We start from the raw sequence: 56,838 nt of genomic DNA, 5'->3' as shown, positions 1-56,838 counted from the left end.
TCTTAATTTCCATGAGTCCTTTGTGAATTGAATCAAGACTTTTCTAAATCCTATCAGAACTTCAGATAATATGCAGCTAAGTATGGGAGAAATGATGTTGGGCTATACTCTATAGTATCACTCAATAGTACCTATTCGAATGCCCCCCTTCCGTGGAAGCCCCAATAATTATTTATTGCAGGTGCTTCTATCTGCTTCTTTTCATGGTAAAACCGACCTTAAATTACACAGAATCAAAAACTAGGGAGAGACACTGACAAGAATTTCACTCCAGGTATATCACTTATTCTAGTATTTACCAACCCTTTTGTTGAATAATTTTTTTGTATGTAGTAGCTTCAATTTCCATGCTGTATTATATACCCAGAAGATGAAAGCATACAAAGGCAATAAATATTCAGTGCAGGTGCTTTTGAATCTTTCCACTAAAAACTTTTAAGAAAACTTTGAGAAACATTCCTACTGGTATGTATGTAAAATGAATGGATTAAAAAGACCAATGCTGGTATATTCAGCCCTTTAATGATGCTCAGATATCTTGAAGTGCCTGACATTTTCAAGCAGCTATCAGAATGGCTGAAAACATTATGGCAAAAATGCAATTTGTTGTATACTCTAGATTACTTTAAACCATTTCAATATTTACACCTTCAAATATGAAATTGGCCCAAATAATTCCTCTGTATATTGAAGAGAACTTGAAAGAATCATGCATATCTGGTGACATACTGATCCTAATTCAAAGTATAGCTAAGGGATAAGGACATGCATAACATAATATTTAATGTAAAGTAAATGCAGCAACATGAGCTGCTTCAAGAAACATAAAAGAGAATCCTGAAAAGGATTTGAAAAGGTCTACATGCATAATGATATTAGGCCACAAACTAAAACATTTTGGAAAGGGTGAAAAAGGAATATTGAGTACATAAATGTTTCTAGTTGAAGGTGTTTCTAGATTTAGAGAATTCTAGAGCCGGAAAGAACCTCTGAAATCATCTAGTCAACCCTCTCATTTTATAGCTGAGGAAAGAGGCCCTGATGTTAGGTCATCTGCTTAAGGTCACAGAGCCACTTACTAGCAAAGCCAGGAATAGAATTCTGGTCTTCTCATTCTTGGTGGAGTGCCTTGAAGTTTAAAATTCCATGGAGTTCAAGGGAAGGGAACAGAACCCAGGGATAGGGGGTTGGGGCATGAGAGGTTGAATTCTGGCCTTGTCAACTTTTAAATGCAGTTTTCTGTTAAGTCCATACGAGGGAGATAACATTCCATCTTCCAAGTACAACACAGGAATCAAACAGCAGAGTATTTACCTTGATGACAGCTTGTCTAAAGAGGCTGTGTCTTGAGATAATATAAATCTTGGGTCAAAATGCAAAGACAAATGGATTTTCATTTAGTGGTTGAAGGAAATCTGGAAATAGACGCTCCAATTTTGCCTTTAGCAGGCCAGTACACATTTAATTTATAGTTTGCATCTAAGTGATGATTTTGAAGCATCACAAAGTAGTTATTTATTTAGTCTCTTTATGCTGTGACAACTATGGTTGTGTATGAGGCTGGGTGGCTTCTGACTTCTTGCTTGTATAGTTTTTCTGTTCCTTTTCTTTTCTTCTTGAACCATATCTACCAGTTGAAAGGATACTGTGTTTCTACTTTCCTTGGCAAGCAGATGGAAACAATTGGAAAAGTGATGACTTTGAAAAACTGAACTCGGGGCGCCTGGGTGGCTCAGTCGGTTGAGCGTCCGACTTTGGCTGAGGTCATGATGTTGCAGTCTGTGAGTTGGAGCCCCACGTTGGGCTTTGTGCTGACAGCTCGAAGCCTGGAGCCTGCTTCGGATTCTGTGTTTCCCTCTCTCTCTGCCCCTCCCCCCATATGCTTTGTTTCTCTGTCAAAAATAAACATTAAAAAAAAACAACTGAACCCATTCTAATGCATATTAAAATTTAGATGCTCTTACAGATGTCATATTTAAAATAATCCTTTCCTTTAGAATAATGCACGTTTTGCAATTTTCATAATACTTTATGATATAGGATCTCAGTTGCTTAACAGGACTCTCTTGACTCTTAAATTATCTTCCATTTCTAGGGAGAAGTCTTGGGCACTCCAATTAGCATTCCGTGTAACAAATATCTGTGAGCACCAACTCTGTGCCAGGTATACTGTCAGACCCTAAGGCCAGAAGAAGAATAAGATAAATCCTTGTTTGCAGCAAGCTTGGTCAACTCTGAAGATTCCTGAAATGTAACCTGTGGCATTGACTGTCCACATTCTGAGCAGCCCACAACCTTGAAATAAACTTACAAATGAAAGCAAAGAGCCTCTCCTGGTGGTCCCCATTCCATCAAGGTGACCACAAACTTGTGGCACTCCCAGACTTACTGGACACTGCAATCACTCAGAATTATATATAAAAAAAAAATTATGAAAGCTGGAACTTGCCCTCAGATTTTTGGAATCAGGTCATCCAGTGATGAGGCCAAGGTTTCTTAATTTTTATAAAGTTCCACAGCTAATTCTGTCAAATTTGGTCCTGTGTTATTTTAGTCCTAGAATGACAGAGTTTGGATTTTGTGTTAGTGATAGAAATATAATTTTGATACTTATACAAGAGTCTGTTTTGGTTTATAAAATTATAAGAGTCACACACAGAGTATTTATTACCCATGAAAGTTACATATTTAGATTGTTGTGTTTCAGTGAATGTGCTTATTTCCCCAGTGCTGGATGTCTTCCCTCTGGAATCATGGGATGCTGGCTCTCTCTTCTTTCTGAGGGCTGGTGGCATGTCAACAGAGTTTTTAGCCAAGCAGATCTGTCATGGGGCTTATGTACAGGCATTTCCAGATGACAGAAATATTAAAAAAAAAACAGTTTTAAACTATCTGTTCTTTTTAAGTACTGGTCTGTATTCTGAAGAAATAAAACACAAAAACATTTTAGAAGTATGGGCTATTTACAACTAGAGATAGATCTTGCTTACTGTTCTCAAATTAGTTTTTAGCATCTCATTATATTATTTCCAGATTCTTGAGTTAGGAGATTTTGATAATGATGACAACAAAATCTAAATAAAAGGACTGACTGTTCTAGGGCTACCTCTTATTCTAGAAAAGAACCTTGGGAACCTCGGTCCACCACAAGAGGGCTGCCCTGAGTCACTTCTGTCTGGAAGGAAGTTCTAGCAATACTGTGGGGCTGAGAGAGCCCATTTAGCCAGTATAATTTGAAGATACAGCAATAAGTCCCCCGCCTTCTCCGAGAGTTGCTAGCCCACATATATCTTCTACCACAAATGTTCAATTTATCATCATTAGGTGGTAGCACTATATTTCCCGTTTGTGACTGTCTAATAAAATTTCATTGACAGAAGAAGCAGTTACATCTTGGCTAGTCACATCTTGGCACATAAAAGAAGAGCTAGAACACAGAAGCGACTGGAAGGAACAAATAAATATAGGTAAGCTTTGACTGCAGCCTGGGAAAAGAATCCATTTCACAAGACATGGAGTGGGGAGACAGAGGGAAGATCAGAACAGGATGCTGTATGGGTGGGTGCCCAGGTGGAAAGAAATGTGACATCATGGTGTGGGAAGGCTACGGTAAAAAAATCTAAAGATAAGGGTATAGACAGGCCATAAGCCCCAGTTCAGTGCAGCCCTGCCCCTACTCAATCAGAGCACTCTCTGGAGCCCCCAGACTCATGGCCCACACCAAGGCCTCTCAATAAGTCCACATGAGACAAAAACACAGTACCCACAAGGCTGTGCTTGCCCTGACACTATATTCTTTTGTTGATGTTGTTGCCATTGAAATATTTTGCACAGGAAAACTCCCATGACTTCATTCTTATCTATTCTGAGTTTACCCTGCTTGTCTGAATCTATCCACTTTCTACAAATATCAGTACTTCAAACAAATAGCTACTTATGAGCAAATTATATTCCCTCTAAGGTGAGGACATGAGTTTGTTCTCTTGAAAAGCTTTCTCACCTCAAGATTTGTGACATCCAAGGCTGAGGGATCCTTAATTTCTGTCAATACCTCCTTTGGCTGCTTCACTGTGGCTTTTCTCCCTACATGGAATCTAAGCAGTTAGAGTAATGCTAAGACCCTCCATGCAGTGGCCCTGGTGCCTCAGCAGATATGCAATTCCTTTCAGAAGGTATAGGAGCTCAGATTCCTGGGAGTCACCTAAAATCCAGAGCAAATTAGTTTTGCTGACTTGTTAACTTCTCCCTCTGAAGGTTTAAACGACTGACTGAAGCTGACACCTAAGTTGTTCTATTTAAAAAGTTGAGGTATGTGAGGGCGCCTGGGTGGCTCAGTCAGTTAAGCGCCCGACTTCAGCTCAGGTCATGATCTCACAGTTTGTGAGTTCGAGCCCTGCATCAGGCTCTGTGATGACAGCTCAGAGCCTGGAGCCTGCTTTGGATTCTGTGTCTCCCTCTTTCTCCGCGCTCCCCTGACTCATGCTCTCTCTGTCTCGCTCTCAAAAATAAATAAACATTAACAAAAATTTAAAAAGTTGAGGTCTGTTTTCTCTATCCGGGAGTTAATGATACAGAGGAAATGAGATGGATTGAGCAAAAGTTGCACATGTTCATGAAAAACAAGAAAGGGAATTATAAAGTAGATGCTAAGTGGAGTTTTCTGACTTTAAGAAATAATAGACTCTATCAGGTATATTTCAAAAAACAAGCTCTTAAATTCCCTTTCCTTACGAAATCATTTGAGGCCAGTAGGCAAACTGATAACGCTTCTTTCTGCCCCTCACACCCTCTTAATTTTCAACGCATAGGTTAAGGCAGGTACTTTCAACATGAACTTAAAAGAGCTGACTTGTGGACTTTCAAGGTACATTATGTTGGACAACCTCAGAGAGGAACAAATGCTATTTGCCAGCCTTTGATAATCACTTAATGCGTCTTGTTTGTCAATGTACATATTTAAGCAACTCAACTCAAAGCACTCAGAAGGGACTACAGAAAATAAAGGACACACTTTTTTCAGAATCAATCATTTCCAGAGCTCCATCTCTGGCATATGCAGTATAAAAATTCCTGAAATAGTTGCATCATTTCTTCTCTCTCTCTCTTTTTAAGTTTATTTATTTTGGGAGAGAGAGAGCAAGAGCAGGGGAGGGGCAGAGAGAGGGAGGGAGAAAAAATCCCAAGTAAGCTCTGAACATCAGCGCAGAGCCCTACACTGGCCTCAAACTCATGAACCACGAGATTACGACCTGAGCAGAAACCAGGAATGAAACGCTTAATTGACTGAGCCACCCCAGCGCCCTGCTGCACCTTTTCTTAATACTGCCAGGACAGGGGCGCCTGGGTGGCGCAGTCGGTTAAGCGTCCGACTTCAGCCAGGTCACGATCTCGCGGTTCGTGAGTTCGAGCCCCGCGTCAGGCTCTGGGCTGATGGCTCAGAGCCTGGAGACTGTTTCCGATTCTGTGTCTCCCTCTCTCTCTGCCCCTCCCCCGTTCATGCTCTGTCTCTCTCTGTCCCAAAAATAAATAAAAAAAAAACGTTGAAAAAAAAAAATTAAAAAAAAAAAATACTGCCAGGACATTTGCATTTTAGGAAGTGAATTAGGGTTCTAAAGTTTTCTAAAAGGTTCTAATTTTTAAATTTGTGCTATCCTCCATATTTAATATTTAATATTTATTTTGGTATAAGATAAAAACTTTAATTTATTTAATATATCTAAGAATATACTAATAACTTAAAAGAAAAATAATCAAAACAAAAGCAAAATATTATGAACTGAGCTTGAATTTTGGTTTAGAACATTCTAAAACACAACATGAATACTTTTTAAAAGGCTGAATAACTGCTAAAATTCACTATATATTCTTATATCACAGTAAAGTTTATATTTATAAAATTTTGTGATTTTTATTTTCAGATATTGAGTTTTGATGGTACCCTATTTTGAAAAATAGCTATAGAAAAACTTATACAACTATGAACTAAAAGCATTTTGCAATTTTAACAATGAAACTGAATAATCAGGAAATGTCAGCATATTTAAGTTTATTAAATATAAACATCTGAGATATACAATGAAGCTCTTTAGGACGATATAGCCTGGCTTAACAACGGGCAGTGAAAAGTAGAAATTTCTGAATTTCTCCTCTTTTTTTAAAGAGGTGGTTGTCACCCCTACTGCTCCTATTCTCTGATCAAGTGAAGTTATAACAGTACTTGAAAGTTGCTCCTGGAAATGTTTAAAAATTAACTCACAGCTTCACTAGGACAGCCACAGAGTTATTTTAAAACTGAGAGTGAGTAGTGTAGAGTGAGTGACTGAGTCTCTAAGCAGAGAAGGCATGGATTGAAATATATTTATTAGGTTCTACGGAAAGGATCTTAAAAGATTCTATGATTCTGAACAGACTGTCAGAAGGACCAACATTTAAAACAGCTACCATCACTTCCCCGTGTCCCAACTGATCACACAAAAGTACCACTGAGAAGCATTTGGTATGTTATCACATTTATTATTGCCTCTATAAAGGATTTCCTGTCATGTCCAGGCCATAAAGCTTTCTTACTCTGTATGAGTTTCCCTTTGGAATCCCACAAGCTATTGAGAATACCAGGACGTACTCAAAGGTTAATCTAATCAAAATATGGATGCAATCACTTCCCCTACCAAAGCTAGTTCAAAACTACAGAGAATCAAAATGATCTCTCATTAGACCTGATTGGTTTATAACTAGAGTTTAAGTAGTAGTGTCTTCGTGAATACTATTTTTGAGTTGTACCAAATTCCAGCAGTTTAACGAGCAGCCAACTTTTCTCACTTTGTGATATCATCCTCCACTACGTTCTCCTCAGTCCTTGCATTCAATGAGTGCATCTGACCTGAAGCATGACTCCGAGATGGAAGCAGGCTGTAGTTCTACTGGAAGACAGCTGCGAATGCTGCACCAATATGGAGTTCAGACTTAGTTACCAAGCTGACATTCCCTGGCAGCCGATTAAATAACCATATCCCACTCTACCACACGAATTGAAGTGAAAGTTGGAGAATGCAGGCCAATACACATTCCAGGCTCAGCACTGAATTTTCCTTTGTTTTATGAGTTTGAGTAGTTCTGCTTAAAAATAGCCAACTAAATTTTTTTCTTAAATCCAGGCCAAATTACCAAAGACACTCCTTCCTACGCCCAAGAATGTGCATGCAAGGGAATTTTCTACAACAAGGTTTACTTGTTTGAATTATCTTCAGATCTAAGGATGAGGCTGGTGTTTTGATCAGCCCAGACCTGTCTTGGTTAGCCTCTCCTTTCTTATTCAGGCCACAAGACATGTTGAGGTATATGTAGCACCCCTGTATTTGTTTATTTACAGTATCATTCCATCCAAGAAAGCCTCAGGATTTTATTGTTTTCTTGGGGAAATCTAACATGCTGTCAAGTGTCCAAAATAAATTGCAACCACGAGCCTTTTTGTTTTTACACTGGTTTTACACTTAAACAATTAGCTGTTTACATATCTGTCCTGGTCACGCAACCAATAAAAAGTGCTAAAAGAGTAAAAACCAAAGTTTACTTTGTACGTTACAGCCATCACTTTACAATGTTTGTTAAACAGACAAAGGATCTATGTAATCTGCTGCATTATCACATCTCTTGTGTATGCTTTCTCATCTTGGTTTGGATGGTAGAGTCAGTTGGCACTCATCATTCCCGGAGCGTTTGTAGTGCACCACATGGGAAGCTTTGTGGCAGAGATAACTGTATAAAAATCCACAAAATGGTAGATTGTCAGGGTGTATGTGTGGGGTCATCTTGAGGCTTTAATGGAGCACATGCATGTGCCTATATCGCCAGGTGTGTGCATGACCCTGCACATACACACTGCCCATGTTCATTTTCCTTTCTGTCATATATTATTCCTATTTGTCTACTCTGATTATGTATGTTGATTTTGAGAACCTGTATTAAGAGTTTTCTAACAGTGCACCACTGTGGAATTAGAACCACTTTGTCATAGTGGCAAGGGCAAATAATGAAACTTTAAGGTCTACTCAAACCTAGACAACTTTTGATTGTATATAGTGGGTATCACATAGCTTACCCTAGCTTTGGTTTAAGCTGTGTGTACATATTTTAGATAACTCAAACATCTCAAGAAATGATTCTTCAGGGTTTAAGAAAATACAAATACCTGGACTCAAAAATTCAGTTTCAGTTAGTGAGGTAGGGCCTCAATTTTAGAAACATACCAGGAATGCTGATGTGCAGATAGGATTGAAAACCACTGATCTAGATACTTAGTTCTTGATCCTTCTTCTTACAATAAAGAAAGTTAAAATTCTCAAGCCTGTTTCTTAAAGCCACACAGTGTAGTTCATATCCATGATACTTCTGAAGTGAACATGTGCACTGCATATCATGCTTCATCAGAGGGACAATATTAACAATTTGGGTGGGACAATTATTTGAGATTATGACTCGTTTCCTCTTACTGCCAATGGAGCTTCTCCATCATTGTCACAACTTATAACACCTCCATTAACCACCAAATGTTCCATAAGTACCTGAGAATCATTGCTTTGGTGGATGTATCTGGCTTCAAAGGCAATAAACATTTCAGATACATTTCAGCCATTAAATATTTACTTTCAGTTCTGTTGACAAAATGATCTCACTGAGATGGCAGACTTGAGGCTTATCACGGATCTAACACACAGACTTTGATATTTAAAGTGGTTGTTTCCACTGAGATTTTTTTGTAAAGTAAACTTGAATGATTTGATCGAATCAGAGATTGAATGATTGATTAAATATAGCATTTACCTTATTTCATTTCTTCTTGTCATTAAGTTCTTTTTTTTTTTTTAAGTTTATCCATTTATTTTGAGAGAGAGTGCATATGAGCAGGAGAGGGGCAGAGAGAGAGAGAGAGAGAGAGAGAAAGAACTCCAAGCAGACTCCATGCTGTCAGTAAAGAGCCATACACAGAGCTTGATCTCGTGGCTGTGAGATCTGAGTTAAGATCAAGAGTCAGATGCTTAACTGAGCCACCCAAGTGGCTCGTGACGTTCTACCTAGCCTTTTGAAATTTGTTTTGTTTAATGTTTATCTATTTTTGAGAGACAGAGACAAGACAGAGAGTGAGTGGGGGAGGCACAGAGAGAGAGAGGGAGACACAGAATCTGAAGCAGGCTCCAGGCTCCCAGCTTTCAGCACAGAGCCTGATGCGGGGCTCAAACTCATGAACCATGAGATCATGACCTGAGCCAAAGTCAGGCGCTTAATTGACTGAGCCACCAGGCGTCCCATCTACCTAGCCTTTTGAATCTCTAAGATGAAAAGTCAGAAGTACATAGTGACAGATTCTGTTGACTAACTACTCCTCACTCCAGATCTCTCTTCCTTCCAGAATAAAACAAAATAAAAACCAAAAAGAAATTTAAAAACATGGAGATTAAGAGCAGTTATTTTTAGTACAATTCTGTGCTTTAGAGAATTAAATGAAATTTAACATACAATTTTCAGTTCTCAATAAATGTTAGCTATTATTTATTATCATCATCTAGTTATTTGATTGTTAAAGTAAGATGTATTTATGTTCTCTTTCAGCATCATGTAGATAAAGGATTAGGAGCAGGCTCTGACCAGATCTGGCAAAGCTATTTCATGTAAATGGATTACCTTCACTGTTAGAAAGCTCTCTAGAGGAGGTCCCTTTCTTCAACTTACTATTTATTTTAATTATTAGTAATTTATACATATTGAGATTTCCCTCGTAAGTTTAAATATATATATATATATCCATGTATTTTTAAAAGGATGTGGTTTTTCACTTATTTTTTCTTTTTTTTTTCCCTTTTTTTCTTATTTTTTCTTTTCAAATTTTTATTTAAACCCTAGTGAGTTAACATGCAGGGCAATATTGGTTTGGGGAGTAGAATTCAGTGGTTCATCACTTTCATACAACACCAGTGCTCATCATCACAAGTGTCCTCCTGAATACCTATCACCTATCTAGACCATCCCCCACTCACTTCCCTTCCTCAACTCTCAGTTTGTTTTCTATCTGTAAGAGTCTCTTATGGTTTATTTCCCTCTTTCTTCCCCCACCCCCCATATGCTCATCTATTCTGTTTCTTAAATTCCACAGATGAGTGAAATCATTCGGTATTTGCCTTTCTCTGACAGACTTATTTCACTTAGCATAATACACTCTAGTTCCATCCGTGTCATTGCAAATGGCAAGATTTCATCTTTTTGATGGCTAATATTCCATTCCATCTTCTTTACTCATTTATCAGTCAGTGGACACTTGCACCCCAAAGTTCAAAAGCAACATTATAAATAATAGCCAAACTATGGAAAGAACCCAAGTGTTCATCAACTGATGACTGAATAAGAGCAGTTATTTTAAACTGAATTGTCAACTATTGTGAAGTTTTTTCCCTTCTTCTTCCTCTTCTTCTTCTTTTTAATTAATACTCAAAGGGAAATGGAGGTACTGGGGGATGAGGATTCAGGAGATTGTTACTAGAACCAATTTCCGTAGTAGAGCAAAAATTTTCCAATGTTACTCTTGATGCTGAAGTGCAAGATACCTCACTTTACCACAGATTTTCGTATTCACCAACCAACCTGCAAACATTTCTGAGTACATAACTTCCACGAATGTTGGTATTTCTGAATCTTGGTGGCAGTGGTGCATTCCAGCTTTCTATTGGGTAAATAGTCAATAAGATGGACAGAATAGGACATTTCAGATATATGGAACCTATCTGGGCCATTTTAAGGATGAGGAGAAAGGGGGATGTTCAGTTTCACCTGAGTTTATACTAGAGATCCACTCCCGCTGGAACTCTGCTACTGGCCTTGGATTGCGATTTAATGAAATTCTAGAGAATGACCATATTTTCCTTACTCAACTGTCTGCTATGGAGGCAGTTCTGTGTGGTAATCTATTTATTATAGAGGACAGAACTCCAGACAACACATCTAATCAGCAATGAATGTCCAAGTATAATAGGTAAAGGCAGAAATGGCTGTTTTGACTGGAACTGGTTAAATGCAGTAGGAGGGCTATAACCATTTTCTCAATGAACTAAGGCCTAATTCACTCTCATGCTTCTGAACACATCTTTTTAGACAGAATACCACCAGCATTGCAATAAATTATTGAGTTTCTGTGATGGTCACATTTCATTTGTTCACCATCGTTTTCATTGCCATTTACTGGATATCAAAACTAGTTAGTCTGATAGAATCTAGCAAAGTTACTTTATAAATCTGTCTATATTTTGAAATGTGACACCAACTCGTGAATGTCTAGGTTTTCAGTTATCATAATAGTCAACTACTGAGAAATAACTGACACTCTTAGTCAATTTTTACAACCATTCTTACGATTATCTATCAAGAAGAGTACAGCTTAACGTGCAAAAGAAAAATATTACAATGACTTATATAAAAAAAGTCACAATTATGTCCTTACCTGAAATACTTTAATGCTTGGGCTTCTTATTGAATTTGGTAGTGGTAAGAGGTGTCTTTTTAAAGAAATAAGCAGTCTTCAGTGTTTTTATAGCATTGATTACTACAGAAATTATACTTCTTTTACTTCTTGTCTTGAAGGGTGAACAAAATAAACAAACTGAAAATACTACAATGAATGGTAAATGATGAAAGATTTACAGTACAAAAAACAGTGTAAAAAGGAAGACAAGTTTAAATATTGTTGTGTAAGAAAGTGATGAAAATAATACAAGAATGAGAATAAGTAAAATGATAGGCTGGAACATCTGGGAAGGTAAATGCAGAGACAAAGAGAAGAGTTAATTAATAATAATTTTTAAAACTTAAATTTATATTAACTAATCTAAGCATTCATCCAATTTAAGATGAAGAACCCTCCCTTAGGCCTAGACTTACAAAATCTGAAACCTCTTATTATTATACACAGTGCTTTCTCCCACTCTGATCTCTATTTTTTCCCCCTGAAGGTATAATTGAAAACCCACATGCTCAATGTGTTCAAAAATCTGCTACAAGGAAACTAAAAACCAACTATTTGACATAATTAGAGAAAAAAAAATAAGCTTTAACATTTCAAAATCCAACAAGTTGTATCATAAAACTTTTTTTTTCATAGCAAAGCAGAGCAACATGCAAGGTAAATAAGCAATAGGGTTGCAATTTTTCTAGTTGTGACTAACAGGCAGTTAATTTAATGTCATGCTTCTGTGTAGAGACTGATTTTTGAGTGTAAATCTCTTGCGTGTCTTAAAAGCCATGCATGCTCTTGTACTTCCGTGGCTTCTCCAATGGATACTGGACAGGAGGCTTGCCAGAGAGGTAGCAGTGCCTATGTTTTACAAATTCTCTTTTATGTGGTTAATTCTGACAAAATGCATGGGTCTTTGGCCACCATACCTGGCTAGAGCAGCTCAGTCCAATTCATCAGTTGTGCCTCTACAAATTAGGATGAAGGAAAAATGCTGGTTTTCCCTGTTCGGGAATAGTTATTACTATTTCTTTGAATTAGCGTTGCGTTAAAGCTAACGTAAAACACTCCTTCCCCAGTCCTGAGATTCTCAGCTAGAGAGCTGGCAGTGATGTGTTTCTAGAAATAATGATCATGTTACCACCATTCGTGGCAAAGGAGAGGCTTCCAGTTTTTCCTCTTGGTGGGGCTCTAGACACAATATCACCTCTCTTTACTGCGGGTTTGTACATCTGTCAGTAGTTATACAATACTCCTGGATATTTAGTAATGAAAAAAAAATTACTTTAAACCCAACTTGAATCTTGGGTTTAATCTTGAACCTGCAAATCTACAACTGAAGATTCCCATTTGGGATCTTCTTGCAGCTTGATCAGTTAGAATCAGTAGAGTAGTACCGAACATGCTGACAAATAATGACGTATCTTCAACATCCTTTAATCTTGACACAAAAACTGAGGGGGTGTGTGCACATTTCCTTTTTAAACACAACAGCGGGGAGGTTGTTACTAAGTGACTGGGTTATGGAGACCTGAGGCCTGAAGAAGGACAGTGTGAGAAAACAGTGTGCTGTGGGGCCACCAAGCCCAGTGAGGCTCTGAGCGGGGGGGAAGGGGGGGTCCCTAAAGCGGGGCGTGGAGGTCGGTGCGCGGAGACGCCCCACCAGGGACCACGAATCCGCGGACCTGCCTCGCCATCGCCGTGGCTCGCAATAGGCAGAACTGTACCTGACTCACGGATATGGGCTCCTCGGCGCCGCGGTCTTCCGCAGACTTGGGCACCTCCAGGCGGTCGATGAAGGTCTGCAGCTCCTTGCGGAAGGCTTTCATCTGCGCGTTGATGCGGTAGAGCAGCTCGTGCTCGCGGATGCGGCTGCCGTCGTCCTCCTCATCCATCAGTCCGAACAGGTCCCCGTTGGCCACGTAGATGCGGGCCTCGGTGATGATGGTGCTGGTGTCGGCGATGAGCCGGTCGATGGTCTTGCCCAGGCGCTCGGCCTCCGAGCGGATGTCCTTCATCTGCTGCCGGTCGGAGAAGCTCTTGGGCCAGGGCCCGGGCGCCGGGTAGAAGGAGCGGGTGGGCGTCAGGCAGCGGATGTTGCGCACCTCCTCCGAGTCGCTCTCGCCGCCGATGGGCCCTTCGCGCTTGCGGTGCGGCGGCCGCGAGTCGTCGTCGCTCTCCTTCTTGCCCGCGTCGCTCTCGGCGTCGCTGTCGCGGGGGCTGCCGCGGATGCCCAGGTGCGAGGCCAGGTCGTAGCGCTGCATGTTGGACATAAGCACGCGGTTCTCGTACTGCAGCTGCATGACCTTGCCGCTGAGCTCGTTGATCTGCAGGCGTGCCGCCTTCAGCTCCTCCTGCAGAGCCTCGGTCTTGGCGCTGTCGTGGTGCCGCGCGCTCTCGTGGCCGCCGGACTTGTACTTGTACTTGTTGAGCTCCGCCGTGATGCGCTTGTTCTGCTCCTCCAGGTCGGCCACGTTCCGCCGCAGCAGCTCCGTCTCGTCTTCCACCAGCTGCAGGTGCTGCCGCAGCTCCGACAGGGATTCGCTCTGCTCCCTCATGAGGGGGTTGGCCGAGCCGTTGAAGTCGTCCCCCCTCAGGTCGTCCAGTTCGGCCTTCAGGCCTCTGTTCTCCACCTCCAGTTCGACGATTTTCCTGCCCAGGATGTTGGCTTCTTCCTCCACCAGTCGCAGCCGCAGCTTGAGTTCAGCCTCCCTGGTGCTGGGAGGGCCCCCCGCTTCTCCTTTGGGCAGAGGACTGTCCAGATCCCCATAAAAGGATCTGTACTTCTGAAGCTCGTGTTCGAATCTGTCCTTTTCTTTATCAATCTTGGCCATCTTCTTTCTCATCAAAGCGGCTTCTTCCTTCACAAACTGCAGCTGGCATTTTAGATCTTCATTGTCCTCCTCATTTGAGGAAAAGAAGGGAAGAGGAATAGATCATTTTATGTAAATCGAGAAAACAAAGAGGACACCTGCAAAAATAATGGCTTTTTCTTGTAATTAAGATTCAACGAGAGAGAGACAAAGCGCGAGAGAAAAGTAGATGACGTATACTTTCTACAAATCATTTAAAATTATTTGGCAGATAAAAAATTAGGACAATAGCACATCCTGGAAACAAAAAGAGAAAGAAATATAAAAAGAGAAACACGGTGGTCATCACTATTCAGCGATTATCATATGTTGTAACTGCACACAACTGTTGGGATGTCATTTCAATAACGTTTGTTTCGTATGTTTTACATGATATGAATTCCCCTGTCTATAAATATATGTGAAACCTATTCCCTGGAAGGAACGTGGACTTAACATGCGCTCACTGCCATTTACTGAGCACACTGACTCTCAGCCATTTTCTGTAAAGTTCTTTATACATGTGACCTAATTTAATGTTAGTAAACTTACTAAGTGGTATTCATTGAAATACTTGGTTTAAAGATGTTCAATAACTTGTTCAAGGTTACAGAGCTGGTAAGTGGCAAAAGACAAAGGTGAAATTTGAATTCATTTCTGCCTGACTCTCAAGCTTATGATCACTCTAAATGGTCAAAGAGGGTAATCTCTTCTTCCATCTTTATTCAAAGCAGAATTGCCTTTTAAAGGCGTTAAAGTAAGGGAATTTTAACACCGGCCTGGCACGTCCAAGGAGAAACTGGACAGTATTTCATCCAGATCACTTGAAAAGTAAAATGTATTCCCCATCAGCCTGAAATGGATAAAGTTGGTTCTGTCTGGTAAATGGACGGTAGCACAGGCTCAGAGCTAGTATCAAAGCACATTTGTCCATAGACACATCTCCCAGAGACAGTTTCCCAAAACTCTCTTCTAAGTACATACTTTGGGTCACTTATGTAACTTCTGTGGGTTTTGTTTTCCTCATGTTTAAATGGAAATAAAAATGCCTTCCTTTCCCAGCCATGAGTCAGCGGTGCTTGAGATGAGTTGTGCTAAAGTAGCAGCAACCACTGGTGGTAAAGGTGAGAATAATAAGCTTCTGCCAGAGATGCTCATTAAATACGAGATGAAAGAGATGAAAAGATGGAGAGAGATGAAAGAGATGGAGAGAGCAGGGCACAGGTCTCCTGTCCTCCCATCTGCTAATGAGAATTAGTACGGAAGGGTTGAGAGCTGCTGTGTGTGCAGAGCCTGACCATCCCATTCTTTATATTATTATGCCCTGACATTAGCCCTGTGAGGAAGGTGATCTAGGTCTACTTTATAGAAAAGGGAGATGATGGGGCGCCTGGGTGGCGCAGTCGGTTGGGCGTCCGACTTCAGCCAGGTCACGATCTCGCGGTCCGGGAGTTCGAGCCCCGCATCAGGCTCTGGGCTGATGGCTCAGAGCCTGGAGCCTGTTTCCCTCTGTGTCTCCCTCTCTCTCTGCCCCTCCCCAGTTCATGCTCTGTCTCTCTCTGTCCCAAAAATAAATAAACGTTGAAAAAAAAAATTAAAAAAAAAAAAAAAAAAGAAAAGGGAGATGAGCTTCAGAGAGGTTAGTAAACCAGTAGAGCACAAGTTAATAAGTGACAGAGCACATCTGTATTCTGACTGATTCCAAAACTCTTATTCTTTCCACTGTACATGTTGCCTCTGGAAAAGCAGCCCAAGAAAAGAAAATTAGGATATTGGGGCAAAATTAAAAAAAAAAAAATTAGATGTGTTGGCCTGTATGCTTTTCTGTAGAAGAGGTTTAGAAGAAAGGACAGAAGCACAGAGAAAAGACAAGAGAGAACCTCAGGAATACAGCAAGAGAGAAGAATGAGAATGTATGTCACAGGAAGAGCTGACATGAAAATCCATTTCACAAGGGAAGAGAGAAGGTGCTTTGCAAGAGACTATGTGTTGGGCCCTCACACTAATTCAGTGAGGATACAAGCAAGGACACATTACAATGTTTAATAGCACAGCAACAGGAGGAGCAAAGAGAACCCTGATGTTTCCAGCTTAGGTGTCTTGATGGATGAGGCCACTAATAACAGGGATAGAGAATGAGCCAAGAGGAGCAGGTATGAACACAATAGATCTAAGTGTATTAAACTGCTGTCTTTGAGGGATGTCAGTGGAGGGCCATCTAGTGGAAACATCTATCAACAGGCAAGTGGAATTTCAGGCCCAAGATGACAAAGATTATACTCTGACCCTGCAGAGACTTCAGGTCCAAAGGGGAGAACATGAGAATGTGTAGAGGTGATGGTTGAAGCTATGACAATGGCTTTGAAAGCAACCAAAGAGAGGAGGAAAAGAGAGACCCAGAAGAAATGGTTAAAGGTTTGGTGGGGGCAGGAGTCAAATATCATGTAAGAATTTGAAACGATGTTTGAATAGAAACGTGATGCAGCAGTATGCTTATCAAATATGCTTTTATATAGACTAGGCTTTGTTAGGAAGTAAGAGTAGGGGAGACCTGGGGGTTAGGTTGAGCTACACATATGATAGAACTCCTTGATTGCAAGGCAAGACATTTATTTGCTAGTAAAAAAAAAAAAAGTAAAATGCTGCAGTTTGAATCTAACCCAAACAGCAGTGGATGTGATATAAGCCACAGATTGGAGCAGAGTAACACCTTACTAGGCTATGTTAAGCAAGTATAAAAAAGAAGGATATCTGATTTGTGTATATGTAAGCTCTCCTGCCCAAAGGAATGAAAACATAAATATTATTTTAAGACTTGGACATATACTACATGTAACAAAGTCACTATGAGGGAAGGAGAATGATGGGCACGATAGTCACTATTTTTTATTTGTTTAAAAGAAATCTTCTCAAGATACAAAATGATAGTTTCTGCAGTGCTGAGAACTTAAGAACCCTGTATGCTAATGTGCCCTGCAGGCTCAGCCTGTAACCTAACTATTGTAGCTGCATTTGCAACTGAGCAGGGAAATACTGTATGTAAATGCTGAAAATGTTAAATCAGAGATGGTAGGGAAAGTGTCTGGTTGACAGTAACTGAGCAGTACATGCTTGCTCTCATTTTCCACAGTGAATGCTAGGCAGGAAACATTGTAATGCTTTGAAATGAGAAGCACGTTGCCTCTTATTTTTGTGTATGTTAAAGACATACTATTGTTTTTAAAGTTGATTTATTTATTTATTTTGAGGCAGGGGGAGGGGCAGAGAGAGAGGGAGCGAGAAACCCAGAGTTTGCTCTGTCAGCATGGTGCCTGATGCAGGGCTCAATGTCACGAACCATGAGATCATGACGTGAGCCGAAATCAAGAATTGGATGCTTAACCAACTGACCCACCCCAGCACCCAAAGACTCACTCTTGAGAAAGCACAAATGACCTGTGAAGAAGGGGAGCATAAAGATGATGAGGGGCCAAAAGAAGTGAGAGGAGTCTGGCTTTGACTCAGCCACTGCCAGAAGCTACATTACACTCTAAATGAATTACGTGCATTAAACTCATTTAATTTGTACAAGAATGCTCTATTACGATCCCATTTTATAGATGAGGAAACAAAGGCATAGAAAGAATAAGTAACTTATCTAAGGCCATACAGCTGGCATGCTACTGTTCTTAATTGTCATGCAAAACCATTTCTCAGTAAAGTCACTGTGCTGCTGAAGGAGCATGTAAACAATTCATCAGAAAAGCTGAAGCAAATAAAAATGAAGTACAAAGCTGTACAAATAATAGGAGGTTGAACCATATGAAACTGCTTGGGTCAAAATCACAGCATGTTGACAATTTCATTTGGCATAACCTAGCAAAAGGGGACACAGGAGTATCCAAAAGTTCATATTGAACATGTGGCAGTGTCAGACACTGGATACACTGACAAGTTAAAGATGAATAACATGACCCATGACTACAATCTCCCCTGGCTAAGTATGGGAGCTGAATATGTCAACAAGAATTACAATAGAATGGGATGCTTGCAGTAATCTAAGAATCAACGGTCCTCAACCCTGACTGAGCAATAGAATGATCTGTGACTACTTTATAATTGAAATCTCCCACCCGAGACAGTTCTGACCAATCTGCTGGGGTGGGTTTTTAAAAACCCTACAGGTAATAATCTCTGAAAATAAATGAACCGGAAACACTAGTAGGGACTTCAAAGGCCACAACAGCATACTTAGGAATTTCCCAGGCATTTGGGCCGTGACACAACAACGGGTGGACTGCAATGTTTCTTGACTGCTGTAAGATCCCAGGTCCCACTAACAAACTGATGAAAGCTGTGGATGTCTTTTACAGAAAGGTACCCAAGTGCACATGGAGTGGGAGGGTCATAGAGTTAGAAACAAACAAGTTAGAAACAAAAGAGTTAGAAACAGATAAGCATTCCTGGATAAGAGAGTATGGTTGAAAAAAATAAATAAACTTTAACACAGGAAGTATAAGAATAGGCCACATGTGGGTTTTTAAAAAAGCAAACTGCTGATTAAAGCTGACTTAGGATTTTAGAACAGGGAGAATATAGCCCCTTCTCCTTCAATGAGGTGGAGAGAATTGATGGCAACATGCGAAATGATCCTTAGCAAAACACATGGAGACAGGTGGCTAAAGTTATGGCAAAGACAGAGTGAGAAAGTTGTAGTGATAGAGCATATTTGCATTTATTAAGGAAACCATGAGAAAGATAGAAAGTGGAGTAATGATCTTAATATGAGACTGTCTGGGATTTTTGAACTGCTGAAGTCTATCAATGTCCTTGTGCCAGAACCAGGAGAAATATTAACCAAGAACAGAGCAGGAAGAGAGAAGAAAAGGAAAGATAAACATTCATTATGCTGTGCTTTAAAAAAATGGAGGTAAACTTTTTCAAATTTTGGATATTTAAACATTGCTTCAGGTAAAATTATTATCTAATGAGAAAATGCCTTGTAAGAATTTAAAAAAAATTTTTTTTCAACGTTTATTTATTTTTGGGACAGAGAGAGACAGAGCATGAATGGGGGAGGGGAAGAGAGAGAGGGAGACACAGAATCGGAAACAGGCTCCAGGCTCTGAGCCATCAGCCCAGAGCCCGACGCGGGGCTCGAACTCCCGGACCGCGAGATCGTGACCTGGCTGAAGTCGGACGCTTAACCGACTGCGCCACCCAGGCGCCCCAAGAATTTTTAAAAAGGGTATGCTATAGTATGAGATTCCAACTTATGCAATTAAAAGTCCATGACTAGCCAAGTGTTTTTATTTATTTATTTTTTTTTTTATTTAATTTTTTTTTCAACGTTTATTTATTTTTGGGACAGAGAGAGACAGAGCATGAACGGGGGAGGGGCAGAGAGAGAGGGAGACACAGAATCAGAAACAGGCTCCGAGCCATCAGCCCAGAGCCTGATGCGGGGCTCGAACTCAGGGACCGCGAGATCGTGACCTGGCTGAAGTCGGACGCTTAACCGACTGCGCCACCCAGGCGCCCCTAGCCAAGTGTTTTTAGAGAGCCATAATGTCACTTCTGCCCCCAAATATTTCCTCTTCTGGCTTAAAATCTCCTTCATTACATCCATTAGTACCTTCTGCTCACCCTGAAAGCAGAGCTTTCAGAGTCTTTTCAGAGTCTTTACTGTGGCTATATTTCTAAAGTTCTTAACAAGCCCATGTTGAATACATTTTTAAAAAGATTTTATTTTAAAGTAATCTCAGCGCCCTATGTGGAGTTCAAACCCACAACCCCAAACCCCAAGATCAAGAATCTCATGCCCCACTGAGTCAGCCAGACACCCCTGAATACATCTTTTAAGTTTTATTTTTATTCCTTTGTTTCCTTTTTTTTTTTTTTTGCTTCTCTAATCACCGGCATAGATAATTACTTCCTTCTAGGGCTCTCATCACCAGCCTCTCTCTCCCCTCACCACCTCTTCCTACAACATTCCTTTCTTTACTCACTCCTAATGCTATAGGAACACCCATTCTATTGACTTTATTATGAGTGAACAAGATTAGCCCCATGCGTACATTTCTCAAACACAGCAATACATAAGGTACAAATGGCATATTGCTATGTGCTTATTGTGTAAAAGCAATAATAGGGATGTTAGTTAGTGTTAACATTACAAGCAACGATACTGAATGCTTTATACTGCCCGTATGTATAGTACATAATGGATGTAAACTTTCCTTTGCATGAGTGTATCTGGCTACCATGTCCACTTACAGACGAAGATCGTTATTATGTACATTTGCATAATACTTGATGTACCAGTTGAAATTTTATCTCCGCATACCTCTGTGGGAGTCTGTTGAGTCTTTTTTTCGGATTTTGGCAAATCTTTGCTTCCTCTTCTTTTTAAGGATAGCTGAAACAAAGCAGGGATGTATTTAGTTTGGCGAACTATCATTTTAACTCCATGTTATGTTTTTAAGTGTCTAATGTCATGTGACCAAGCCAAGCCAAATAAAAAGTGTTAGTTCAAAAATCATAAAGGAGGAAAAAACACCAAACCAGGTAGATTTTTTCTTTGGACTGGGAAATACTTCACAGTAGAAGAGTAAGTGGCAATCATCTAAATAATCTGAGGAAGCGCAGGAAATCTACCGTGGAGCTGCAGAGAACAACCTGGATAAAATTCAGACTGATGACCCAATATGCGATATATTCCAAATGAAAGCAAATCCTTGTTAGCATTCTACATCACCAAAGGGAGAAAAAAAAGAGGAATAGGGTATTTCCAGTCAAAGGCAGGTTTCTATAAGCTTGTAAAGACAAACTTTTACTGGGTTTGTGTAGAATTGGAACAATTTTACTCTTTCCTCACCACACATCTACGCAAACAAATACAACACACAGATACCCATACAAATGTGTAGTATGTAGGGGATGGTTACAGTGAAATGGAGAGGACATGTTCTTTCTAAAGGAGCAGGCTGACTGGGTGACGCACTCGGTTAGGTGTCTCACTTTGATTTCGGCTCAGGTCGGGATCTCGCGGTTTGTGGGATCAAGCCCTGCATCAGGCTCCACGTTGATGGCACGGAGCCTGCTTGGGATTCTCTGTCCCTTGCTCTCTGCGCCTCGCTCTCCTGCCCCACTTGCATGTTCTCTCCCTTCTCTCTCTCAAAATAAATACATAAAGTTAAAAAAATAAATAAAGGAGGAGGCTGAGTGGGAATTAGCTTCAGTTGATTGGTACAATACAGGAATGTGGGCTTTTCCTAGAGTAGCTAGGAATCTGGATTTTGTATTGGTTGGCCCTAACTGAAATTCAGACAAACAACACTTTGTAGGTCAAAAAATACATATCTAGTGCCAAATCCTTTCACGGAACAGCAGTATACGATCTCTGGTACTCTGTTCCATTTCTCAGCACCAATATAATAAGAAGGGTCCTTCTGTATAAATAATAATCCATATGTATGAATACCTACCATATACCTAATATTGTACTGGATATCCAAATATCAATTAAATAGTACACTTATCATCAGGAAGCTCAGAATACACCATGGGAGACAGAGAAGCAAACAATTATACTGATTGGTACATGCCATGCTTTAGGTTCTGTGAAGCAGGGGCTTTGTCTTAGCGTGGCATCACCACTGTTAGGATGGTACTTCATCACAAGACAGAAATTGGGAAAAATATTTGCTGAACTAATGAACAAATATAAAATAGGAGGTTGTGAGGTCAAAGAGGAAGATGGGGACATAGAGCAAATATAAAGGCAGGAAAGGCTTCTCAAAAGAGGAGGCTTCATGAAATTTGCAAAGAACTTCAAATTACATTTTTCCCATGTTCCTTTCTAACCCATATCCAGTGTTCAATGTAGGCATATGTTCAGGCCCAGAAGGCAGAGGCTGCATTGCTGCAACTGTTTTCATTCAGTATGAAATTTAAACTACAGAGCCAAATGAATGGCCTGTGTGCTTATTTCCACTTCTTTACAGAAAGATGCTATGTTGCTTGTATAATCTTAGAAACAAAAGCTGTGGGGACTGATTCGCCATAACCAAAAGTGGTTTACAAACCAATCAGCAAAAACAGTCCCAAGAAAACCCAAGAATATAGCAAGCTGAATTAGGGAATCCTGGAACAGTCTGCGTAGGGGCTACCTACAAAGAAGCACTCAAATTCACTTTATTAAATATTTACTGAATACTTTTATTTTGAATATATTTTTATACATTTATTAGTGTTTACTAATGCACTTCATAAGGTACCTGTGATACAATAATAATAAAACCAGCATGATCACTGCTTATTATGAGGTTCCTAATTTACCTGGTAAATGGGTCTTTTCGGTCTGCAATTTACTACAGTGTGATGAAAGCAATGATAATGTAAAGATAATATTAACTGGCATCGGCTGAGCACGAATTCATGTCAAACACTTTACATACATTATCTCAATTAATTCTTAAAACATCCCTTCAATTTAACAAGCTCTCCAGGTGATCCTGAGGCATAATAAAGTTTGAGAAGCACTGGTCTGAAATCATTGCTTGATAAGTAGCAGAATCAGGTTTTGACCCAAGTCATTTTGATCTTTATTATACTAGATCATAAGGAGAAAGGCTTAAGTCATTCTGGGGAGGAGATGGTGTGGGGAGCTAAGGATAATTTCCAGAAAGAAGTAATATCTTATCTTGAATCTGGAAGAAGAGGAGTAAGCCAGTCAAAGAGAAGAGCAGAAAGGGTAGAGCAAAGCCTTCCATGTGGAAAAACCATTTCTGGGAAACAATTCAGTATGTCTGTAACAAAAGGTAAGGAGAATAAATGATAGTGATGGCATGAGTCAGATCTTGAAGGATACTGAATAGGGTTGTTTCAAGAAAAAAGCGTCCATAATCAGACTGTCACAGAAGAAACATACACACAAAAGTAGAAGTTCCAATGGCCATGAGGTAAAGGGCCATCATACAAGGGAAATGAGGGGAGGTATGTTCTAATTCTGAGAGCTTTTTGGAGGGGGTCTTTATTTTTCATTCATTCCATAGATATTTGTTGGGTTCTGGCATATAAATGATACTACATAGTTATACAAATATGACTGAGCAATATTTTATTCTCTTCCCCACCAAAGAGCTAACTTTACGATGGCTAAAAGCATGCAGATAATTAACTAAAACAGTAGACAGAATTAACTAAGGGCAATAAATGAAGAACAAAAGATCGAGAGGACAAAGAAGCAGATATGATCCCAGATCTGGAGAAACCAGAGGAAATCATCTAAGATGCCTGATCTTTGAAGGATGTACAAAATGTCAACAAACATAAAACCAAATAAAAGAAGAAGCAAAGAGTCAGGAGAATGGGTGTGTCTTTATACATTCACTGCCTTTCTGACAAAAAGTAATGGAGGCAGAGGCACTACAGAGGTGAGGCAGAAGAAGGCACTTACAGGGCTGAGGTCAGCTTGTGGAGCTGAGAAATTTAGACTTTATCCTGTGGGCAATGTTAAAATGAGCCCTCTAAATTAATATAGAAGAAATGCTGAAACCAGGCCATCGTTTCCTAAGAGGCATTTTCTATTTTACTTTTATTTGAATAGCAATCAAGCAAGGTGTCAAACCCACAGCCCTGAAAAAAGATTTCTTCCTGAATAAAGGTACACAGCCTTTAAGGCGCCTCTAGTCCAAGTACCTTTAACAATCACATTTAAATGTTCAATAACTATTTCATCATCTTTTCATATTCCAGCAAGTTTTTATTAACTTTCTGACTCCAATAAAACAAAGATGAGGCTCATCTGGATAGGGAAAGTTGGAGAAATAATGTAAATCCAGTCTCTTTCTTGTGAGTATAAATTTTCATCATCTCCCCCTCGTCATCTGGGCACCTCTTCAGGGAAGCAGTTTGGGATGCTAGAACGAAATCTCACATTTCATCTTTGCTCTCGAAGTAGGCGCTTCCTACTAGAGAAATATGTTGAAAACATGTCTTGCCCATGTCTTAATTCTTTGCATTCCCTGCCCCAACTAGCCCAAAAGAGACTGCTGTTCTTTTTATCCATGTGAAGGCCAGGAATTCAAGACTTTTTCCCAAAAAGCATGTTTGCATTTATATAAAATGGGTTGTTTGTGTTCTAAACAAACAATTGTTTGTTTTGAGACTGCCCTTTTTCCTCGGTTGAAATTCGGTCCGCTTCTTAATGGGTAGCATCTTGATGTTCTCAGCGATTAAACAACCTGTCTGAAATGGCACCGAAAGACAGAGTATATATAAAAGTCTCCTATGTATTTGATAAAATTAAAGAGATCCATTTGTACAGTGATGAAATCAAGAAGGAAACTGTAACTATATTAATATCTAGGATTTATGAGCACTAAATGTCTGCTGTGCACATTTCTAATTGCTTAGTATGTAAGTACTCATTTGATCTTGCAACCGTCTTAGGAGTTTGGCACCATTATCTGAAGCACACCAAGGAAAAATCATCAGCTAGTAAGTGGCTGAATCCCGAGGTAAGTTACCAGCTTCAGAGTTCTTGTTCTGAACAATGACGTTACAATGTTCCTCCAAAGGAAGAAAAGTACAGGACTCTATTATTTCTGAGCATATTCTTCTCTATGCTATTCCACCACTGCTGCATGGGCTTGGGGCACTAGTTTACATACATTACACACAATCAATGTATTTTTCTATTTAAAAAAATTTTTTTTTCAACGTTTATTTATTTTTTGGGACAGAGAGAGACAGAGCACGAACGGGGGAGGGGCAGAGAGAGAGAGAGAGACACAGAATCGGAAACAGGCTCCAGGCTCTGAGCCATCAGCCCAGAGCCTGACGTGGGGCTCGAACTCACGGACCGCAAGATCGTGACCTGGCTGAAGTCGGGCGCTTAACCGACTGCGCCACCCAGGCGCCCCGTATTTTTCTATTTTTAACATAGGAGTCACCAGAAGTGACATACACACTCATTGATTCTCACAGTTGTCCTATAAATATTGCGACTTAGGGCAACATTGGGAAGGAGAAATGGGGATTACCAATTTAAGACTGGGGGAAACCTGAAAGAAGCAGGAACTTGGCTTTGCTATTGTCTGAATGTTTACGTCCCCCCCCCCCCACCCCCATCCAAATTCCTATCTTGAAATCCTCATGTCCAATGTGATGGCATTTGGAGATGGGGCCTTTGGGAGGTGCTTAGGTCATAAGGGGATGGATGGGTCATGGATGGGATTAGTGCCCTTACCAAAAGAGACTCAGAGAGCACCCCAGTCCTTTCTGTCCAGTGAGCATACAAGTCTGCAACCTAGAAGAGGGCCCTCACCTGGCCATGCAGGCATCCTGATATCAGACTTCCAGGATCCAGAACTGTGAGAAATAAATTTCTGTCATTTATAAGCCACCCAGTATGTGGTGCTTTGTTATAGCAGCTGAAATGGACTAAAACAGGCTTCATCCCATTTTGAAGGGGAACAGGAGAGGCTCTAGGAGTCCTCCCTCCTTCCATCCTATTATATCCTGGATGCCTACCAGAGAGTCTGGCAGAGGATAGACTGGCAAGAGTGCCCAGAGATCTTGCTCACAAACATTCTCCACCATCTCCCTTAAAAGGGTGAAGCAGGATCCCAAGCTCTATACGAAGACAGGATCTTGGGGCCCAAAAGGAATGTGGGTGAAAGAAGTGAGCTAGGATTATCCGGTCGTGCCATTCTGTGCAAAGTCTCCCAGCAGTTTTCCACCTCACTCAGTATCAGAGCCATGCTTTACTAAGGCACAGGAGACCTCAATTACACACTGGATTTATCCCGGTAATGTTTTAAAAAGACTTCACCAGACTTCAACCAAGACCAATTAAAATAGTTCACTGTTAGGCCCAGGCATTTTTTTTTTCCTCAAAGTTCCCACGGTGAGTACAGTGTGCTCTGAGAATCACTGTTCTGCTCCACGCAGACCCTCCGTCACCTCCTCCAAACAAGCTCTTCGGCCTCATCTGCCGCCACTCTCCTCCCCTGCTTTCCTTGCTCTAGTGTCACCAACATCCTTGCGGTTCCTCAGACATGCCAAGCATGCTCCAAAGAGGGGCCTTTCCTCTGCCTACAAGCACTCTTCCTTCCTACACTCCCATATCCACCCCAGCAACTCCTTCGGGGTCCCTAATCAGAGTCCTTCCCCAACCATTTCATACAAAACAACAAATAACTCCATACAAAATACCTCCTCTAGTCTCTTGCTCCATGCACTGCTTGTCGGCCTAACCTCGCTTTATTTTTCTCCATAGCTCCTTTCACCATCTGACTTGTGTATTCGATTCATGCCTATCTCCTTATTCTGCAACATGAGCTCCACCCACGCAGGAACTATGTGTTGTTCCTTACAGCTCCGGCTCTAAGAAATATACCTGGTATGAAGTAGTTGCTCAGACAGCATCAACTGAATGCAGAGACGACCACTTAGACCTGGTTTCTTACACACTTGTTTTCAAAGCATTCAAATCCAAGAAGTTGGTGGAAGGTTAAAACAAAGAAATAAAAGTCCAAAGTTCCATTTAAAGCTTATAAAAATAAAACTTTTCAATAGAAAAAACCTAAAGAGCAAAACTGTATGAGCTGAAAAGTATTTAAAATGGGACATACGATATACCTTCACGGCGCTCTAATATTTTTCTTGATTTTTACCAATCCCACTTTCCCCGGTGTCAAAAATTAAGATTTTGGCTCTCAAATTCATTTTGTAAAGGATACCTGATACCAACATTCTTTGGTTTTGTAGCCGATTTTGTGGTTTCTACTCAGCAGCTCCTCTCACACAGTTTGTCTTCTGGTGCTGACCTTCAAAGTCTCCAGAGCCTTGGCTTCAAGCCCAGGTCTCCAAGTTGCTTTCTAAAGTGCCTTCTCTTTGCTCTCACTCATGGAAGGACCAAGTCAATGACTCTCCCACTCTTTCCCTTTTCCTCACCTTGGAGAAACACCAAGGTGAATATTCACCAATGTGAATATTCTGATGTGAACTAAGTTATTTTCCGTGTTATCTAACTCACCAAGAGTTTACAAAAAATAGTCTGGAAATTATCGGCATAAAGGCATTAACCTTTGGGTTCCAACCACTGTCTATTATACGTTAGACTTAAGACTTACATTAGTGATTAAGGTTTTCCACAGTAAGACTGTTCACAAAACTAGTTGTATTTTTCCCTTTCCAGTAGGCAGTCCATTTGCAATGTGCCCCATTAAGAGGCAGAGTCTCTTTCCGTGGCTCTTCAAACAGGGCTGGACTTGGGACTTGTTTGGAGTAATAAAATATGGCAGGAGTAAAATGTGGTAGGAGAGGTGACGCTGACGCTACCCTCAAGAGACGCTTGCACACTCTGCTCACTGTTATCTTGGACACACGCTGCCCCATGTGATAAGCCTGGGTGGAACAGTTTGCTGGATGGAAAGAGTCACATGGCCTAGTTATTCCCACTGACCTGGACGATAGTCAGCAAACTTCCAGAGGCAGAGCCTCTGAGCTGACAGCTGGCCAAAAGTCAATGCCAGGACCCAACTGAGACCACAATAATCCATATAGAGGACCATAGAATTATGGAAATAAATGGTTGTTGTTTTAAGCCACTAAATTTTGGGATGGTTTGTTACAAAGCAAAAGTGGATACGTTTATCAACTATGTTTCACCATTGGAATTGAAAAAGCTCCAGGTGATATTTATGAAAGAAAAAAAAATCCCTTATTCAAATTCCAGAAAAGCAAATGGCCCATGTAAAAGGTCAAGAAAAAGAGTAGAAGTGGATTATCAAACACAGGAACTAAAAAAGCTCAATGTACTTTCCTTGTTTTTATTTTTCCCCTGCCTTTGACAATATTTTGATTCCATAAAGTATTTTTTAATAAAACTGAGCTTTAAATAAATTGTTATAAAAGGTCACCTTTCAGTTCTATACTGCAGATGCTTCTTTTAATAAAAGTAGGTGTTCAATTAGCACCAAAGGTGTGATAGGAGTTAAAAGCTAATAAAGTTCATCCTAACAGTCAAGTTTATTACACAGTCTGTCTCGGCACATTTCTGAAGTATTTTTTCCATTTGAACTTAGCTTTTATTCTTCCTTTTAAGGAAGAAGTGATGTATAACATTTACAGTGCTTCCCTAGATCTAGGTTTCTTAAATATATCTGTCAATTCCACTAAAACTAAAGTTTTATCAAATTGTTTGTTCTTTTGTTTGTATAGCTTTCCCAGGCATGGGAAGAAAAATAACTTTAATTTTATTTTATTTATTTATTTATTTTTTTAATTTTTTAATGTTTATTTTTGAGACAGAGAGAGACAGAGCATGAACGGGGGAGGGGCAGAGAGAGAGGGAGACACAGAATCGGAAGCAGGCTCCAGGCTCTGAGCCATCAGCCCAGAGCCCGACGCGGGGCTCGAACTCACAGACTGCAAGATCGTGACCTGAGCTGAAGTCAGACGCTTAACCAACTGAGCCACCCAGGCGCCCCGTAATTTTAAAAGATTTTCTACTTAAGCCAATTTACAGAATAGAAACATAAAGCATTTAAAGGAAGCTGTACCCCGACAATCCTTAATTGTAACATAAGGATTAGATTTTGCAAATTTCTAATGATTGTTAGTTAAGAAGACCAGAATTCAGAAAAGAACAGAATGGAGAAGAGAGTAAAAGAAAGAAACCATTAATTCATTTATTCCAAGAAACAACGTTGGAAGATTCAGAAAAGGAAACTGATCAACAGTTTAAATCCGGAATTTGTTCCTATAAGATACTAATAAATTTAAAAAGCTGTGCACTTTTCATTCTTAGGAAAGATAGTGATCCCCTTCTGCATGTTCACACAGAGGTACGTGTCACAGAGGTGGAGAGATAGATCTGGCATACAGAAGTGTATATCATGGAGGCGGAGCCCCAGTTCTGCAGGAATAAATCAACCTTCTTCTGCCAGGAGGTTATCTCCTTTTCTATCCTACAAGCCCATTCCTATCTTCCGAGTTATGAAGCTTCCAAACCTTGTGTTTTTCTTGTTGTTGTTGTTCATGTTTTTACCTCCAGTGAATGCCTAAATGAACACTTTTAAAAGCTGGAAAAGCTCCTTTTCTTGCTGTAAAACTTTAAACCAGTGCCAAATTTGTTTTAGTTATTTTATTTTTAAGTAAAAGAATCCACTAAGTTTTCCTTTCCTTGACTCCTTCACCTTTCTCCCTTTGTACTAAGGTAGACATCTACAGCAGAGGTCAGGTTGACTAGAGAGTTGTATAAATTCTTTATTGCTAGGGAATACTAATGAGTGAACTTTGTAGAGCATGCTAGGAAGCCAGGCTACCAATGAAAGAGAAACATTTGAATCTTTTTGTCTTTTTAAGAATCAGGATTATCTCAGGGCCACATGGCTTTGAATGGCTCTAGAGCTGCACAGTATCTTTCTTTCATGAAAGTCATTGTTTGGTACGAATAATTACTTTGGAACTCTTCTGCTTTTTTCCTAGCATATTGCTTGCTAATAGTGCTTCAATGTTTTTACATTGGAACTCACTTTCCATGATTAGTAAGTACAGTGAAATTCAGGTAAGCCAGTAACTTGAAGAGCAAAATATTGAATTTAATCCTAGAAAATTAATTTTGAATTTAATCCCAGAAATATTAGAGAGAGAGAGAGAGAGAGAGAGAGAGAAATGGAGGTTCATTATTTAATGGGATGTGGTTACTATAGAACCAGAGGAAGTGAACTTGGAAGGAAGCTGGAGTTCATATTGTAATAGTTGGGTCTTATAAAAAACTTTTTTTTGAAAAATATCCGTTTTAAAAGTTAGGTTTGGACCCAATAAGGGCACCTAGCTGGCTCAGTCGGTAGAGCACGCAACCCTTAATCTCAGGGTCGTGAGTTCAAGCCCACGTTGGGCATAGAACCAATAACTGCTTGTTATCCATTGTGTGCTTCATACCATATGATCAAAACAACTCCTGGATTCCTAGGAAGACTTAGTCTTTGTATTCTCTGAGCTACTGTAGGACCCCCAAGAGGCTCAAGGCTACTGTTGAGAGAGTTTCTTTTTTTTTTTTTAATTTTTTTTTAACGTTTATTTATTTTTGAGACAGAGAGAGACAGAGCATGAACGGGGGAGGGTCAGAGAGAGAGGGAGACACAGAATCTGAAACAGGCTCCAGGCTCTGAGCAGTCAGCACAGAGCCCGACGCGGGTCTCGAACTCACGGACTACGAGATCGTGACCTGAGCCAAAGTCAGACGCTCAACCGACTGAGCCACCCAGGCGCCCCAAGAGAGTTTCTAATATAAGAAACTCTCACATCATTGTAGAAACCCTATTTTGGAGCAGGGTATAGGTTGTTAGTGGGTCTTCCAAATTATGATAGTAAACTGATCCCAAAGTAAGACCAGCTTGCTTTTAAAAAGCAGACAACATAATAATAAATGCTTCTCTGCTATTCGTATCATATATTACACTTGGATAGGAGCCATGCAAATGCCTCAGAAAGTCTCACACAAGCAATAGATTTAGGACACAAAGCTTTCCGAGTTGAGTTTATTTTTTTAAATCTGAAAGCCTGGTTAATCACTTTTGAAATAATATTTGTTAAAAAATTATTTTATGCCTTAAACCCTTAATCCACAATACAGTATACTTACTTAGTATACTTACTAAGCTATGAATATCTTCAGCAAATACAAAGCTTTATATTCACTTCTAATTTGCTATAGCTCATGAATTGATTTCTAAGCACCATTGCATTTGGCAGCTAAAATGCATTTAGAAAATTATGGCTCTGTAGTGGTAGCAGGTCTTTATGGCCTTTTTCTATAATGACTCGAAGGGGGGAAACCTGCAGCCAGCATTTATAAGTTGAAATAATGATTTGTCCTCTCTTTTTTATATGGTGTCTCAATAGCTTCTACCTTATTAATACAGAAGATTTTGTTCAGAATCTTGTGAGAAATATGCATAAAGTGCATTACAATTGTAACTGAAGTGGCAGGATGCTAAGGGGTGAGTACTTAGGTACTTTAAAATGATTCTTTCTACACATTTAAGATATTTTATGATGAAATTTTAAAGGTCAGAATTCTCCATCATTCCTGAAATGTACTGAAAAGGAGCAGATGTAAATTTATGGAATAATTCCTACACTAGGTTAAAAGGTGACAGCCCATAGTTGTGCCTTAAAAATTTTGGAATTAGTTGCCAATTTTTAAAATGTGGACAATTTACATTTTAAAAATCAAGATCTCCAGTTGTGCTTGAAAAATCTGAAGGTCTGGTAAAGTTAGGTCTGATTATGGCATGACATCCTCGGGTTGGAACTAAATACTAAGACATACAATAGCCAGTTTGCTCCATCATTCTTAACAAAGCAGCTTCCCTCATTTATATAACCTGCTTGGCCCTCCAGTGGCAGTGGACCTGGACCACTAACGTCACATATGTGAAAGGTGACTAAGAAAAGCAATCTTCCATTCAGCATCCTACAGGAATCCTTTATATACCACCTAGTCTTTTCTTGTGCTTTTCCAGGAGCTGGGCTTCTACATGTGGCAAGTCACCCAATCCCTTTACAAATGGCTCTGATGGATAAAATGTCTGTATTTTGATCCCAAATCTACTTAAATTAAAAATCACTTAAAGTGATTCAAAGAATAAATCTACCTTTCCTTCTATATTAAATCCCTTCAAACATTAGAAGAGAGTGATCACATGTCAAGTATTTTCTTCTTCAGGTTATACATATTCAGTAAAACCTTGGTGTGCGAGCATAATTCATTCCAGAAACATGCTTGTAATCCAAAGCACTTGTATATCAAAGTGAATTTCAAGAACCATTGGTTCAGTTGTGATCATGTGATGTTTGGCCTCATGTACTACTCGTATTGAAAGACATGGCTCGTTTATCAAGTTAAAATTTATTAGAAATGTTTGCTAGTTGCAGAACACTCGCAGAACAAGTTACTTGCAATCCAAGATTCTACTCTATGTGTGTCTGTGTGTGTGTATGTATCTATGTATGTGTATATATCTATATATACACACATACATAAATACTGCATGTATATACATATATATACACACATATATATACATGTATATATATACATATACATATATAAACACACTCTCTAGTTCTTTTTTTTCATGTTTTTTTTTTTTTTTGAGAGAGAGAGTGCAAGCGGGGGAGGGGCAGAGAGAGAGGGAGTCACAGAATCTAAAGTAGGCTGCTGACTCTGAGCTGTCAGCACAGAGCTCCATGTGGGGCTCAAACCCACAAACCACGAGATCATGACCTGAGCCAAAGTTGGACGCTTAACCAACTGAGCCACCCAGGCGCCCCACTCCCCAGTTCTTTTAAGCATTCATCATATGACATGATCTCACATATAACTTTTGGTCAATGAAACTCCCTTCGCCTCTTTTTGTGTAAATAGCTATATTTCTATCCTTTTGTATTTGTGTAAATTAAAAAAAAATCACATTATAGGACCTCCACATTTATTCATATAAATTTCATCTTATTAATGTGCACTCTCTTATGTTGACATCATTCTGATTGTCTTTGCCTGTATCTTTTTTTTTTTTTTAATTTTATTTATTTTTGAGACAGAGAGAGACAGAGCATGAATGGGGGAGGGTCAGAGAGAGGGAGAATCTGAATCTGAAACAGGCTCCAGGCTCTGAGCTGTCAGCACAGAGCCCGATGCAGGGCTCGAACTCACGGACCGCGAGATCATGACCTGAGCCGAAGTCGGCCGCTTAACCAACTGAGCCACCCAGGAGCCCCTGCCTGTATCTTTCTTGATTGCTACTAAGGAGGATTCCACTTAGATATGCTTTAGAGTATAATAGGTATTTATGACATAGTTGAAATAATGTGCAAACAAATGGCATAAGAAGAAAGACTAAGTTTAAAAAAAAGACTGAGTTAATTTCTTTTAACGAATTTATGAAAACATGAAAATATTTATGACTAAAGCATGACAATCACAGTCTTTATAGTCTCTCTGATGTGCCAAGAAAATAAAAATCATGAATAAAGTATGATTACAAGAGTTTTCTCTGCAACTCTTAAATTGATTAAAAGAAAAATCTTGTTTCCATGGTTTAATTCAGTGACAATGAACTATTTCTGGGAACTGGCCCTTTTCCATTTTTAAGGACAGAGAAAGTAAGGGCAGAAGTAATTGGTTTAATAAAAAAAACCACAGAGTATGTTTTAAAAAGCTTCATCCGAAGCCAGACATAATAGACATATATTGTAAGATTCCATTTATATGAAATGACTAGAAAAAGCAAATCAATAGATATAGGAAAAAACTGAACCCAAGCTCTTAAAATCAAATAATACATCCATGGAGTGTGTTTTGTGTTTATGTGTAGGTTCACATTCATAGAGCAAACGAGTATGAGTATGTGTGCATGTCTATGTGCATATGTGAATATATGTATATATGTGTTGGAACATACATGTGTGTATACGTATGTGTTTTAGGTCCTGGAAGGAATTTCAGCATATCTTAAACACTGCTCAGTGGATTATAAAACACAGGGACAAACAGAATCTCTGCAACTTCTATCTATATACCATACAATTTGAAACCTATTATAGACATCACTAGAGAACACATACTCATTGAAATGTTACAATCTGCTTTTACTTCATAATAAGAGGTACTGTAATATCCTTTGGAACTGTATTGTATTTGACCAAATTAGTTCATTTTAAAGTAATTTTGGAATAAATGGACAATCACTAGATTTCTGAAATTTGAATTTGAACAAAAACAAGGACCATACTCTAGGCTAAGTAAATCTACTTAGTCCCTTGATACAATCCTAAAGGATAGACACATGTGGACATGCATCTTTTTTAGACATGAGAACAACTTAACAGCTACACACATAGTAGTGCCTTTATAAATAATAAATAAGTACCTACCTAGGGGGAATACACGCATGAATATAAGAGCATGAGATATAAATGGAATAAAAATAAAATATTCCATATATTAAGGAAGTTATGGATAGGAATCACAGATGAACCAGATTCATTTCTTAAGGTATTATTATTTTTTAACTTTCTTTTTTCTCATGTTTATTTCTTTAGTTTTGAGAGACAGACAGCACAAGTGGGGGAGGGGCAGAGAGAGAGAGGGAGACACAGAATTCAAAGCAGGCTCCAGGCTCCGAGCTGTCAGCACAGAGCCCAATGCGGGGCTTGAACCCACGAACTGTGAGATCATGACCTGAGCCACAGGCGGATGCTTAACAGACTAAGTGCTCCCTCAGGTATTATTTTTTAAAGAAAACCTACCATTTACATTGCTGGTCAATTAGAAAGAATTTAGGGTGAATATAAGGGTGCCTGGGTGCCTCAGTTGGTTAAGTGGCTGACTTTGGCTCAGTTCATGATCTTGGGGTTCATGGGTTCAAGCCCATGGGTTTGAGCCCCACATCGTGCTATCTGCTGTCAGCATGGGGCCTACTTCAGACCCTCCTCTTCCCTCTCTCTTTCTCTCTCTCTCTCTCTCTCTCTCTCTCAAAAATAAATAAAACATTAAAAAAAAGAATTTTGGCCAAATATAACACAAATTTATCACTTTCTCTCTACTAAGATATACTTGAACACAAAGATAAAAATATAGATGCAGTAACACTGGTAACTGAGGTTAACAGTCAAACATTTTCCAGAATCTGAGAAAAATTTCCTTCAACAGTAGCATCAGTGGAATTCAACAAAGAAACATAATGTATCTATGTGTAATCTTTACTGTCTGAAACAGAACTGGAAATGCAGACCAATCAAAACCAAACATCCCTGTTTCTTAAAAGGTTAAACACAAATTTGCCATATGACTCAGCAATTCCACTTTCAGGTATATACCCAAGAGGAATGAAAACTTGTATTCACATAAGGATATACACAAGAATATTCTAGAAGCATTATTCATAATAGCTCAACCCAAATGTGCACCTACTGGTGAATGGATAAATAAAATATGGTGTCCATACAATACAATACTATTCAGCCAATTTTTTAAAAAAGGAATGGTACGTCTGGGTGGCTCAGTCAGTTAAGCGTCTGACTCTTGGTTTCTGCTCAGGTCATGATCTCACAGTTTTGAGTTCGAGCCCCGCATCAGGCTCTGTGCTGATAGTGCGGAGGCTGCTTGTGATTCTCTGTCTCCCTCTCCCTCTGCCCTTACGTTTCTCTCTGTCTCACACCCTCTGTCTCTCCCTCAAAGTAAGTAAATCAACTTTAAAAAGTAAAGAGGAATGAACTACTGATACATGATATGACATGGATGAATCTCAAAAACATTACGTGAAGTGAAAGCCAGATGTAATAGGCATATATTGTATGATTCCATTTATATGAAATGTCTAGAAAGGGCAAATCAATAGATACAGGAAGCAGATTCATGGTTGTCTGGAGTCGCAAGAGGGAGGGAAGGACGGGGTTTAACAGTAAGTGGGTATGAGAGATATTATGAGGTAATGAAAATGTTCTAAAACTAATTTATTGTAGTAATTGCATGCCTTGGAAAATTTACTTAAAGATCACTGAATTGCATAGTTGGAATTGTTTGATTATATGACATGTAAAAGACATGATTATATGATGCCTCAAAAAAGTTATTAAAAAACAGACAACTAGCCAGCCAGCACTTTTATATCCCAACCCTACTTGCCCCAGCACATGCATAGATATTGCATAGGTACTGCTTTATCATGTATCTGGAGAAAGAGCTCGGCTCATTTGCAATCAGCAGCTCTCAGGCTGTTAAAACTGCAATACTCCAATACTCTAGCAGGGAAAGAGCTAGATGATTAATTGGGCAATGAATCATTAGATATATTTTTTCTTTTTTTTTAAAAAAAATAATGTTTATTTTTTTTTTTGAGAGAGAGACAGAGTGCGAGTGGGGGAGATGCAGAGAGACAGGGAGACACAGAACCTGAAGCAGGCTCCAGGCTCCAAGCTGTCAGCACAGAGCCCAACTCGGGGCTCGAACTCATGGACCAAGAGGTCATGACCTGAGCTGAGGTCAGCCGCCCAACCAACTGAGCCACCCAGGCACCCCAGATATATTCTTTTCCTACTCAGGGCTTCACGGGTAGAAACACAGGCAGAAAAGCCTTGGGAACACCCAAGTTGGGGTTTGTTATTTTTCACATACTACAGGTAAGAAAAGAACAACTACAAGATGCTTCAAATTTTTCTAAGATTGAAATTTTCCTCATAACATGCCTGAGCGCTACAGTAGTAGAATTTCTCATATTCCTTCAGAAAAGGCCAGAACTAGATAGATGTCTACCAGCCATCGGACGTTGGGTTAGGGCTGTGCATATCAAGTTGTGCTATAGCTCTGGGTCTGAAAGTGAGCAGTGAGAGGAACGAAGCAAAAATTGCACAGTGAGTATCTGGAGCCAACACTGAATTTACAAAGAAAGTTTGACATTCAACGATATTTTCTAAAAGGAAAAAGAAGTGGACAAAGAGATAAAAGTGCATTGGACAAAGGCATTTCAGTGGAGAAAGGATCTTTCAACAAACGGTGCCGGGGCGATTGGAGATCCGCATGCAAAAAGATGAATTCAGATGCCTAACTCACACCATACACAAGAGTTAACTCAAAATGGATCATAGGCCTGAATGTAATAGCCAAAAGTAGTAAAACTCTTAGAAAAACAGTAGTCATTTTCCTGCAGGTTAGACAGAGATTTCTTAGATATAACATGAAAAGCATAAATGATATAAGAAAAACATTCATAAGTTGGACTTCATCAAAATAAAAACCTTTTGCACTGTAGATGGCATCATAAAGAAAGTGAAAAGACAAGCGACACAGAAAACATTGCAAATCACACATCTGATAAAAGACTTGTATCCAGAATATATGAAGTTTATATTAAAGCTCAAGAATAAGTAGACAAACAATCCAACTAAAATGAACCAAAAATTGAATGGATATTACACAAAAGATGATACATGAATGGAACATAAGCACAGGAAAAGATGTTCAACATTATTAGAGAAACACAAATTTAAGCCACAATGACATGCCACGTAAATAAACCTCAAAAGAAGAGCTGTAATAAAAAAGATAGACAATAAGAGTTGGCCAGGGTGTTGACAAATTGAACCCTCCTCCTTTGCTGGTAAGAATGTAAAATGATGCAGCCACTTTGGAAAACAGTTTGGCAGTTTCTTTAAAAAGTTAAGCGTAACTGCATCGTATGACCCATAAATTCTCTTAGATACCTACCCAAGAGAAACCAAAACACAGGCCCACACAAAACTTTTATGTGAATGTTCACAGTAGCATTATTCATAAAAATGGGGGGAAGAAACTAATGTCCATCGACTGATGAATGGATAAACAAAATGTGGTGTATGTATACATGTATATTCAAATATTATTTGGAAATAAAAAAGGAATAAAGTACTGATATACATTACAAGGTATGTGTAAGCCTAAAACACATTAGGCTAAGTGAAAGAAGCCAGATGCAAAAGGCCAAAACTTGTATGATTACAGTTGTATGAAATATTCATAGAATACAAGGCTATAGATTTAGAAAACAGATTAGTGCTTGATTGCGGTTAGGAGTGAGAACAGGAGGTGACTGCAAGTGAGCACTATAGATCTTTTTGGGAGCAATAGAAATGTTCTAAAATTGTATTATGGAGATGGTTCCACAACCCTGCACATTTGCTAAAAAGCATTAAATTCTATACCTAAAATGAATTTATGGTATGTAAATTACATTTCAATAAAGCTGTATACAATAAAATATATTGGGGAAGGTAAGAGAAAGGTATTCAGTTAAAGAGAAAGGGGGGAAAAACCCAAAAAGTATATGTCAAAAAACTACTCTGGAAAACAGAAGATAGCTTTAGGAATATTGTATCCTTAATAAGATAATGAACATGGCCTCTATAAACTAAAAATAGAAGATGATAGGGGAGATTAAGATCTGAAAAATAGGAAGGTGTTGGGAATAAGAAACCTCACAGAGAACACTCAGCTTCAATGCAAGAATCAAATTTTGCACTGGAGTCTTCAAACAGCATGACTGACATACCAGAAAATAAACTCCCTGATACTGAGAACAAACTTGAGAAATTGTCCAAGGACACAGGTTAAAAGGACAAAAAGAAGGTGAATGGATGAGAAGATAGTCATAAGGGGCACAAAGTGAAGAAAATGTGAAGGAGAGAAAATGGAGTATGTGTGATTGACAAGCCTATACTACACGAACGCTCCTCTGAGATAATTAATAAATGTTAATTTTCAGATTAAAGAGTCCACAAAGACCATCACCTAGATATGTCCCGGCAATAATTTTGAACTGGTTATTCTCCTTAGCTATCCAGACTCATTCTTGCCCCTTCTCTGTCCTGCTCTGTGCTTCAGGAGGCTGCCCTCTGCATATATTTCTGCCCAGGCTCTCTTCCCTGCCACATGCCTTCTGGTTGAGTTTGGCCAATAGAAGGCACTGGCAGAAATGCTGAGCAATGAGGGTAGGAGGAGAGATAGTTCACAGTATCTCTCCTCACTCCCTCACTTTGTCAACACCATATCTTGCTGAGAACCCTCCAGAGGACAACTCCCACCGGGTAGCCCCTCCTCCACAGTTCCAGCTTACGCCAGCCCCTGTAACATCATTTCCTTGGCAGCATTTTTATATCTAGAGGTGGTGATGGTTTCTATGTGTTGCCAGTCTTCTCTGAATGCCTCACCAGCCCAAATTAAGAGCATGTTCCCTTAATCCTGCCCACACCACTGTGAGTAATCTTATTTACATGATCCATCTACTGGAGGATCCTGATTGATAGAAAGGGTAAAGACAAAATATCCATAAATATGTAGAGAGGAAACAATCTGACCCACAAAGGAATCAAAGTCAGACTAGTCTCATATTTCTTCACTCCAAAACAAATGCCAGAAGATAATGGAGCAGAGTGTATGATGTGAAAAGAAAAAATTTTGACTCAGTAATGCCATCTTGTCATTCCTGTGTGAGGTCAAAAGTACAAAGGCTCTTTTCAAAAGTACAAAAACTCAGAAAAAGTATAACCTCTACAAACTTTTCCTGTTTAAAAAAAAAATTCAAGATCATTACCTAATCAATTAAAGATTATTTAAAACTGAGGTTTCAGAAATTTAGTTGTAGTTTAAAATCATTGATAGTTAAGTATTGAAACTGAATGTATATTGTTTGAATTACATATGAAGCAAAAGACATTCTTTAAATTCAAACTATATACTGTAACAATAAATAATAGTAACAATCTTATCTTATAATCCTATGTTAACAAAGATCAGACAGTAATCCAAGGGGTTGGGCTAACTGAAATAACTCTTAATTCCTTATTTTATTCTTGATTTTAGTAGTTGAGAAAATTGAGAATCATACATGTATTACCAAAAAAAACAAAAACAAAAACAAAAACAAAAAAAACTCAAAAAACCCTTAGGGTTAATACTAGTGGAAGTAATAACAGAATAACTACCTTCCAAATCATTGTAGAACATAATTATTCTATTTTAAATGTAGCCATGTCTCTAAAGAAATGAACCTGAAAGCTGTATTTTATCCTTGAAAAACAATACTTTACATAAAACAGATCCTCTTGAATACACACAGGTGGCTACCATTTGATAAAGTTCAATGAAAATCTTTTCTTCTATATGCGAGGGCGTGGTGAATACAACCACATACCAACATATTAGCCACTCATTATGCACTTGAATACAATAATCAATTGGGCTGTCTAGTTATTTCTGCTATTATTCAAGGTTGCTGGCCAATGTAATGGTAAGAACGCTTACTTTGTGAAGGAAAGAAAAAATAATGTAGTTAATTTTATTAACCACTTACCACCATGATTAATTGGCTAGACAAATTGGAAATAACTGAGCTAGCCAGCAGATGAATATAGAATACTTTGAATTTTTAATTTTAAGCAGTTCTGAGTTGAATCACGCTGAATATAAATGACCCCATTAAGTGAAATATATAAGCATAAAATGGAAAATGTCAGGAGAGAAGCTAAATGACATCTTTAAATGTCATCTTCAAATGTCATTTACCATCTGGATAAAGATCAGTTTAACTGACCCTGAAATGTAAAAATGGAATTAGAATGGAGACATCAAATAAGTGATTGTATTTCCATTAAAATGCAATGAAGTCTAAAATCTTCAAGATATAACTGAATTTTCAATTTGGAAAATACTTCCTAATATACAGCGAAATTGCATGGTATATTTACTCCAATGTAACACAAGTATTGGAAAACAAAGGAACCGAGTAAATTCTAATTTAAGGGCTAAAGATGAGCTCCTCTGACAGCAATCATATCTTCCTAAACACCTCTTCTCTTGGCCAAGCATTTACAGTTTTTGTATCTATAGCAGTCTTTGTGTGTGAATTAAATAGAAATACAGTTCTTAACTTCAGAGAGCATAGAATTTAGCTGTGGAGTCACTAAAACACACAAAGCAATCTAAAGTATCTTGAACCTGAATACAATAGCCCTCCTCTCTCTGCTAAGATGTTTCTCTGTAAGAAAAATATTTATAGAGCAGCAAAGGTAGGAGAGGCATTTATCCAGACAAATCAGTGGTCAGTCCCATTGGCGAGTGCAGGGGCAGACAGTGTAACTGCATTGTTTGCACCTCCCTTGAGACCTCTGCAAATGTAAGGTCCTGGATGGTGAAGCAGTAAGGACTAAGGACATGTCTTGTGGAAGACAGAACAGGATACATAGAAGTTAGAATGGCTCTACAGTGAAGTGACCTATAAAGAGGAACTTCATGGTCATACACATTCATGGGGAAAGAGAAAGGAAAAGTGTTTCTAAGCCCACTGTAAAAGAATTAGACTCCTGGGTAAATCCAAAATTTCACTCTCATGGATTTAAACATTCTCTCGCAGAGTTAAGTTTTAATCAGCTCATCTAGAACTATGTGATAACAAGAACGTCTGACGTCCACACGACCTTACGGTTTATAAAGCACGGCACACATATTATCTTCTGTTGTCCTTGTGAATGGGTTGCCTAGGGAAAATATTTATTTTCCTTTAAGAGGTGATTAAATTGAGAGTCAGCTATTAAGTGACTTATCTGAAATAACACACGTATTAAGTCTATAAAAAGAAGAGACAGCATCAACAGACCTGAAAACACATTTTTTAGACCTATGGTCCCAGTTTCTTTGTTCTCTCCAAAGACTTCCTTTCTTTCGGATAAAATAGAGTTTCCCTTTAGATACCTTGGAAGTCCTTGCTCCATGCATTTTCTAAATGTGTGCTAGAGATTCAGGACTTGGAGATTCTAGGAGAATTGAGGTCTCTAAAGAAGGCATGTCATTTGTGGGTCAGGAAGATAGAAGTGGCTATGCGGAGGGGACTCTGAGTCCCAATAGTGCAGTTGTGCAGCACTGGCCGATGGAGACCATGGGCTTGGAGGCAGGGGGATCAGTATGGACCGTGCCAGCTTACTAGTGCCATTAGCCTTGTTGAGCTTTGAGTGTTTATCTCTAAAATGAAACTATTAGCAACATAACTATACCTACAATATCTGGCACAGTGATTGGCACTCATCAATGGTAGCGGCATCCCTGGGGTAATTTTCCTTAGTTCTCCAGTCAAATTAACTGCTAAATTGACTATCCCAACACTGAAGATTTAAAGCAAATGGTTTGGGAATGACAAGACCTGCAGCCTTCTCTTACTCTCTAAAGCGGCATTTCATATTGTCTCACCAAAGGATACAGAAGTCAGATGCAGAGCTGAGGTCTAGGGTGTCAGAGTTGTCCTGTCGTTTTTGAGCCCCTGTACTCATTCCCCATCCTGAGAAGCCTATAAGACCTTGTATTAGGGAAGACTTGTTGTTTCTGGGGAATTTCTGGGGTTTGGGAGAAGCATGGTAGAGGACTAGAAGTTTCTAAGAGATACCAGTATCAAGAGATCTCTAGATCTGGAAGCAGGGTGAGCTGGAGCTCCTTTGTAGGGTGTTTGTATTATACTAAGCCCCACAAAAAAAGCCTTGTTTCTGAGCCATAGTTCTTGTTCTCTCCACAAAACACCTCTCCTAACTACATTCTCTCATTCAAAATTATTTAGTGCTTATCAACTTTGTGTCAACAATTTCTGGTTGTTGTGGACACTATGATGAGTAAGACAAGATTCGGTTCTTACTCCCAAGGGATTTGCAGTCTAGAGTGGGAAAAAGATATATAAAAATTAAATATGGAATAACAGTTGTTATAGTATTACAGAAGAATGTGGTCTGATTACATGCCAGGTACTGAAGTGGATGTTGAGGGTGCCACAGTGAACAAAACAGGTGTTGGCCTCATCTACTTATAAGAGTTTCTCCTTCTGAGATCACAAACATCAAAGTATTCAGTACAGTAATGCATATGTGTAAATATTGTCAAAGTACACCTTCTATGAGTAATTAACTTCAGGTAGAGACTACCCTCATAGTTACACTGTTATCTTGTTATACGTAATATATATACACACTCAATAAATGTTTGCTAAGTTAAAGTCACATCAAAGGTTTGCTGAGACAGACAGCAGACGCTATTTTCTCCACCAGTAGAAGCACAGCCCTTATCAGGCAGCCAAGGTTGCGGGGAGTGGTAGGGAATAGTGTTAACCACAGCCCCCAAAACTATAGGCATCATGGGAACCAGTTAGGTCACAGCTACACACATCAGAGTCCCGTAAGGAAAAGACTAGGTTGTTTAATGGGGATCCGTTCTACATGAGGGTTTTGTCTGTCACACACATACAAAGGCCTAACGATCTCAAAGAGTTTTTTTATTATGTTTTTGGAAACATAAAGACTTTCACCTTCAGAAAAATCATATTATTTCAATAATAGCAAAATAAAAACGTTTGGATTTTCACTGATGACAGTACTCATTTAGTACAAAGTCTGTGTAATGCAACACCCTGATATCTGTATCTTTGTATCCTCTGTGGTGTCTGTAGGCCATACTACAGTGGGTAATACGTTACTATTCAATAAATATCTGTTGGTTGAATAAATGAAAGAAAATAATTATAGTAATAAAATAATAGTAGTGAAACAGACTGGCATACCTGGCTATAAATAAAACTTACGGGGAGAACAGAGATGAGTAAATGACAAATCAGAAAATGACATTTTCACAGGAGCCTTTGAGAGTATTTAGTTTAACTTCAACATTTATGAAAAAAGAAACCGAAGCCTATAAATTTCAAGATATTTGCTCAAAGTCACAGGGTATGGGAAGTGGGCTTCAAAGTCAGTTTCTAGATTTCATGACATATGTGCTTTCTAACAAGCCACACTCAAATTCACAGCTAATGACAAGATGTCTAAATTTTATTTTCTGCAAAACTATAATTCTTAGTTTATTGATTCTATAAATGAAAATTGACAGTTGTTATGAAGGCTCAGCCATCCACTGGTTGTCCTGTGAGGTCTGTTTATGATTAATTTTGTTCATGATTGCTCTGAAGACCTGCTATGAAACTTGGTATTGCCTCCATGTCCAGTCACAGTTAGGAAAGAATTACTTTCAATATCTCTCTCCCTGCCTTGATTGCTCTTAAAGTCAGAGCTGTTTCCCAGCAATGCATACCTCTTGGAGTAAGTGTTTCCTCATCTTCCCAGAATTCTTACTTGACCAAAATTTTAAACCCTGATTGCAACAGTTATGATTTTTTGAGAACCATTTCAAATTCCTTTTTAAGGTAGGTGGGAGAAAGAAGTCAGAGAGGTAAACAACTCTTTAATACCTGTGTAGGTAAAGTAGCCCCATGGAGATATTTAAACATACATAAGCTGCTCATCTCTTACACGCAGATCACTCAAAGTCCAGCCTAGAGCCCCAGGACCCCTGTTAAACTGGCAGAGTCCACGGCTGGAGACTTAGCTCTCATCAATATGGTTTATCAGCAAATGCAACAAACATTTCAACATGCATTTATTGAACATTTTCTGTGAAGCCATGCCATTGCAAACATTGAAATTAATAGACATTTGAAATGGGAGCCTAATATGTAACCAAAAGGAGATACCTAATTAGGTAAGACTTATATTCATACAGTGCCCTACTGTTTCAAGAATATGAAGTGCAAAATTCCAGCCAACACACAAACTGGCTGTAGGAAGAACCTTTACTTTCCAAGCTTTGAAACGAAACCCTTGTGCTCTTCACATAAATATACAGAAATCTGAAGTTTACAATAAAAGTTCTGTATGTTTCACAAAATACTCCACCAACATTGATTTTCTTATCTGTGTATACTACTTTGCTTTTGCTGGGAGCCTGGCATCTGGGTGAGAGAAAAGAGCCATTTACATAGGACCGAGTCCTGGGAATCACTTCACTGTGCATACAGCTGCATATGCAATTTCATGAAAAAAAAAAATCCAACAGAGTTTATGAGTCCTAAATAAAAACAACTTTGAAAATACAGTCACGACATACAGTAACCTGGAAAACAAACTTTCCTCTGTTTACCTGGCATATTATTTTTTGCTTTTAATTTAGTGTGTATTATTCATTCCTGTATTATTCAACAAACTACCACCTCTGAAAAGATGTGACTAAAGTAATAGTGTTTAATTGATACATTTAAAAATATTTATGGTAATTTCATTTAAAAAGGTCAATGACTGTTCTTCTATTTTTCAAATTATAACTCACAGAACCAGGGGAAAAATATTTGAATGCCAAAGAAATTCCCCCTTAAAGGGCTGCGTCTTTGCTGATTTATCACCCAGCTTTTTTTTTTTTTGCTCTTTATAACTTATATAAACATGCCCTATCAAAACCAAGTAAAGTTATACTCAATTCATTATTTTATATAAGAAAATAAATAGGCAATGGTAAATGTGCAAGACAAGCATTTGTTTATTAAAGTGTTCTGTCCATAAAGAGAGTCTGAGCAGACATATTCTTTTCAAAAAGAGAGAGAGAGAGAGAGAGAGAGAGGCTACTGTTGAAATTTACGGTACCAATTATTTTTGTGTTCTAGAATGAGAGTTCATTGTAATAGATAGGATATATTAACCAAGTGCACAGAAAATAAACGTCCCAAGATAGATAGTGCTATTGCAGTAGGCAAGTTAAGAGCCCTCTAGAGCAAAGACCAGGAAAAGTTAAGAAGATTAACTTAAGAAGATTATTTTAAGACTTGCATGAGGTTAAGGGACAAAACATTACAAAGAGTGTTGATTCTTAAAGTAAAAAGAGCAAATAAACATTTGTCATCATTATCTCAGTTAGTCTTTCTTCCTTTCCATCTTCAAAGGTCTCTACTGGTTATTTTTTCCCTCAAATGTCTGTCATCAATGCTTTTCCAAGTGTCAGATCTTAAAGGTGATGTGAGAAGACCCCTCCCTTCTGAAGAGAACAGTGTTTCAAAGCTCTCAAAGCAAAGTTTCTTCCTACAGCAGAAGGACTTCATGAAGGACAGTGACCTCCCATTAACTGTAGCAGAGACCCATGCCACACAGAGCTTTCTCCATATCCTTCCTCACTTTATGCTATTTGTACATTAACCTGTCCAGGAATTCAAACTGCAAGCTATTCATAATTTCCATGAAAATACTTTTGCAAAAACCAGTCTCTGAGTGTTTGTGATGCTGAAAGACCATCATTTTTGCCAGGTTATATAAAAGAAAGGCATTTTTCTACTGCCAGAAAGCATAGAGCTAGTAGCAATCAATGTTTTGTAATCGGATGAAAATACCATTAAGATTCTAAGGCAGCATCCTAAGAGGTCCCTCTTGTTTGCAGTTGGCAGACAACCAACTGTTTCAATACAAGCAATGAGTTGCAGTAGACTCAACTAATTATGTCTATCCTGCCTCTACACAACTCTTCTTACCCCCCAGTGCCTACTCCATACTCTCAGAGGAAGAAGATAAGCAGATGGATGTGAGCAGGTGCACAGGACCTTGTGCAACCACTAGCCTTGAGAGCAATTGGTCAAAACCCTTGAAGCCAATTAAACTCTTAGTAAATGGTTTCCAAACTCCAGCAGATGGCCTATTGGTCCCAGTTGCGCAGTTCAACATCTATATGACTCCATATAAGAAACTAAAAACTGGGAGTTAGAGGATTGCTTCTCTCAAGTATATCCTACTTACCATTTTCTAATTTACTCCATAACTTTTGTCTTTTCGTCATAATGCAAAGCTTGGCCTGATTCTATTTTCTCCACTGATTAGAATGCCACAAAGGGATGACAGTTGTGTGGTTAACCCTATCCAAGGACTTGAATATGTTTTCGTTTTACAACCAAGGAAGCAGATGATTAACTGAAGCTGTCACAGTTATACGAGGCCAAGTTAGGCTTCAAACTCACACCTCCTACCCCACAAAGTGAGCCACTTATTACTGAAACTCAGTTTCAATATTCATCTTCTTGGCAGATAACAAAGTTACCATTACAAACATCTCATTTTAATGAAACATTTTTGATTTCCAAATAAAACTACTTTTTCTATTCCTGACACTTTTCTAGACACTATGAATGTCAACCTCAGATAAATGATTACAGAACTTTCCTGCCAGGATACTTTCCATTTTTCCTTTATTACATTTAGAATCCCCCAGATATTTATCTTCCACTCTCTTGTCCTTCCTCTCTATTTCTATGTTTTCCTGACTGCCACCCACCTTCTCAAGCTGGGAATGCTAGTTTAGAGCCCATCTTTTTAATAAAAGGTTACTTTAAATGCTGACATCCTGAATATATGTTCCTACATTCCTTATACTTTTATTGTTGTAGTTTCCAATTAGGGATTGGAGTTTGGCTTTTATAACTCCAAGAGAATGTGAGTTTCCTTTTTGGCATGAACTTATACCCACATTGCTTGGTGCTGTAAGACTGTTTTCCCAAATCAGAGTTAGAGCCCTGAAGGAGGAAATAGTTATAGGGAAGAGCGTAGGGAACAGAATCAAGGAAATGTATTTTTATAATGATTTTCCTGAGGACATTCTCAGGTTCCAGCCCTTCTCCTTGGTAGCCAGATTATTTTGGCTTTATTTACAATGGAAGAGGTCCCATGTGTCTGGCTAATGGACAGCAGTCTATAGGCATTTCCCCCTTTTCTGGAAACAGAATAAAATCAGAAAGCTCTTATACCATTCTTAAATCCAACTTTCCAGATCTTCACTAAAAAACATTTACATGATATCAGATCACAAAGTATTTCTCTTTTATACTTAGTAATCAAATGAAGTTTGTTCTGACTTGAAGCCTAATGGAACTGACAATGAACTTTCTCTTTGCTTTCCTATAAGAAGAAAGAACTTTCTCTTTCCTTTGTTTAATTGCTATGGTTGAATTGTATCTCCTCAATTCACATGCTGAAGCTGTAACCCTAAGTATATCAGAATGTGACCTTATTTGGAGATAGGGTTTTACAGAAGCAATCAATCTACAATGTACAACCTAAAATTAGGTAGGCCATAATCTACAACGACTGGCGTCCAGAAAAGGGGAAATTTGGACATGGATATAGGGAGAATGCAGTGTGAACATAAAGATGACCATCTACAAGGAGACAGGCCTGGAACAGATCCTTTCCACACAGCCTTCAGAAGGAGTAAACCCTACCTACACCTTGATTTTGGACTTTCAGCTTCCAAAACAGTGAGGAAAACAAATTTCTATTGTTTATACCACACAACGTGTCATGGTGTTTTTTTACAGTAGCCCTAGCAAACTCACATAGTCACCTACTTCTTTTTTTTTTCCTGCAAATTAAACTTTCATTTTTTGACACACTTCAACTCTACATTATTGTTTAAGAAACATATACTTGTACATATATAATTTCATATTTGATCTCTTAACTTCAGGGGAAAAAAATCTATGCTACTCTTTAAAGATAATGTCCTGGATTTGATGATAAAAGTCATGATAGCTTCAGGAGATGTTGAGAATCATTAAAACAACATTTTACAACTGAATAAACTGAGGCAAGTTAGAAACCTTTTAAAATCGCCCCATTGGTTATTGGTGAAGATAGTCACATGGCTCCCAGCTTCCATATTGGAGAATACAGCCATCCTTAGGCATTAACCAAGAATTATATATCATTAAAATAGTTTTTCCCTAATTTGTCATGTTAAAAAATGTTTAAAATCATGATAATATAACAACAAGTAGAAACTTAGATCACAAAATAGTTTACACCACTGAAACCATCTTCTACAAATTCCTGACATATTTTATTTAAGTTTATGTCTTTAGAGAGAGAGATGGGGAAGGAAGGGGTAGTGAGAGAGGGAGAGAGAGAATCTCAAGCAGGCTTCTCACTGTCAGCACAGAGTCCGACTCAGGACTCGATCCCACAAACCCGCGAGATCATGGCTTTAGCCAAGATGATCAAGAGTATGTCATTTAACCGACTGAGCCACGCAGGCATGCCCTTGACACCTTAAGCAGACTTGATTATTTTCACTGTTACATGGTAAATATATATTTATACCATTTTGACATAAGCATAGCAATGAAAGGTGCAATATCTCATTTAGTCCATGGAAAGATTCAGATTTTCATTTAAATTCTTCACAGTTAAGCAGAGGAAAATGTCCAGAGGACCACATGTGTATCAGCTAATGCTCAATAATAGCTTCCACAAATGCACTGCATTCTCGGACGGTTTTCAAATAATATTATTTTAATTCAAATTGCTACTAATCACAAAGCTAATTACTTCTTGATAAATCTTTTCTGTGTCTTTTCTCCTCCAATTTATTTCCTTTGATACTAGTTTTGTTCTTTGAGAAGATCTAGGAGAAATATGGTAGAAACTTCAAACACCTAATGTGGAAGAGAACTCTTGATTCTTCTATACCAAAGAGAAACAACTAAGATGAATTGGCTAATGTTACAATGAAATAGATTTCAACTCAAAACAAAGAAAACCTTTAAACAGAGATACACTGTGACAGAATTGGATACTGCAAAAGATCTTAAAGGTTAGTCACAAGAGATGTTTTAAGCATTAGATCATTTGGGGGCTTTGTTATAAAGAGGATTGAAGCAATGATTTGATTCAATTCGATTCAATGTTTTTTTTATGGTCTTTTTACCCCAAAAGTCTGTGGTTCTATGAACTCATTAATAATCACAGGACCAGTTCTTCTTCTCAACTAACACAAGTCTTAGTCCTTCATACTTTTGACATCCTGCGTGTCTGGTATAGCTGTGTAACTTCTTTAACACAAATTTGGATGACAGGATGAAACCTCAGTCAGAGCTCATATATTTTACACAAGAGGCAGGCCTGAGGTCAGTTTTCCTTTGCTAATTATTAATTAGTATGAAATCATGTATCTGTTAGCATATTGGGTGAGAACAATGAACTGTTCTATAATCATTAAAAAACAGAAGTATTTTAACAGTCATTTTAGTCCTGGGGATTCTTTTGTAAAGAACTACATATATATGGGGGCACCTGGGTGGCTCAGTTGGTTAGGCGTCCCACTCTTGATTTTGGTTCAGGTCATGATCTCATGGATCCTTCCCCCTCCCCTGCTCACATTTTCTCTCTCCCCCTCTCAAAATAAATAAATAAACTTAAAAAAAAAAGCTAAATATATATGTTGCATACCATGAGATAATCAAATACTAACCTCCTTCATTTTTTCCAGTTCATTCTGTAAAGCTTGTTTTGCAATCTCAACTTCTATAAGCTGTTGCCTCAGTTTTTCGTTTTCATCTTCTGTTGTGGTTCGCTTTTCTTCTACATTTTCCAATTCATGGTGAAGTCTCACAGATACATCCTTTGCAACCTAAATTGAAGAGTTTTAACAATAAAATATAGTTAAAGACAGTACAATAAGTGAGCTAAACTTATACTCACATTAAAAGTACTAAAAGCCAATACACAAATAGTTCCTATACTATACCAGGCATCTTTCCAGATGCTTTACATATAAGTCATTCACATATATAAATTATTTAACCCTCACAACAATCCCATGAGATAAGTACTATTATTATTCCTATTTCACAGGTGAGGAAAGTGAGTCTCAGAGATGTGAAGTAATACGCTCAAGGTCACACAGCTAACAAGTGGTCAAGTAGTCTGGCTCTCCACTCTGTTTCCTCAACCTCCACACTACACCATGGTAATAGATGTTCAATCGTGCTTTATCATGTGTATAGAAATTTCACATATCTCCTCTAATTCTACAACAAAACAAGATGTTTCCATTATCACTCATTTTAAATACTAGAAAACGGGGGTGCCTGGGTGGCTTAGTCAGTTAAGTGTCTGACTTCAGCTCAAGTCATGATCTCGCAGTCCCTGAGTTTGAGCCCCGAGTGGAGGGCTCTGGGCTGACAGCTCAACCTGGAGCCTGCTTTGGATCCTGTGTATTCCTCTCTCTCTGCACCTCCCCTGCTCTTTCACTCTCTCTCAAAAATGAGTAAACATTAAGGAGTTTTTGTTTTTTTTTAAACTAGAAAACAAAGTTTTCTAGTGGGAGTGGGACCTGAATTTTAATCCTATAATGTCAGGTGCTTACTTTTAAGAAATATGTCAGTCCTTGAGATTAAGTTTTTGTTTTTGTTTTTTGATTACAGTGTACCTTTTTGCCTTTTGTTTTGAGATTATCTTGGAAATTCAGGGTTTGGAACAAAACCCTATGGTGTAGTATGATGTAGTGGCTCAGGACATAGACTGTGGTTTTATACTGGGTGAGGAGACAGCTTGGCCACCTACTAGCCTATATCCGTGGGTAGGGACTGGGCACTTATAACCTCCGTAAAAGGTTCAGCTACCGTATAAGATGATGATAGGATTAGTAATCCTAACCTCATGGGTGCTTTTTTTTTTTTTTTTTTTTTTTTGTAAATCTTGAGCTAACATTTAGATAGATAACTAATGTTAATATATATAACAATGCTTCCCACCGTGCTTGGGACATAGTGAGCACTCAACAAATGATAGGAAAAGAAAAAGAAAAAACAAAAAGAAATAATACAATGACTTTCATTAAATGTTTTCTCACATCTTTCTTTAAAACATAGGAAAATTACATTTGATTTTTATATATTGATGAGGTTAACATAATTAAAATTATGTTTGGTGGTCCCAGGTTATGAAGATAACATTGGGTTTGCATTGTCAATGGATCTGCCTACAGTCAAACTGAACTGAACAGACCTCATCTACTTACAAAACTTATTTCAAGGTTAAAATTTCTCCACTGGGGGAAATTCTAAAGGAACAACTTCACGTTAAAAACGAGGTTCTTTCACTTACTGCACTCTTTACTTCTCCAAAAGGGGCTGCAAGTGGGACAGATTTCTTTTCAGGGAGTTAGCAAAGTGGTGAGTACAGAAAGGAAGGAGGTTAGGGAGACTTGCGGAGAGAGACCTGAACTCCGATATCGTCCCAATGCTGTTCCTATTCTGGGTTTTAATTCCTCTCTCCGCAGGAGTCTACATCCCGCTGCTCTCGATTTCACCTGGCCTTTACTTGGAAGACAGCCTCTGGAGGCCAGGTCGACGCCAGAGCCTGCGCTCTGCCACACCCGCGTTTCTGCTGGGGGGGGGAGGGGAGACGCCCTCTGCCACCGTCTCTGGAAGAGTCGCCGGGACTCCCTAGAAAGCTCCCAGAGCTCGCTCTCCGCGAGGCACTCCACACACCCTAAACCCCTCAGACCCACTGGTCTGTTCTTTCCCTTCCCCTGCCCGGAACCTGATACTTTGTGGTCAGCGCTGCGAAACTCCGTGTCTTTGCCAATGACCACTGAAGGCCTTTCATAGCAAAGAGGTCCCCACTTGCTGCCCCTACCCCGTGCCTCCCAGCCCCAGCGCTGCAGACCTTGAGGTCCTGCTCCAGGCTGCGCAACAGCTCCCCGTCGATTTCCCCTGTCTGTGCGTAGCGGAGTCTTTTGCGCTCGGCTTTGCGGAGGCGGTACTGCAGGATCCGGCAGTTTTTGTTGGCTCTCTCCAACTCGTGGCGCATTTCCTGCAGTTGACAGGCATCCTCCTCGAAGAAAGTGTCCCTCATCTCGTCCATCTCGGTCCTCAGCTCATCAATCTCGTTCTGAAGCGGTGACAGGCCGCGGGTCAAAATTAACCTCGCCCCCCCGCACTCGGACATGTAAAGTGTACACCCCATGCCAACTCCAAATTCTCCGTTTTATTGCCCCCTCTCCATAAGACAGGAGTGACAGAGCTGCATGAAGAAGAAACTATAAAAACGGGCCTTCTTTGGGCCTTCCCCAGCTCTCCTACTCAACCTCTCTCCATGAAAAAGTGGGACAACCCATGATAATTAGAGAAACGAAGGACCAAATTTGGATTTAAATTAAACCTAAGGCTACTGATCTTCGGCTGCTTTAAATCTGGAAAAGGCCTAGGAACCCCCTCCTCTCATTTCCTGTTCCCTTCCCTCTTTAAGGCTCCCTAACATGTTAACAGCCTCTCACCCTCGCGAGACACGCCCTAATCCTCCAAAGCCCACACCTCCCCTCCCCCAGCCGGGTTCCCCCACCCTTCTCACCTTGAGAGTCTCGTTTTCCTCTCGGAGCTTCTCCATTTCCTCTTGCATTTCTTCCTGCTCCTGGAGCTGCTGCGGGTGCGGCTGCGACGAAGGAGGCGCCGCCGCCTGCATGCCCCCTCCAGTTGCGCTGCCCTCTGCGCTCTGCTGGGGGCCCTCCGCTGCCGCCGCCATTGGGGAGACGGAAGGGACTGCAAGAGGCTCGCAAATGGCAGGGGCGCCAGAGACCGGGGAGCTGCGGGTGCTGCTGCCGCCGTTCTTAGTGTGCATCTGAGCCGCGGCTGCCGCCGCTGCCGCCCGCTCTTTCTTGAGGTGGAACTGGATGAGCTCAGACTGCAGACATCCTTCCTTCCAGTAGCTCCCTCCGCCACCGCTGCCACCCCCCACAACACCGCTTCCGGAGTTTCTGCTGCCGGGGCCTAGGGTTTTGCCCGCAGAGGAGGATGGTGAAGGGGAGGCCCCCTCCCCGCCGCTGCCGCCCCTCTGCTGAGCTCGTACGCCTTTCCCTCGCCAGCCCCTGGGCGGCGGCGGCGGCGGCGGCTGCGGAGCGCCCCCCTCCCTTTCCCCGGAGCCGCTGCCGGCTCCTCCTCCTTCCCCACCCCCTCCTCCTCCTTCCCCTAGCGGAGGGGGTTCCCCGAGTTTAGCGGACACGGGCTCTAGCTCCCGGGGAGGCTCCTCCGTCGGGCCAGGCCTCCTGCCGCCCACCGGGGCCAGGGTCGCCGCGGGGGCCGCTTCAGCACCAGCCGCGAGATGGACAGCTCCCGGCACGGCCCCTTTGGGCGCCAGGGGCGCAGCCTTCTCCGCCCCGCCTCCGCCTCCGCGGGCGCTGGCCGGAGGCACCGAGCGGCTCCCGGTCTTGTTGCCTTGCTGCTGCTGCAGCTGCTGCAGTCGAACAGAATTGAGTTTAGTGCCGGTCCCCACGGGGGACCGGGTGGTCGTAGTTGTCTGCCGGACCGAATTGTCCCTTAGTCTAGCAGGTGATTGTGCACGCTGCTGCTTTCTGCTGCTGCCCTCTGGGTGCAGGCGAGCCTCAGTGGCAGAGGTGGCGGCAGAAGCTGTAGCTGTGGCAGGGGCAGCGCCCCCCGTCGGTGGCTGACTCATGGCGGTCTAGGAAGAATCTATCAGATGAGATTTAGAATGGTCCATCACCAGATCATTCTCATTCTCTTCCCTCCTCAAGTCCTCCAACCTTCCTTTCTAATCTGGGGTAGAAACAAAAGAAGGGAAGCACACAACATGTCTGCATTGTTACAGAGCAAAGGGTGATTTCCCTAGAAAAGAGAAGCCCTAGAAAATAATGAGATTTTAAAAGCACTTAATAGAAACCCCGACTTCAGAAATAGGTGCAGAATTGTCAATTCTCATTTTGCCCAGGGAGGCGCCATCTCCATTTAATTCCATCTCAGTAAAATGGTGACGATCTGAAAGCAGCTTAATGTAACATTCTCATGGTTGCAGGTTCTGGCAACGCTAAGATATGGATCAGAAAGGAATTGGTAGGAAGGGAGATTTAGGGGAGAAAAAGGTTAGGGGATAAAGTCAGGCAAAAGCTTCAGAAGGAAAAGGAGGTGTCCACATGTTAAAGGTGAATCCCCTTTTTTAACTTTGGATTTCCTCCTCATTCAATCTGTATTTTAAAGCCTAGTTTAGTAGAAAATGTTTTATTTAATTATTATTCTCAATTAGAGGAAAAGGGTCATGATGTAGGCTTCTAGAGAAAATTTTCCGTGGATATGTGGTACTTTTCTCAGACACCTTTAACTCTTCATGTTGTTCTTGGTTAGAGAAATGCACCCATTTTCCTTTAGACTAGAGCTAAAATAAAAGTAATGAATGACTTTAAATCAACTTCAGTTTCAAGAAAGTAATGGCATTGAGAATCACCTATATGGTGTAGTTATTAGTACCCCTAAAGGCATTCTTCTTTAAGCTTTGGCAAATAATTAATATATATATATACTTTTGGAAAGGTTCATTGGTGGCTCTGCACAATTTCTTAAATTATAGGTGATGACATCTATATTTATCCAAATTTTATAGTTTTTGTGAGTCATTTTGGTTTTAAGTGTAATTGCTAAATAGAAAATATTTTCATTCTTAAGCATCTTATTACATGTTATATATCATAGATAAAGTTGTACTTTTAAAGTGCCCAGTTCCTTCTATGGAGACAAATTCTGAGACAGAATGACCCTGCACCCCAGAAACCTGGTGCATCCTCACTCATGGTGGTAAGATAAACCCTTATTGTATATTTTTTTTTACAAGATAAATCCATCACTGGCTTTTAAAATCCGGAAAATAGCAAGCCATTGCTTTATGAGGTTCTTCTCCCTAGTGATCCATCTACCTAGTTAGTCAGTTTGGTGCTTTTTCCTTAGAAATATCGTCTCTCTCTAACACACTGAAAAGAGTATGACTAGGCAGAAAGTTCTGCTTTAAAAAATTCCTCCGATGAGCAGAGGAGATGCTTGCCAGTTACTTTACTAGAATTATTCCTGTTATGGCCTATTTTAAGTATCATAACTTAGTCAACATGCATCAATTCCTCATTTTATGAAGAAATATTACTGGAAGTTTCCTTCTCCACCTGTCTTTCTTTTTCAGGGTCTCCTTCCAACTCAATTTGAAAAATAATAGTGAATAAAGAAGACATTAGGGGGAGAAAAGTTATCCACCAACTTATTTTCTATATGTTCTCTGGAGCCTCATGCTCCTAGAATGTCTGGCCTAGTTCATGGTCATGGGTCACACTAATATGGACCACCTAAACAAGTTATATTGCCAAAGCAACCTTATTTTTGTTTTGTATTAGGCATAATCACTCCGGAGCTGAGAGCCACCAGACAACGTTTAAACTCGGTTCTCAGACAGCTTTAACCCAGGAGAAAGTTCAGGTTCCAGGAACTCGTCTCCCACAATCAAAGGTACCACGCTGTCACGTGGTTCTCACAAAGTGACAAGATGCTGTGCCCCTTCAAGGCTTCCCCCGTGGAAATAGCCGACCACGCAACCCCGGATGAGCACAAACCAACAATTTTAATCTCAAATTTATCTGCCCACCGACCCACCCCATCTCTCATCCCCACCCTTTTAGAAATCCAGAAGAACTGCTCACTTCTCAGCAGACGCGATGTTTCGAAGTTGATGCAAATGAACAGCGCTTTCCTTCTGTTCTTCCGGCGACCTCAGGGTTTATTTTTATGCCTTTTAAAGACAAGGAAAGTTTAACTTCGTGGTATTATATGCGACTTTCTGGCTGAGCACGACTTTGGGCTGTCTTGCCTCAGTTCCACACCCAATTCTCCAAACAATGGCGTTAACGTGCAGACTCGGCGGCCCCCAGAACCGGTTACTTCCCGCGGCCCGTGACTCGGTTGGAGCTGCGGCTCCGAGCAGGCGAACACGAGAGGTACCAAGCCGTGCCAGACGCTCCCCAGGAAGTGCACTGATATTCATGAGCTGACCTCACCGGACTGGGCAGGGGATAGGGCGGGATTGCAAGGGAGGATAGCTTAGAAGTAACCAAAGAGAGGCTACTTTCAAGAGGAAAGAGAAGAAGGCGGGGACGGGCCGGGGGCGGAGGATGGTAGGGGAGGTGGCAGGAAGACAAAAAGGCCGGAGCCACACCCGAGATGGAAGATCCGTGGCTGCGCTCAAAGTCCGTGCTGCGCTCTCATATCCCGTACTTGGCAGAAGATTCCAAAACCGCTCGAAATCGGATGCACTGGTTTTCTGCAAAGCTTTGTCCTGGACCGATCAATCTCCATCAATTATTTACTTGAGCTCTTTTCTCAGGGAGGCGTATTCGAACAGCCTTCCTGGCGTGACTGACGTCTCCTGATGCAGCTGCGAGGAGCTGGCGGACGGCTGCTGGGAGTTCTCTTTGTTCGCTCACTTCAATTCCGGTAGAGCTCTCCACGCGGTGCACCCTCCCCA

General features: G+C 39.9%; 1 protein-coding gene across 1 annotated transcript; it reads right to left on the bottom strand.

Moving 5' to 3' along the window:
• Positions 1-2,414: 2,414 nt before the first annotated feature.
• SOGA3 (SOGA family member 3) lies at positions 2,415-54,000 on the bottom strand. Its single transcript, XM_047103150.1, has 7 exons — positions 52,903-54,000; positions 52,219-52,443; positions 50,018-50,176; positions 20,672-20,743; positions 13,222-14,397; positions 11,486-11,792; positions 2,415-2,556 (listed from the first exon to the last, which is right to left on the bottom strand). The coding sequence occupies exons 1-6, from the start codon at positions 53,998-54,000 to the stop codon at positions 11,682-11,684; spliced, it is 2,841 nt and encodes a 946-aa protein (XP_046959106.1). The 3' UTR covers positions 2,415-2,556; positions 11,486-11,681.
• Positions 54,001-56,838: the final 2,838 nt, after the last annotated feature.

The sequence above is a fragment of the Lynx rufus genome, unplaced genomic scaffold (assembly GCF_022079265.1).
Source record: "Lynx rufus isolate CCGP_SWC_20201006 ecotype Redwood Valley unplaced genomic scaffold, mLynRuf1.p SCAF_6, whole genome shotgun sequence".
In the NCBI taxonomy this organism is placed as follows: Eukaryota; Metazoa; Chordata; class Mammalia; order Carnivora; family Felidae; genus Lynx; species Lynx rufus.
This window is presented reverse-complemented; position numbering and strand designations above follow the sequence as displayed.

Excerpts from the sequence above, each read along its gene's own strand:
- SOGA3 (XM_047103150.1), bottom strand. The coding sequence starts at position 54,000 with ATGAGTCAGCCACCGACGGGGGGCGCTGCCCCTGCCACAGCTACAGCT. Across the intron at positions 14,398-20,671 it reads CTCAACAGACTCCCACAGAG|GAGGACAATGAAGATCTAAA; the intron begins GTATGCGGAGAT and ends TCCTCAAATGAG. Across the intron at positions 11,793-13,221 it reads AGCCCATATCCGTGAGTCAG|ATGTTCCAGCCTATCATTTT; the intron begins GTACAGTTCTGC and ends TTACCTTCCCAG.